At 37.7% G+C, this 71833-nt stretch overlaps 5 protein-coding genes across 5 annotated transcripts in view; 2 read left to right on the top strand and 3 right to left on the bottom strand.

Moving 5' to 3' along the window:
• LOC110736688 (LEAF RUST 10 DISEASE-RESISTANCE LOCUS RECEPTOR-LIKE PROTEIN KINASE-like 2.5) overlaps positions 1-3159 on the top strand; it is a 3230-nt gene extending 71 nt beyond the window's left edge. Inside the window, exons 1-3 of the mRNA XM_021916983.1 lie at positions 1-754; positions 1717-1746; positions 1861-3159. The exon at positions 1-754 is cut by the window's left edge and continues 71 nt beyond it. Coding sequence (XP_021772675.1) covers positions 1-754; positions 1717-1746; positions 1861-2972 — 1896 coding nt within the window. The 3' untranslated portion in view covers positions 2973-3159. The remainder of the gene's footprint in view (positions 755-1716; positions 1747-1860) is intronic.
• A 30916-nt stretch (positions 3160-34075) lies between these two features.
• Positions 34076-45651, top strand: LOC110736687. Its single transcript, XM_021916982.1, has 12 exons — positions 34076-34252; positions 34625-36023; positions 37882-37889; positions 39185-39357; positions 40032-40092; positions 40178-40276; positions 41478-41572; positions 42509-42622; positions 43215-43282; positions 44246-44356; positions 44612-44846; positions 45291-45651. Exons 2-12 carry the CDS (start codon positions 34720-34722, stop codon positions 45399-45401), a joined length of 2379 nt encoding a protein of 792 aa, XP_021772674.1. The 5' UTR covers positions 34076-34252; positions 34625-34719; the 3' UTR covers positions 45402-45651.
• Positions 45652-47097: 1446 nt separating this feature from the next.
• Positions 47098-51628, bottom strand: LOC110736686. The gene is made up of 5 exons (XM_021916981.1): positions 51427-51628; positions 49632-49941; positions 48615-49099; positions 48299-48530; positions 47098-48014 (listed from the first exon to the last, which is right to left on the bottom strand). Exons 2-5 carry the CDS (start codon positions 49909-49911, stop codon positions 47542-47544), a joined length of 1470 nt encoding a protein of 489 aa, XP_021772673.1. The 5' UTR covers positions 49912-49941; positions 51427-51628; the 3' UTR covers positions 47098-47541.
• Positions 51629-53634: 2006 nt separating this feature from the next.
• On the bottom strand, positions 53635-57046 carry LOC110736034 (PHD finger protein MALE STERILITY 1-like). The gene is made up of 3 exons (XM_021916191.1): positions 56671-57046; positions 55763-56072; positions 53635-55328 (listed from the first exon to the last, which is right to left on the bottom strand). The coding sequence occupies exons 1-3, from the start codon at positions 56984-56986 to the stop codon at positions 53930-53932; spliced, it is 2025 nt and encodes a 674-aa protein (XP_021771883.1). The 5' UTR covers positions 56987-57046; the 3' UTR covers positions 53635-53929.
• A 444-nt stretch (positions 57047-57490) lies between these two features.
• On the bottom strand, positions 57491-70232 carry LOC110736685 (RNA polymerase I-specific transcription initiation factor rrn3-like). The gene is made up of 15 exons (XM_021916979.1): positions 69926-70232; positions 68785-68868; positions 68625-68696; positions 67813-67884; positions 67500-67742; positions 66039-66152; positions 65747-65863; positions 65393-65527; positions 65223-65291; positions 61859-61965; positions 61292-61375; positions 61066-61153; positions 59970-60089; positions 59632-59816; positions 57491-58235 (listed from the first exon to the last, which is right to left on the bottom strand). Exons 1-15 carry the CDS (start codon positions 70052-70054, stop codon positions 57932-57934), a joined length of 1923 nt encoding a protein of 640 aa, XP_021772671.1. The 5' UTR covers positions 70055-70232; the 3' UTR covers positions 57491-57931.
• Between the last annotated feature and the right edge of the window lie 1601 nt (positions 70233-71833).

The raw sequence follows: 71833 nt of genomic DNA, 5'->3' as shown, positions 1-71833 counted from the left end.
ATTTTCTTGTTGTTAGCTGTTGTTCCCTTGTCAAATTCTCAGAGTCCACTATATGCAGCATGCTCTCTTTCATACTCGTGTGGGCGAATCCTAAATGTCGGGTATCCATTTTGGGGAGATAATAGGCCCAGCTTCTGTGGAGTCCCAGAATTCAAGCTAAGCTGTAATAATGATTCTTCATTTCCTACTATGAAAATTTCCTCAAGTATATTACAAGTGCTTGACATCAACACATCTCTCCATACCATCACTATTTCCTCAAGTAACCTTTATAACAAGTGTTATTTGCAAGATACAAGCTCTTCAGCCATTCTACCCACTTTAAAGCTAAGCCAAAACATAGATTACAGAAATATAAGTTTATTCTATGGTTGCAATAGCAGTTGTGACTCCAGAAATGACTCCAAGACTTTTTCTTGCTCCAACGATGATGGTGTCAATGGTACTGCTTATTACTTTGACAACGCATCAGGCATTAGCAGCTTTAATAACTCGTCATGCTCGTGCAATTACAGTGCAACTTTTTATGTGGATAACAAAGCGGTATATGAGCTCAGTCGTAGCACGGATGCCTCGCTTCGTAGTGTCTTAAACAAGTGGTCAATCGTTAAGTGGAATTACATGGCGAACGTTGCTGCCTGTTCCAAGTGTGAGGAGTCTGGTGGCAGATGTGGATCATCAGAGGAATTCTTTTCAGATCAGTTGGTTTGTTATTGCCGAGATGGGCGTCGGGCATTAATATGTTCTGAACCAGGTGCTAATTCATTACTTTGCCTTTTAATTTTGGAATAGCTAACCAGCCTTATCTTTATTACAACAGATCACATTGACAAATAATTTTCAAAAGTCTTTGAGGTCAACTCGTTCAAGTTGATTTTTATGATGGAAGTTATTAGAGTATTGATTGTCAAGTGATTATCATGACTGCAAGCAATTACTAACTGCTTTTGGTAATAATATTTTTAAGGTTAGCATAATAGCATGTTTGGTCATTGGAGATAACTCAATAGAAAGGTAAAATTGTTGATATATATATATATATATATATATATATATATATATATATATATTAGGTTCATTTACATTTCAATAGTTTTCCTTTTAAAATCATCTGATAAAATAAACTTTCAAATTACAATAGTATTCCTCGACAATGTAATAGGCCATCAAGTTGTATTAGACTGTAAATCTGGTTTGTATATTCTAATGAATAAGTGGAAAATTTAAGATGAAAGGTTGGAAATTTAATTTGATTGATAATGCCAAAAGAGGTTACAAATGATAGGTTGTTGAACCCATGAACAAACCCACATGTGAGTAAAAGTGTTGTGCCACATTGAAAGAGTGTAAAAGTGAAAAGGAGTATTAAGATGTGTATTCCATATTGAAGAAAAGAAAGTTGTGTCCACTTTATAAGGCTAAGGGATTACTCCCCTTATTGCCGATTTTGAGGTGGAACCTCCTTGGACTTGTAAAATGCATACTCGTAGTGGGTGTGGCCCAGGCTCGTTTATCATAGGCTTATTACTCTCTTTGATAACTCTGCTTGGTGAATTCTTTTTTACTTGTAGCACTATTAAGGATTCAAGAAAGAAATTAATTTGTATATGAAAATGAAGAATTTGTATTTATATTTATAGACGTAGCAAAAAACTAGCATCACTCAAGGATTAATGCTTAAGCACGGACTAATGTCTACAAGTCTTCTTTGTGCAGGTGGAAGACGAAATTTAATCTTAGGATCAGGTATTGTACATACAATTCTCTTTGTACCAATATAAATTCTGTAGCAAGTGTTTGTAAGAAAGGGAATAAGGGATTCAAAATTGAGGAAACTTTTATATGATTATTGTTCTACAGGTGTAGCTGCTTCAGTCCTAGGGATGATGATGGTGGTTGCTTTGGTCATCATTGCAAAGAAAAGACGGAAAACCAGTAAATTTTCATTTCTATGGAGTAGACGAACAATAGGGAATCAAAATGTGGCGGCCTTTTTACAAAGTTATGGATCTCTCGCGCCAAAAAGATACACATATGCAGACATAAAGAAAATAACCAATTCCTTCAAAGATAAACTTGGTGAAGGAGGTTATGGAAGTGTTTACAAAGGAAGACTACACAATGGTCGTTTCGTGGCAGTGAAGAAATTGAAGGTTTTAAAGGGTGATGGAAAAGATTTCATCAATGAGATATTGAGCATTAGCAGGACTAATCATGTCAATGTCGTGACTCTTTTAGGATTTTGTTTCGAAGGAAACAGGAGAGCTCTTGTCTTTGAGTTCTTGCCTAATGGATCTCTTGAAAAGTTTATATATGGTAAAGAGATTAGACAGTCATTGCAATGGGAAACTATATTAAGCATTGCGATTGGAATTTCTCGGGGACTAGACTACCTACATAGAGGTTGTAATACACGAATATTGCACTTTGACATTAAGCCTCATAATATTCTGCTTGATGATGAATTTCATCCAAAGATTTCTGACTTTGGCCTTGCTCAATTGTGTCCACCAAAGAAAAGTATGATTTCAATGTCGGAAGCAAGGGGGACAATTGGATATATTGCTCCAGAAGTTTTTTGTAGAAATTTTGGTGGCATTTCCCATAAATCAGATGTTTATAGCTACGGGATGATGCTCATAGACCTAGTTTGTGGCAGGAAAATTCCAACTAATGAAGTTCAGCATGACAATAGTGAACTGTACTTTCCCGAATGGATATACAGTCGATTTGAGCCTGTGCATGAAGCTGCAGTTGATGGGATTGAGGATAATGACAAAAACGAGTTAGAGAGAAAAATGATTTTGGTTAGCTTATGGTGCATACAAGCATATCCTTCAAACAGACCGCCAATGAATAGAGTTGTAGAGATGTTGGAAGGGCCATTTGAGGTGCTACAAATGCCGCCTAAGCCACATTCATCTTCTCCTGCAAGATGTGTGTTTGATGCGTCGCTTATGAGCACCACATAAGTTCTGTTTTTTGCTTATATTCCGTATGTTATATTAAGGCTGTCTATCACCATCAGATGAGAAATGTCAGAAGCATGTTGATGATGTACAGTTTAGGTTCACGAATCTGTTGTAAACTTTTATTGAAAAATTCTATGACTGCCGAAAGTATAACATAAATAAGAAAAAGAACAATGAATCATTTGGCTGTGGGATTTAATTTTGTAGCAGCATTAACGACTAATCAATACTGTTTTAATTTACTGATGCAGTTATCTCAAAGATTATGGTTATTGTCGTTTGTTTTAAAGGAAAAAAAGAGATAGAGATGATATGTGATCATGCTTCCTTTTTTTTTGGGGGGGGGGGGGGGGGTCAGTCTTACTGTCTTATTTTGTGCTTCTCTTTATGTTGCTGATTTTCAGCTTTTGGTGAGCTTATGGTGCATACAACCATATCCCTCGAACAGGTCGCCTATGAACAGAGTTGTAGAAATGAGAAAAAGAACAATGACTCATTTGGTTGTGTGATTTTATTTTGTACCATGCATTAACAGTCAGTACGTACTGATGCAGTTATCTCAAAGATGATGGTTATTGCCATCTGTTCAAAAGGAAAAAAGATAAAGATGATATATGATTGTGGCTTTTTCCCCCCTTGTCCTGCTGTCTTTTCTTTGTTGCTGTTTCTCAGTATTTTGCTGCTGCTATACTTTTAAGTCCATTTTAATTTCCAATCACTTCATGATAGTCCTGATAGATCTATTCAAGGTGAAGGCAGGGGAGAGTACACAAGGCAATGACAGTTTTCAAGATTGACTAATTGCACCAAATGACTTGAAGTGTTGTTGCTGCCTGGTGACAAACAAAAAGGCACGAACTTTGATTTATCAAATGAAGAAAAGCAGCAAATATCATTTCAAGCAGGATCTTTTTCATTGCATATACTTTTGTGTTGATTTCTGAATGACTGCTACAAATGAAACATTCTCTCTGCCTTATATATGACAGCCCACCATACTAACCTAGGGAATTGGCATAAAAGCACCACTATGAAGATTACAGCTCATAACACTAAATAACAAATACTGAAGCACATGACAGAACTAACATACAAAATAACATATTATAGCTACTGCAATATATCAGTACTACTCTCTATTTCATCACTCCCCCTTAAGCTTAGAGTGAGGAATGAGACTGAACTCCAAGCTTGGTCATGAGCTGATTCATTTGTTCAACAGACAAGATCTTAGTGAACATGTCTGCAATTTGCTGAGAGCTGTGAACATAGGTAGGAGCAACGACCCTTTCACTTGACTTGTCTCTAATGAAATGGCAGTCAATGTCAACATATTTTGTTTTTTCATGATGCACTGGGTTAGCTGCTATTGCTAAGGCAGCCAGATTGTCACAGTACACTAATGTTGTTCCCAGTTTTGTCATTCCCAAATCTTTCAGCAGTTGCTTCACCCACATCACTTCACACACAGTCAGGGCCATAGATCTGTATTCAGCTTCTGTTGTGCTTCTTGCAACTACAGATTGTCTCTTTGATTTCCAAGAAACTGGGGATTTACCAAGTAAAATTCAAAATCCTGATGTTGATCTTCTGATGCTCTGGCATCCTGCTCAATCACTATCACAATAAGCCTTTAATTCAGCACTTCCTTTGGATGCAAGAAAAATTCCTTGCTGTGTTGAACCTGACAGGTATCTGAGCACTCTTTTTGCACACTGCAAATGAATGTCAGTTGGTTTATGCATGAACTTGCTCAGCACGTGAACTGTAAGAGAAATGTCAGGCCTTGTGATTGTGAGATATATGAGTTTTCCCACTAGCTTTTGATATGGCTCAGGATCCCTTAGAATGCTCCCACCTTCAGCTGTTAATTTTAGGTGTGGATCCATGGGAAGCTTAAGAGGCCTCACATTTACCATATCATATTCTTCCAGGATGTCAACAACATACTTTCTTTGAGACAGGAACATTCCTTGTTCACTTCTGTCAACTTCAATCCCAGGAAAGTATCTCAATTCACCCATATCTTTCATGTGAAATTGAGATACAATGAACAACTTTGTTTCAACAATTTCTTCCATGTCATTTCCTGCAACAATAAAGTCATCTACATATACCAGGACAACTGTAAAGCTTCCTCCTTTTTTCTTCAAAAATGAGTAGTCAGACTTTGACTGAGTGAACATATTGCTCTTCAAGACACCACTTAGTCTTGCAAACCCTTGTCTTGGAGCTTGCTTAAGCCCATACAGAGATTTCTTCAGCTTACAGACTTTGTCAGTCCTTAGATCAGCTTGCTCCCCCTCTCCTTGAACTTCAATTATGCTTCCAATTCCAGTGTATCCTTGTGGAAGCTTCATATACACATCTTCCTGCAATTCACCATGCAAAAAAGCATTTTTAACATCCACTTGATGCACAATCCAGCCTTCAAGAGCAGCAATAGCAAGAAGTGACCTCACGGTGGTCATTTTTGCTACAGGAGCAAATGTTTGATCATAGTCCACTCCATATATTTGCTTATTTCCTAGGAAAACAAGTCTTGATTTATCTCTCTCTTTTTCTCCATTAGGTTTGTATTTGGTTTTCTATAACCATTTACAACCTATTGCCTTTTTACCTTTTGGAAGATCAGTTATATCCCAGGTGTCATTATTCTTTAGGGCTTCTAGTTCTTCATTCATTGCTTGTACCCATTTCTTTCTTCTTACAGCTTATTTAAATGATTTAGGTTCAACCATTTTTGTGACCTCTGACATAAAAACAGAGAAAGTGTTGCTAGTTGGGACAGCAGCAATGGTCTCTATCTTTTCTGGGACAGATTTCAGACAATAATTTGATGAGATTATTCCCATCACATAATCCTTGTGCCAATTGGGTGGAACATGATTTCTAGTTCTTCTTCACTTCTCAGAGTGTGATCAGTTTGATCAGTTTCAGGCTGATTAACATTCTGTTCCATTTCTTCTTCCTTATCTGGTTTAATTTCCTCATCAATTTCCACTGTTTCTACTCCATTTTCTTCTATTCCTCTATTGTATATGTTTATTCCAGTATTGTTTACAACCTCATATTGAAATTTATTATTAGGGTAGAATAGTTTGTAAGGGCAAATTGACTCATAAAACTTCACATCCCTACTTACAAAAATTTTGTTTTTCGCTAAATTCAACAGTCTGTAGCCTTTTTTATTTAGGGGATATCCTAAAAACATGCAAGGTACACCTCTCAGACTAAATTTGTCTACATTTCTACATAGGTTACTTGCCATAGCCAAACAACCAAAAATTTTCATATGATCATAGACTGGTTTAGTGTTAGTAAGTACCTCATAAGGACTTTTGTGGCTCAAGAGAGGTATGATTAATCTTTTGATTATGTATACAACAGCTTGAACACTATCACCCCAGTACTGCAAGGGAACTCCAGCTTGTATTTTGAGAACCCTAGCCATTTCCAAGATGTTCCTGTTCTTTCTTTCAGCTCTTCCATTTTGTTGTGGTCTGTCCACACAGCTTGTCTGGTGAATGATCCCCATTTTGCAAAAAAATTCCCTGCAGCTTGCATCATCAAACTCTAATGCATTATCAGATATTATGGTCTTCACTTCCTTTCCATATCGAGTCTTTCCCATACAAACAAACTCTTCAACAGCACTAAAAGCTTGGGATTTTTCTTTTAGCAGCTTCACCCATGTAACTCTTGAGTAGTCATCTACAATGGTGAGGAAGTACCTCTGATTGTATATGTTGGTCACTCTAAAGGCTCCCCAGATGTCTATATGTATTAACTCTAAGGCATGTTTTGCTCTTGAACTGCTCAAAGTATAGGGTAGTTTTGTGAACTTTGCAGCAGGACATGTCATGCAGATGTCTTCACACTTGTTATCAATCTCTTTCAGCTCTTCTATCTTTTTTATCTTAGTCATAGGTGCATGCCCCAGCCTCTAGTGCCACAAGGTTGTAATGATCAGCTTGCTCACATTTTTTCAGTCCCTGGGATGGTAACTGTTGAGGTTGTATTCAAAGCAACTTTTCCACTTAATTTCTTCATTTCAGCAAGCTTCTTGCCTATACTCTTCATTGAGTCATTTATCAAATAATACAGTCCATTTTCTGCCTTTCCTATTCCTCTTATTTCTCCACTTTTCTTGTCTTGTATCTCACAGTAATGAGCATGAAAATCCACTTTACACAATTCATTTTCTACTAACTTCTGAATAGACAGCAAGTTGTGCTTAAAAACTGCCACATGGAGTACATCCTTGAGCTTTAGCCCATTTTCTAGGCTTACAAGCCCTTTATGAGTGATTCCTGATGTGTGCCCTGTAGGTAAGTAAATCTTTGCTTCACTTCTGCACTTCTCTGCATCCTCTAATATCTCAAAGTTTCCTGTCATATGATCTAATGCTCCTGAATCAATTATCCAGGTTATATATGCTTGCTGCATTTGCATAGTGACAGCTGACCATGCTTGCATATGTGAACTCTTGTTCATCTTCCTCTTCTTGACTTGTTCCAGCTGATTTTCCCACACTGGGCCACATCTTCACTAACTGTTCCAGCTGACTAGCATTGAATGGCAAAGCAGAAGTGTTACTGCTAGTGCTCCCAGTTTCTGTGTTCACATTTGCAGTTGTTCTACCACCTCTACCAGTTCTTCTTCCTCTATTACCTCTACCATCTCTATATCCACCTGTGAAGCCACCTCTATTGTTGTTTACTCTAGAGTCTTTTTGAGATTTTGGATGTCCAGGGAATCCTTTCAGATACCAGCACTTTTCTCTCACATGGCCACCTTTACCACATTGAGTACAGGCAACCTCTCCTGTCACACCTTCACTTCTTTTGCTGAACAATGCCAAGGGCTCACTCTCTTCTTTCACAGCCTTCAAGATTGCCCTTTGATTTTCTTCTTGATGTAGTGTGTTGCATGCTGAGTCTACATTGGGTAATGGTGTTTGCATAAGAAAATGACTCCTTTGTTGACTGTAACTATCATCCAGTCCATTCAAAAACTGGAAGAGTTTCTGCTCATCTTGATGCCTGTTTAAGGTAGTGATGAATGCAGATCTCCTCACTGATGGTGGTAATAGGACGTAAGCTAGTCATGCTTTCTAGTTCCTCCCACGAAATCTTCAACTCTGTGTAATAATCTGTCACAGTCTTCCCAGACTGCTTAGTCTTGTATATCTCTTTGTTCAACTAATACTTCCTGGATCCATTTGCAATTGCATACCTTTGCTCAAGTTGAGTCCAGATCAGAGAACAGTTACTGATGAACATGACATATTTTTTTATTGAATCTGATACATTTCCCAGTATCCAGGCTATGATCATATTTTTCAAGTATCCCATGCTTCTTGTTTTACTTGATCACTAAGATCTCTTCACACTATTCCTGTTACAAATCCATATTTTCTTTTGGATCCCATACTGATTTCCATTGATCTTTTCCAAGATCTGTAATTACTTGATCCTTCCAATTTTTCTATACTGATAGAGTTGCTACCATCAGATGGATGCAAGTATAAAGGGCTGCTAGTTTCTATTACAGTTGACATATCTACTCAAACAGCAAGGATACAGCAGACTCTATTTATAAAAATCTCAAATTTATATGCTCCCTTATATATAGATCTAACACACACTATATTTATAAAGAAATAAAGCTTCAAACTTTAAGGCATAAATGCTGCTAATACACAAACCTTGTACTCTGATACCATGATGACAAACAAAAAGGCACGAACTTTAATTTATCAAATGAAGAACAACAGCAAATATCATTTCAAGCAGGATCTTTTTCATTGCATATTTTTTGTGTTGATTTCTGAATGACTGCTACAAATTAAACATTCTCTCTGCCTTATATATGACAGCCCACCATACTAACCTAGAAAATTAGCATAAAAGCACCACTAGGAAGATTACAGTTCATAACACTAAATAACAAATACTGAAGCACATGACAGCACTAACAGACAAAATAACATATTATAGCTACTGTAATATATAAGTACTACTCTCTATTTCATCACTGCCAGCCTTATCAGTTTGACTTATTCTGCAGTAAGCCCAACATGTTGTCTAGTCAAATTCTGATCCTGCAAGATCATTGTCATATATGTGGTGGATGAGAATGGGGTGAGCGAGCTTGAAGCACAAAAGCCTCGCTTATGAGTGTCTAAAGTCTCCAAGGATATAGCGAACTTCACAGCACATCATTTTCCAAGTGTGAGGAGTCTGAGGCAGATGGGAATCATCAGGGCATCTATAATTTGTACAATTTGCTTGTTATAGGCTTATAGCCAAGGTGGAGGAATGGAGCAACCATAAGCGTGTTCTCAATCAGGTGCGTACTTTATCACCTAGCTCTTTTGGATAACTACGTAAATTGTACTACTTAGTACATTCATGTTAACAGGCACATAATCCGTTTCTTATAAAAACAATGTTACCGGTAAAGAATGATGATTGATAGTATTTTGATTTGTGTTCCAAAAGTTGTCTGCAAATTGAAATCCAAACGATTGTTCACCTGCAAACTAACAAGGTGAGCTAGATCAAGGGTGTTCCTGAGAAACCCTTTCTAACGTTCAGGCTATGATATCAGGTCGAAAATTAGGAGAGAATAGCCTAAGTGATTAGAATAAAAATACCTGAAAATATTGCATCAATGACCATTTGGCATTTATAGGGAATCCGTAGCAATAACTTTGAAGTCAGAGGTCAATTTAAAGGCAATTTAGTAACTTCCATTTGAGGGATGCTTTAGTATATACCTTAATGGGTTCTTAAGGGAAAGTGTCGTAGGGACCCAAGCACTATTCATTCACAACATGTTACAGAGTAATCTCTCCGTCCCTTATTTTTTGCTCCACAAAGGTAATGTTACTTTATTAATATTTGGTTAGAAAAAAAATGATGAGGGAGAAAAGTGGTTAATGGCTAAATACAAGTATCTCAACATTTTAGCAAAACAAACACCCCATACTCACTACTATCTCTCCTCCAACAATAGAAGATAATATTAGAGATAGAAGAATTGTTCAACAGTGGACGGAAAGCTCACAAACAATAACAAAAATTTACTATTTAAGGTTAACCATGCCCTTAATTTATATATTTTTCTTAAGGTTTTCGTTAATTCGTCGCCGGAGAAGTCGGGGTTGGGGTTTGTTGTGGTGTCGAAGGTTCTAGGCATGATGTTGGTGGTGTTGGACATGGTGTTTGTTATGGTGTTGCAATTCATTCGCCATTGATGATGGAAAAGGTCGAAGAAGATAAGGAGAGTTGAAGGAGGAGAAAGATGATGAGTCAGCCACAAAAACCTACCATTTAAGGTTAACCATGCCCTTAATTTTATATTTTTCTTAAGGTTCCTATTAATATTAATAGGCACTAATCTAAGTTATATTTCCCTTCCTATGCACCAACTTACTTTGTTTACAATGTTGGTAGCCCAATTTTGAATAAAGGAAGCTTAAACTCCCATTTAAGCTCAATATACAAATTCCTACTCCCACTTAAGTTTGGAAACCAAGCCAACATTCAATTAGAAAAACCCCCCAAAACCCTCAAATTTTTCCCCCTTTATCACGGCAATTTCATCACTGCCTTCCTCCGTCTTTGCTGCTCACGGACCAGAGAAAAAAAAGAAAAAAAACAACTTCTGCTCGCTGCCGGCGACACCAGCCACCACCAACGCCAGCCTGGCCTGCTGCTCTGTGTCCACCGTGCCCCCCCCCCCCGACACCAGTTCGCCCCTCTCTCCTTTCTCCCTCTTGTTTTCCCTTCTTTTGTTAATTCAATCCAAGTTTAAATCTCTATCAATTTTGCTATTTAATTGTTATTATCATGGTTTTATTATGTATATTAATTATAAAAGATTATAAATTTATGAGTTTTATTATGTTTAAACTATGAAATAAAATTTCAAATTTAATTAGTTAAGAAAGTTAGGGCTTAAACCTTGATTTTTCATGATTTTAGGACTTAAAACGTGTTAACCAAGTTACTTATATATATAGTGGTTAAAATTATATTTTTTGTAATTACAATTAATTTTCATATTCTTGTTGAATATTTTGAAGCCTTTAATTACATTGAATTGGTGAATTTTTGGGTTTAGAGCCTACTAGCTTAATCTATAATGTAGATAGTTTCAAAGATTACCATAATTTTAAGATCTTATGCATAAAGTAAATATTCAGATTTTTATAAAGCTCTAAACTTGCTGAAATTTCATAAATAAAGGTGTATTTTAAGGATTTTTTTATGGAAATTCATATTAATACTTCTAAACTACTAACCTAAACTTTAGGGAGGCTTAAAGATGTTTCAATGATTTTTGAAGTTCTTAAAGTTAATTAGTATTGCTGTAAATTATATTACTTGGGTATTGATTGAATTATTATTGTTTGGTTTAGGAGAGAACTTTGTAGAAGACGATTTCTAGTTCCTAAAGTGGCCAACCAACTCGTTTACTCAAGGTACTTACAAGGATACGAAAACCTTGACTTTAGAAGCATGTTTAAGGACTCGGAAAAATTTAAAATTATGTTAGGGAAACTTGTAGATTGGTTGAAATTATTTGGTAGTGAGTTTGATTGATGATTAATGTGATGATTGGTTTGATTCATGTATGAGAAATGCGTATTGATTAATCTTGTAAGTATTATATATGCCATATCTCGCAAGATGAGCTAAGAGCCAAAGGTACATAAATATGTGGAATGAATTATCTTATTACTTGTTCATGTTTATGAATAGGAATGAGTAAAGAGAGAATTAAAGTCCTATGAGACAAGGTTGAGGATTTGAGGTGCCTTATGCACTTAAGGTGTTTATACACCGAGCTGGGGTAGTTAAAGGATTCAATAATAAATATTGTTTGTCACTAATAAATCAAGAATTGAATTGGAAATTTGAATTGTTTGAATGATTGATGTATGATTGGTTGTACTGTTTTGCATTTGAGTCATCACCAAGTTTAAACTTGTAAATCACGTAAAGTGCAAGATGGATGAGTAATAAAACTTTGGATTTGTGCACATCTAGAATAATGACAAACAGGGGTTGGGGTACACAGGGTATTAGACGTGCACTTTTCTAGAGGTCATCTGATCTACGAGTCTCTTGTTTTCAAATACTTTTTAAAACTATAAGGAGTTAGATGAGATCTCATACTAGCTATGGCCACGAAGTCGCGCCCGTCTGCCATTGGATGTTTATTGATGTTTCCGAAAGGAGGCATGGGGTTTTTCTTTTATTGATGTTCCGAAATGGAGCATGGGGAGACAACCTTGTCAATTGCTTAATCCAATCAATGAAATGAAATGAAATGAATTATTGTTAGTAATTAGTGAAGTCTTAGTAATGTTAACAGTTGAGGCATGTGTTTGAGTCAATAATTAAATTGTGTGTGCTGATTGATTATTAGTAACATGCTAGGGATTCTTTGTTACATTTCGTAGCTTGTATGTACTTAGCAACCGCTGATAGCGTGCTTCTGTGTGTCTTTTTCCTTGTCATGGCCTTCGCCTTTCAATGACCCTGTTATGATCCAATTTTTACACTTGTAATATTGGGGAGCAGATTAATCACAGGTATTTGCGTATAGGGACTTGCATCAAGTGATGGGAAATTGAGTGGAGAGTTAGTCTCTATTAGAGTTTTTGTTTTTCGCATAAACATTAAATTTTCCTAAACTCTGGTTGATTTATTTACTATTTTTGTTGGGTTTTGAACAAGGGCATTAATGGTTCCGACTGGTAAGACTTAATTTGGTTTTGCTCTTTGGTTTTGAAACTTATTTATAACTGAGTTAGTTTCTCCGTTGTTAAATTCTGAACTAGCCTTACGGTTTGAACACGTGGCGGTAGCACGTCAGTAATTCTCTTACAATTTATTAAAGGTATTTACAGGTTTTTAAGAGACAATTATTGGGGTGTTACAAAACAGAGACACCGGGTGTTGTTTTTTCCCTCCAAAACTCTTCCTCCCCTTTTAACAAAAATTTTCTATTTTTGGAATATATGTATAAGACAACTAATAGTATATTATTCCTAATCTTATATATTATCTATATAATAATTGTATTCCTTTTACTTTGTGTTCTATTTACTTAAAATAGTTACACAAAATTTTGAGATCTTTTAATTAAGGGAGAATAAACTATAATTTAGAAGGTTAATATATGGTTGTTTTTTTTTTTTGGTGTTTAGAGAGCCACAAGGGCAGGGTGGGAATCGGTCCCAAGATCTCCTAGAACCGGGAAGGAAGCTCGAACCACTTGAGCTATCCCTCACTCTTAGGTGATTAATATATGGTGGTGATTATAAAATAACGGAGCCAAAAATACTATATTAACATTTAAATTACCATTATATAGTTGTACAATAGTGGGGTTCGATGGGGAAAAAACACCATTTCTATTCATGGTGTTGATTTGAAATCTCATGAAATAATAATAATTGAATTAGTTTTCTATTAAATTATTTTGTAATAATTTTACCAACTTATAACACTTTTTTTTCTTCAAAAAATCTATTAATTATTACATCGATCATTTTGGACATGTGTTGCTATCATTAAAAAAATTTCCCACCAATACAATATATGATGTTAGTTTTAAGTTTTTTCTTAAAAAAATTATTTTACTTAGCTTATTTTTTGGAAGTACATTATATAGGTTTTTTTTTTTTGGAACTAAATTAATTCATTAATAAAAAGGCATACATACGACATCTATATGATTGTATAGTTTTATTGGGTACAACATACATCATAAATGTAATATAATGTACGTAGAATACTATTTTAAAATATTTACAACACAGTACAACTAATAAAAAATAATATATTTTTTTTCTTCTCAATGTAGTTTTCATAATTTTTAATATACCTTATTATTTCATCTTTCTTATATGCATTGCATTTGTTTATTCCACATGAGTTGCTTCATTTTTATATTATATCACAATTTAATTATGGGAAAAAAGATTATTACTATTGTGCATCACACGGGCGCTAATCTTGTTAAAAGATAATCCATACTCCGTAGCATATATGTCATGAAATATCACATTCAAAGGATATACTCTATACCATTTTTAAAAACAAGGGAGATACTTTCATTTATTACTATTTTTTGTTTTCTGAAATAATGTTAGATGAACATCTTATTATATATTAAAAGGCGTTCCTAAATTTGTGTATGTGCCACTTGTATCTTTCTTACACCAGTATCACGCCACTCAACAACCTTTAGCATCAACATGCCACATCGTCACTCAATGTTCTAAACTAAAAATGCATACTATTGAAATCTGCTGAACTAGCAGTAAGAGAGGAAGAAGAAGAAGAAATTACAGAGGAAAATAGAGAGTGTTTTGTTTTCATTAGCTAAGATAATGAAAACATTACAGGAGGATAGTATTTATACACTTATTACAACTTGCAACTTGCTGTAACAAACCATAACAGACTTCTAGAGGAATCTTACACGTCATCATTTTGTAACAAACTCGTAACAGAATTTATCCTATGTGGCAGCAGCTTGATCATCATACTGATCATCATCATCAACATCCCCCCTCAAGCTATGATGTATGGAATCTTCATACATCACTAGCTTGGACTTGAGCTTATTATGCTAATAAATTGACAAAGCCTTTGTCATAATATCAGCTGGCTGCTCTGCTGTAGGCAAGTATGTCAGTTGAATCAAGCCTTCCAGCACTTTCTCTCTGGTAAAATGACAGTCAAGCTCAATATGCTTGGTTCGTTCATGGAAAACATGGTTCTTCCCTATATGAATGGCACTCTGATTGTCACAGTGCAGGGTCATTGGCTTCAAGTTCTGAACACCCAATTCCTATAAGAGTCTGACTAGCCAAGTAATTTTTAATGCTGCAGCAGCCATAGCTTGATATTCAGCCGCCTCACTTGAACTTTTAGAAATTGTAGGGTGCTTCTTAGACTTCCATGACACAGGTGAATTCCCTAACAAAAGAATGTAACCTATAACAGATCTTCTTGTAGAAGGACAGGCAGCCCAATCTGAGTTTGAAAATGCCTTTAATGTGAGCTAATCAGTTGCTCTCAGCAAAATACCCTGGCTTAAAGAGTGAGCTATGTATCTCAACACATGCTGCAAAGCCTTTACATGTGGTAGTCTAGGCTATTGAAGAAACTGACTAAGGGTCTGCACAGCATAAGCTAAGTCAGGTCTTGTGTGAGATAAAAAATTCAACTTCCCATCTAGGCTTCTGTATAGGACAGGATCAGTGTAGAAATCACCCTCATCAATATGCAGCTTGAGAACTGCAGGAAGGGGTGTCAGAGCAGTCTTAGAATTGTCCATTTGACATTCCTTGAGTAATTCCCTAGTAAAATTCTTTTGTGTCATAAGAATTCCAGAAGACAAATGACATATGTATAGAAAATAGCTCAATAAACCCAGATCTTTAATACTGAATTAAGAATGCAAGTGACTCTTGAAATATTCAATCTCAGCAGAATATGAGCTTGGCACAATTATATCATCAACATATATTGTAGCCAAAGTCATGTGAGAATCTACATGCTTGATTAACAAAGAATAGTCATTCTTTGACTGTAAGTATCCCATAGAAACCAACTTAACATTGAGCTTTGCAAACAACTGTCTGGATGCCTGTTTTAGACCATAAAGTGACCTTTTAAGTCTGCAAACATAGTTGTTAGAATTAGATAATCCTTCAGGAACCTTCATATAATCCTCCTCCACAAGCTCACCATGTAGAAAAGCATTGTTGATGTCAAGTTGATGTAATTTCCAATGCCTTGCTGAATGAAAGTGACAACAAGCATCTGATAGTAGCCGTTTTAGCTACTGGTGAGAAGGTTTCAAGATAATCAACACCATACTTCTATGTAAAGCCTTTAGCAACAACAAGCCTTGCCTTCAATCTTTAAATAGAACCATCTACTTTAAGCTTGACTTTGTACACCCACTTACAACCAATTGGCTTTTTTCTTTTAGGTAAAGGAACTAACTCCCAAGTTTTATTGGCAATCGAGGCATCCAATTCTTTCTGCATAGCTTCAACCCATCCTGAATCTTGTGAAGCTTCTAAGTAGCTAACTGGTTCAGTTATCTGAGAGAGCATTAATCAATGCTTTTGCAGGAGCAGGAATAAGATCAAAAGCAACCAAGTTACACCAGTGATCTGTCTGATTGTCAGCTATGCAAACAAAGTTATCAAAATGTGATGGCCACTTCCTTGGTCTAGTTAACTGTCTCAAGGGTATTGGATCAGGATCAGGATCGGGAGTGTTTTGGATATTTTGTGGTGTTGAGGTGGGAAGAGTGGTATTTTTTGGAGTTGAAACTAGGGTAGGTATAGTGTTTGGAGTGTGGGGTTAGGTATTAGAATCTGAGTGTTCAAGTGAAACATTAGAATCTGTAGGGACTATGAATGGTTCAGGTAGAATAAAGGGTTCAGGGATTTCAAAAAATGTGTCAAAATCAACTGGAGTGTTTACAGGCAAGAATAGGGTGATTTTGGTTGTGATAAGGTGGAATCATAGTGAAAGGGTAAATGTCTCTCATAGAAGACTATGTCTCTGAAAATCAGAATCTTGTTGTTCTCAAAATTCATAACTCTATAAGCTATTTAGTCATGAGGGTATCCAAGGAACACACAAGGTGTTGCCCTAAGATCAAATTTTGTCCTATCACCCTTAAGAGTTGACACATAGCATAAGCAACCAAAAACTCTCAGATGTTCCAGCTTAGGCTTGCTCCCAAACACCTTTTCATAAGGTGAAAGAAATTCAACACTACTCAAAGGCATTCTATTGATTATGTGAGTGGCACATAACAAAGACTCACCCCAAAATCTGAGAGGAACCTTGGACTGAAAGTATAAACCCCTTGCAGCTTCTAGCAAGTGTCTATGCTTCCTCTCTACCACTCCATTCTGCTGTGGTGAATCAGCACAAGTTTTCTGATGTACAATTCCCTTACTATTATAAACATGTAAGATCTCTCCTTCAAAAAGCTCTTTAGCATTATCAGTTCTAATGCTTAAAATTTTTGCAAAAAATTGAGTTTTAATCATGACAGCAAGATTATTCAAGATAGGAATGGCATCAGTTTTATTCTTCATCAAAAATGTCCAGGTATGCCTTGAAAAATCATCCACCATTGTTAAAAAATAACTACAGCCATCATGAGTTTTTGTCCTGTATAGACCCCAAGTATCAACATGTAACAACTCAAAACACTTACTAGACCTAGACACACTAGATTGGAAAGGCAATCTAGTTTGCTTAACTTTGTGACAGACTTGACACACTGTGTCATTACCAACTGTACAATTAAAATTTCTTTTGACTAAGTGCAATTTATTGAAAGAAATGTGTCCTAGTCTAAGATGCCACAATTTGGCTTCCTCTAGATTGGCAACAGGAGAAGTATCACCAATAAGAGAAGTGTCCTGCTGCATGAACTGTCCTGTATCACCAACAACATATAATCCAGAGCTTAAATTGATTCAGAGTTGGATCCTGAATCAAACATTTAGCATGTGTAAAAGTTACTTCACAATTCAGATCCTTATACAGTCTATGTGTAGATATCAAGTTAAACTTGAAACCAGGAAAATGCAACACATTGTCAAGTTGAATGCCATTATCAAACTTAACAGTTCCTATGTGCTCAACTATAACCTTCTATCCATCAGCAATGGTTATAGTGTTAGGAAACTTGTCAAAAACTCTAAGATGACTCATCACTTGCACCACTATCAATTATCCAGTTAGAATTAGAGCAAGTAAAAAGGCATGTACCTGCTACATAGGCTCCTGCAGATGACTCAGGTTGTGCAAGAGAATCTCCAGCAGAACTTGCACTAATGTCCTGAGATTGAAGTGCCTTCAAGATGCTGCTATACTGCTCCATCGAAATATGAGTAACTTGAGCATCATAATCTTCTGACTCAACAGCTTCTTGATCATCAGAATGCACAAGAGCAGCCACTTTCTTGCTTTGTATTTGTTTCCAAAATTAGGCGGATAACCATAAATTTTGAAGCATTTATCAATTGTATGGCCTGGAAACTTGCAGTAGTCACAAAATAATGGGCTAGGCTTCTTAGAATGAACCACCAGCGATTACCACCTGCAACCTGAATCTGAGGATTTTGAAATGTGGCCTGTGAGACTGGTAATGATGTTGATTCTTCTTGTAGTCTGCAGTAACTGCCATCACCTTACCAGCTTGATCATCATAAATGCTTAATTCACGTTGTTTCTCTTCCTGAATGAGCAGCCTGTAAGCATGAGAAATGGAAGGTAATGGTTGCATCATAAGAATATTAGATCTGGTATTATTGAACTTGTTGTTCAATTTCATCAGCAACTATACTAATCTCTCTTCCTGCTGCTACTTATAGAATTTCTGAGATAATGCACAGGTGCAACCATTGCATGAACAAACAGGCACAACACTCATCTCACTAATCTAGTCCCAAATTGTTTTGATCTGAGTGAAGAACTCTGCAATTGGAGTATCAGGACCTTGATTGAGCTCAGATAGCTTCTACTGCAGTGTATCTAATTGAGGTCCTGAGGTTTGAGAATAGCATTCTTCAAGATCTCTCCATATTTCTCTCGCAGTTGTGAGATATAGGACACTTCTGGCAATTGAATTATCAAGTGATCGAAGTATATAGGAAATGATGATCGCATCACATCTCATCCAAGCTGCATAAACAGAATCAGTGACTGCTGGTTTAGGAAGGCTGCCGTCAACGAAACCAAGCTTATTCTTAGCTGAAAGAGCAATAATCATGCTCCTCCTCCATTCGCCATATCCTTCACCATAAAACTTCTCAGAAATCAAGGATTGACTCGTATTCTTAGAAGGATGAATGAAGTATGGACTTGCAGGATCTTAAGTAGGAAGCAAAGAATTCTCAGGCATTTTGAACCAAAAAATTGATTGAATCAACAAAATCAATCAACAAATCAAGAAATATATTCTGAAATTACTTCATATTTTAACAAAAAAAAAATTGATCAAACTCTCTAGAATAATCCGCAGAAATTTGATCAACAAAAATTCGTATGAAAAATACAAATCAAATCAAACAAAAACAAATCAGAGAAAAATTGCGAAAGAAAACAATATCATATTACAGCATAAATCAATTGAACATACTGGAGATCAATCCAGTTGCTCTGATACCATATTGAAATCTGCTGAACGAGCAGTAAGAGAGGAATAAGAAGAAGAAATTACAGAGGAAAATAGAGAGTGTTTTGTTTTCATTAGCTAAGAAAATGAAAATATTACAGGAGGATAGTATTTATACACTTGTTACAACTTGCAACTTGCTGTCACAAACCATAACAAACTTCTAGAGGAATCTTACATGTCATCATTCTGTAACAAACTCCTAACAGAATTTATCTTATGTGGCAGCAGCTTGATCATCATCATCAACACATACAAAGAGAACTGAACTTCAAACCTCATTGAATGAAAACCACACGTATTACCATCTTAGCTGGAAACTAATCATGATCTTTTAATCCACATTTATATATAATTACATACAAGTATTATAATGTAGTAAAAACACAACAAAAAAAAAAAAAAAGTTATTTTTGTCATTATATTCTAATATACCCATAATAAAAATAAAAAAAATTAACATATCTTTTAAAGCGTCTAAAATAAAAATGAAATTATTCAAAGTGTCACCCGGGGCAAAGCCCAAGGTCACACACTAGTTAACTTTGAAAAAAAGAACATAAAGAAAATCAATACTCCATAGAGTTGATGAGAATAGAACTCAAACCTTTCGTATGAATTTTAAAACTTTTCCCGACGTCTATATTGTTTGAATAATAATAAATAGAGATGAGAGAAAGGAAAGAATAATAAAAGTTGTGTCCAATCCATTAAAAAAAAGTACTACATATAGCAACATATATATAGTGCAAAATAACTAAGCTATAAGTAAGGAACATGATCCCGTGATCATTGATCATGCTAATATTAACCCATGCACTAAACTAACCCACTATTATTATGAATTCACTAACATTAGGAGTTAATTAACCAGGCCACTAAGGCACTAACAATTTGAAGTAAATATTCCAACGCATCCCCTTGCTTCAAATTGGATTACAATGACTATTCGATCTACATATTTGACCTCGACGAAAATTATATTACTTTGCTTTTATAGCACTTTGTGATGCACATCTCATCACCCACAAAATTTTGTTGGTGCAGATTATCACCAACATGATATTCTCGGAGCACTTCTCTCCACACAACAAACCTATTGAGGCACTTCTCATCAATTACTCGATCTTGTTATGAACATTTTCACCAACTTTAATTCAATAGAGCACATCTTTCCATTAACTCTCTTTGACATTGTCCTCCAATTGACCATGTCAATTTGCATTGTACCAAAACATCTTTGGTATTATCTTGTAAATCGTCTCTGCGTTGATTGCGACTTCCACACTCATAAAGATTATGCGATCTTTACCTCAAACAGCCAATCCTACGTCTGGAATGGGATTTCCAAAAACACTCGAACAATTTTTCGCGCTCTTTTTCATGGGTTAAAAAGGAACCTCAAAACACACAAAACTAACCATTACTTCCATGGTTAAACACAAAGAACACTCACTTAAAAATATTTCTCTCAAAAAAAACTTATTGCTCACAAACAATCAATTAAATCAAGCTGCGTTGCTTGTTCCTCTTACTCAATTTTTTTAAAACTCTCTTTCTCCCTCCTTTTTTTTTTTTTTTTTTTTTTTGTCATCTCTTTCCCTTCTCTTTTTCTTCCCTTATCTCGGATCTAACCTGAATCTATTGATACCATGTTGAAATAATAAATAGAGATGAGAGAAGAGAAAGAATAATAAAAGTTGTATTCAATCCATTAAAAAAAGTATTACATAGCAACATATATATAGTGCAAAATAACTAAGCTATAAGTAAGGAACATGATCTCATGATCATTGATCATGCTAAATTACAAACATTAACCCACGCACTAAACTAACCCACTACTATTATGACTTCACTAACATTAGGAGTTAACTAACCAGGCCACTAAGGCACTAACAATTTGAAGCAAATATTCCAACATATACTACTTCCGTTAAATGTTATGTGCAACTTTAGGGCTTGACACGGAAACCAATGCAAAATTTGATAATGGTGATTAATGTATTCTAGGGGTATGTAATTAAGGTGGAGATCGAGAATGTTTGGATAATTGATCAACTACCCACTGCCACCACCAAGACCAGCCAACACCACCCACACCGCCTTCACCAACACCACTGTCGCCTTCAACGCCGGCTTCACCACCCCCACGAAACCACCACCACCCTCACGAAAACCCACCATCCCCACGAAATCACCATCGTACCACCCACAAAAACCGAGGCCACCATCCACCTCCAAACAAACAACCCCACGAAATCGACCTCTACGAAACCCACCACCACCCCCACGAAACCCACGCCCACAAACTCTCCTCTGCGAAACTAGACAACAACCCCGGCCCAACGAAATCCCACCACGAAAGCCCGAAAAAATCCCATTGCGAAAGCCCGATGAAATCCCAGAAATCTGACAAAAACCACCCCAAAATCCCAGAAATCCTACGAAATTCTTGAAGTTGAAGAAAGAGAGAAGATCTATAAAAATTCAAAGAGATAATGAGATTGAAAGAGGAGAGAGAAAATATGGGGAAGATGAAGATGAATGAAGATGGTTTTGGGTTTCTTGAATTGAAGCTGAAGAGTTGATGAATTAGATTGGGTTGGTTGGGGTGAAAATTGGGTGAGAATTAGTGATTAATAAAATCTGATTATAGTTAGTAAATCGTGTTTTAATTTTTTAAATGAGGGTAAAATTGACATTTGACTAGTTTTTTTTACTAAAAGAGGAAAGAAATTTTTTAGTTGCACATAATGTTTAGCGGACAAAAATAGTAAATGTTACACATAACATTTAACGGAGGAAGTATAAGAAGTTAGCCTATTCAATTAATTTTTATTTTTTTTGTACATTATTAAAAAAAAAAAAATCTATTCAATTTATCTTTATTTATGACATTTGATTAGGAGATTTTGCTCCCACCAATCGGAATGCGCCACGTGGGCCAATCAGGTCCTGCCAAGTGTCCCCCAGTTGGAACTGTCAGGGCTTGCCACGTGGCACGCGCTTATTCGTCCACCTTGGACCTATTATGTCATGACATGTGGCATACTCTATGCCTAATGGAGAAACCGGCCACCCAGGCCCAACTTCCGAGGGAAGCCCAATCGGCCCTAGGTTAACCTAAACCTAGGATGGGCACGTTTCCCAAGGTTATAAATACCTCCCTTAATCCTCATTAAGGGGGATTACGGAAAAAACACATTAATTACACACAGTAATAACCGGCTGATCTCGCTAACAAAGCAGATTACCTACATTAAACACTCTCACCTAGAGAGACCCAATCACTTTACTTTCCGCATTAATTACTCCTTAATCAAGTACTAACTTGACCGTTGGAGGCGGAGCTCCCACCACCAGGAGTCTCCGTTATTTTGCAGGTACAGGCGTCCGGTTCCAGTCTCGGAATTGTAACTCTCCCGCAGGACATCAGAAAACCCCGAAACATTTGGCGCCGTCTGTGGGGAGAGTACTTCTGAGATGGCATCCAAGTCTGTACCGACTCCTGAAGAGAGGCGTCCCCTAGACGACCCTCAAGTTCAGTCGGACCATGATACCGAGAGTGAATTTGAAGTTGAAGCTCACACAGCTTCAGACGGGACCCTAAGGGCCCGACGCACCCGTCATACCGAAAGGAGGGAACGGGAACATCTTCAAACTGGAAGTGAGCCAGCAGGCGCACCGCCTGTTCGGCAACAGCCGACTGATGGGTCTGCTCCCATCACAAGGAACGAACTCATGACCTTCATGAGGGACTTCAAGGGAGAGATTCAAGAGTTGATCAACAAGAAGCCGCCTGCTCCAGTCAAGGAGCAGTCGGCTAAGAAACCCTCCACTTCACTGAAAAGGAAGCCAGTTCAAGGGCGAGAGGCGACTCCTCATCCTAAATCTAGGAAGCGGGAGCCACCTGCCCTTGATTTCACAAAATTCCGTTTTCCTACAGGAAATAGGAAACCTGTTCGTCATATTCAGGCGGACGGGTCAAAGAAAACATTCACAGACGCTCGGCTACTGCTAGAGCAGAAGAAGAGTGACCGATTGTCAGAGTCGGCCTCTACTTCAAACTTTCAAGACAGTCTGCGAAATGCCTCGATGAGGCATACTCAGATCATGAGAGTCAGTCAGGCGGCACCTCCCGTCAGTCCGGCTTTCATAGCGACCAGGCGGTACCAAACTTACCATTTGTGCCGCAACAACAGTATTTTTTGCAGCCACCTCCGTTTGGTGGACCTGCAGCAAAAAACGTCCAACCTATGGACTGGCAGCTACGGTTTCTTAGACTTGGTGAACAGCCGTCGGCCTTCTCCAAGGAAATTACTGAAGCCGCTCAGCCGGCCAAAGTGAAAAATGTATTAGTAGGCGCCTATGACGGCACTACTAACCCAGAAGACCATCTTATGGCCTTCACCAACCTGATGTACCTTCAAGGGTTGGATGATCCCACCTGGTGCAAGTGTTTCCCAGCGACTCTCAAAGGAATCGCACAACAATGGTTCGGCAACCTGCCGACTGGTTGTGTAAATAGCTTCAGGACGCTTGCTTACTTATTCACCTCCAACTTCGCCATGAACATCCCTGCGAAGAAAACGACCCTTGATTTAGGAACAATTTAGCAGGGCGAGAAGGAGGGGCTTCGTTCTTACATCAGGCGGTTTAACCTGATGAGAATACAGATTCAAGGGTTACCGGATGAGGTAGCCTATACTGACTTTTTCAGAGGTCTCAAAGACGGGTCTACCTTCAAATTTGATTTGGTTCGAAAAAGGGTGGCGACTCTTCAAGAGGCCTTGATTGAAGCAGAAGCTTATATACAGGCGACTGATCTTTGCACGGTAAAACAGTCGGACGGGAAAAGGTTCGACAAAAGAGAAGGACGACAGAAACAATCGTCAAACAAAGATGAGAAGAGAAAAGAGGTCTGGGCGGCTGATTCCTCTAAACAGACGGCCCAGAAAAAGAAAAAAGAATTCAAACCATACTCCCCAAAGTATGCGTTTAACAAGGATAACCAGTTTATCCTAAAAGAAATCAAGGGACGGATCTCAATTGAGAAGCCGGTCCCCATGAAGGGTTCTGCAAACAACCGGAACCAAGAAAAATTCTGTGATTATCATGAAGATGTTGGTCATCACACCAATGAATGCATCACTCTCATGCGGTATCTGGACCGCCTGGCTGAGCAAGGTGATCTTGACACTTATGTCAAGAAATCTACGGGGAACACTTCCTCAAAAAAGCAGTCGGCCAAAAAGAATCAACAAGCTGACAGCTCCGATACAGATGATGCAGTCGTCTACACCATTGCAGGCGGATTCTCAGGAGGCGGCCCCACTATTAGGGGCAACAAAGACAATATCAGGCGGTTAGATGTAAATTCCGTTCACCAAGAACGACCGTCCAAATATTCATTTCCTGAGATTGTCATCACTGAAGAAGATCTAGGAGGGGTAAGAGGGCCGCATGACGACCCTATCGTTATTGAATGTAAAGTGGCCAACCAGAGAGTTGGCCGAATCCTCATAGATACCGGAAGCTCCTCAGATCTCATCAGTAGCAAATGTCTGTCGAAACTAAAATATCAGACTGATTGCATACATCCGGCCTCCCACCCTTTAGTAGGGTTTGGAGGAGGAGTCGTCCACCCACTGGGACGAGTGGATTTACCCATCCGCCTGGGCGAAAAAGGGGAAGGACGACACATGGTAGTCCGGTTCCTGGTAGTAGAAGAACTCTCGGCCTACAACATGATTCTGGGTCGACCAACCCTGAATAATTCCAAGGCTGTTATAATCCCATCTCTTATGTTGCTCAAGTTTGAGAGGGATAATGGAACAGTCGGCTCCCTAAGGGGAGATCAGAGGATGGCCCGAGAGTGCTATCTCTCGGATGTCAAGCCCACTGTTATGGCCACTGGGTCAAGTGGTGAAAAAAAGACCTTGACAATGTCAAGGAGAGTGCGCCTGTTCAAGAAGCAGGCGGCAAGAAGAGAAAGGCACCCCAGACAGGGGCCGCAAGAAAAGAAAGAAAATAGCAATCATTGGCAGAGGAGCGGTCGGATGAGTTCCGCCCTCAGCCGGCTGGTGAGCATGCGAACCTGATCTTAGACGAATCATGTCCTGACCGAACAGTCAAAGTTGGGACGACTGCTCTGAGAAACCTTGGTGACGACTTTCACAATCTATTGAAAGAATACAAGGACATCTTCGCATTTGAAGTCCATGAAATGCCAGGCATTAGTCCTGATTTGGCAGTACATAAACTCGCTGTGGATCCGAAAAAGAAGCCGGTACGGCAAAAGAAGCGGAACCATGGCGAAGAAAGAAGTCAGGCGGCAGCCGCCGAAGTCAAAAAATTACTTGATGCAGGGTTCATTCGGCAATGTTACTTCCCAGACTGGGTTGCAAATGTGGTGCTTGTTAAAAAGCCGAATGGCACCTGGCGAATGTGTGTAGACTACACAGACTTGAACAAGGCGTGCCCCAAAGACAGTTACCCTCTGCCTAAAATTGATAACCTGGTTGACTCAACAGCCGGCCATGCCTTGATGAGTTTCATGGACGCCTATTCTGGTTTCCATCAAATTCCTTTATGGAAGAAAGATCAGGAGAAGACGGCCTTCGTCACTGATCAGGGCTTATACTGTTACACGGTCATGCCGTTTGGTCTTAAGAATGCCCCGGCTACCTTCCAACGAATGATAAACACAGTGTTCTTTGATCAGATTGGGAGAAACGTCGAGGCATATATTGATGATATGATTGTCAAGACTAAACTTCAGAAAGATCATCTGACGGACCTCCGAGAAACTTTCGCCACACTCAGGCGGCACCATGTCATGCTCAATCCCAAGAAATGTGTATTTGGAGTTGAGTCTGGGAAATTTCTCGGATTCCTTATCAATCAGAGGGGAATAGAGGCGAACCCTGAGAAGGTGCAGGCGGTCATTGACATGCAGTCGCCTCGTACCATCCGAGAGGTTCAGAAGTTAACAGGTTGTCTGGCGGCCTTGGGGAGATTCCTAAGCCGATCAGGCGACAAATGCCTATACTTTTTCCAGGCAATTAAGAAAAAGGCAAGGTTTGAATGGGAGCCGGATGCTGAGGCCGCCTTCCAGAAATTAAAAGTTCACTTGCATTCCTTGCCGAGGCTGGTCAGCCCTTTGCCCAAAGAGGATCTCTACATGTACCTGGCCGTCTCTGATCATGCGTTAAGCGCTGTGCTCCTTGCTGAAAGGGACGGCTGTCAGCTCCCGGTCTACTTTGTCAGTCACGTACTGAAAAATGCTGAGTTGAGGTATCCCCTAGTGGAGAAATTTGGTCTTGCACTCTTCATGGCTGTTAAAAAATTAAAGCCCTACTTTTTGGCACATGCAGTCGTCGTGTATACAGACCAACCTATCAAGCGGCCACTTACCATCATGGAGTCGTCAGGCCGAATGATCAAATGGGCCATAGAAATACAGAGCCTCGAAGTTACTTTCGAGCCTTGGAAAGCAGTGAAGGGGCAAGCCTTTGCTGACTTTATTGTAGAGATGACTCGTCCTCCTGACTCTCAAGTTCCAGACCAAGTATGGAAGGTATATGTGGACGGAAGCTCTACTTCAAATGGTTGTAGAGCAGGCGTCATATGTCAGTCGCCAGAGGGCGACAGGTACGAGTATGCTCTACGCTTCAGTTTTCAGGCTTCAAACAATGAGGCAGAATATGAAGCTTTACTAGCCGGGATCCGCATGTGCAAGGCGGCAGGGGCAAGAAAAATAGACGCCTGTTCCGATTCACAATTGATAGTGAGTCAGTACAATGGCGAATACGAAGCAACCCATCCGGCCATGATCAAGTATTTACAGGCGGTCCGACAAGCAGTCGGCTCCCTTGAGGATTTCCATCTGATCCAAGTGCCGAGATCAGAAAACAACCAGGCGGATGCATTGTCAAAATTAGCATCATCCGCCTCCTCTGATACTCCTCGAACTGTTTTTTGGGAAGTAATGGAGAAGAGAAGCATCGAGGAAAACCCTATTGGAATCCTAGACAGAAGCTCAACCTGGATGGATTCAATCAGGGCATATCTGACAAAGGGTACACTGCCGGATGATCCTCAACAGGCGGCAGCACTGAAAAAACGAGCCACCTGTTTTGAAATGATAAAGGGAGAACTTCACAAAAGGGGGTACCTTCAACCCTTCTTAAAGTGTGTTACTCCAGAAAAGGGACAAGAGATACTAGACGATCTTCACTCTGGTTACTGTGCTTCTCATATAGGCGGTAGGACGCTTGCTCAAAGGGCAAGGCGGCAGGGCTACTTTTGGCCTACTTTGGAAGCAGATGCAATAGAGATGGTGAAAAAATGTGACAAGTGCCAAAGGTTTGGCAAACTAATTCACCGTCCGGCTACTGACCTCACTACCATTCATAGCCCACTACCGTTTGCTAAGTGGGGCATGGACATTCTGGGTCCATATACGCCTGCTACAGGCGGAAGGAGGTACATACTTGTTGCCGTTGACTACTTCACTAAATGGGTAGAGGCGGAGGCTGTAAAGGGAATCAAGACGAAAGATGTAATTTCATTCATTTGGAAAAATGTCATCACTCGGTTTGGGGTTCCCATGTCTATGGTTTTTGATAATGGTCCCCAATTTGAGACGCCTGTTCTCAAAAGCTGGTTGGGTGACCAAGGAATTGCAAACTACTTTGCATCTGTTGGCCGTCCACAAGCAAACGGCCAGGTAGAAGCCTTTAATAAAATCATCTCGGACGGTCTCAAGAAAAAGATTGAACGAGCAGGCGGCCTATGGGCGGATGAACTACCACATGTTCTCTGGGCCATTAGGACGACTGAAAAAGGGGCGACTGGAGAAACTCCATTCCTCCTAACTTACGGTGCGGAAGCTGTTCTTCTAATAGAACACTACGAGCCGACTCTTCGAGTAATGCTATATGACGAAGAGGCAAACTGGGAAGCCATGCGCCTGGCATTAGACTCACTTCCTGAAAAAAGGGGCAATGCTGTCTTGCGCCATGAAATCTATCGCCTGAGAATGACTAGATCATACAACAAAAAAGTACACAGGCGTCCACTCAAAGTAGAGGACTTTGTACTTAGGAAAATGGAAGCAGTTGGTAGGGCTAATGAGTCTGGCAAACTAACTCCCAACTGGGAAGGACCCTACCGAATCTATGAGGAAGTCAGGGACGGTACCTACCGTCTGGAAACACCAGACGGACAACCGTTGCCTCGAACTTGGAATGTAGATAATTTTAAGAAATATTTCTTTTGAATGATGTAAATAGTCAAGAACTACTTAATTAAAAGTTTGCACTTACTATTCAATTTTGTTCTAAGAGGGGCACGCCTACTAACAAATAGTCGGCTACTCTCCATGTTTAATTTTTATTCTTACTTAAGAGGGGCATGTCGTCTGTACCTTTACAATCGGCTACTCTCCATTGAGATTTCACTCTATCTTCAGAGGGGCATGCCGTCTGTACCTTTACAGTCGGCTACTCTCCATTGAGTATTTTACTCACAATAGGGGCATGTCGTCTGGACATATAGTCGGCTACTCTCCATAAGAAGATGGCCGACTGGTTCCAAACACATAGCCACCCCCCTAATACTTAGCTAAAAAGATTAGGGCCTGGCCGACCCTGTGCCTAACAGGCGGCTACCCTCCTTTTACTTAGCACCTACGTTCACCAAGAACTTACCAAGGCCACAGGCCGAATGATCAGACCAGGCGCCAAGCCAACTGATCAAATCTACAAAACTAATACGACCTGTCCCAACATCATAGCAGGCGTCCGGCGGCATCCCTCCGGATGAAATTCGTCGCAGAGAGAAGCTCCCTTTTGGGTGGAACATTGTTCTATAAACTAATTACGCGGCACCTATACGACTGTCCCCAAGGGCAACCACGTAGCCGTTTTTGAGACAAGGATAACTCTATCACTAACCAAACCAGTGGTAGCAGTTGACATCTGAGTCAGATGACCGCCTGTATTACTTGGGATAAATGCAGGGGGTACCTCTTGAGTTAATAGCCAACAAACATTGGCGAATCAAGGGGTCTAGCCGGCATCCGCCGGATGGTACCTCTATTTCTCAAGCAAGAGTGACGACGACTGAGTAACTCCAACGTTAACTCATAGTCACTCCCTCAAATTTGGTATGGAACCTAAAAGGTTTGAGTAGACCGCCTGTTTTTTGGCAAACAGGGGCACTCAAACCCCTATTCCTACTAGGTAACCTATTGAGTTAATAGCCAACAAACATTGGCGAATCAAGGGGATCAGCCGGCCTCCGCCGCCTGGTACCTCTACTACTCAATCTAGAGTGTGACGGAGACTAAGTAACTCCTATGTTAACTTATAGTCACTCCCTCAAACTTAGTATGGAGCCTAAAAGGTATGAGTCGTCCGCCTGTTTTTAGCAAACAGGGGCTCTCAACCACTACTCCTGCTAGGTTAACAAATTATGAGTTAAAAGCCAACAAATATTGGCGAATAAAGGGAAACAACCGGTACCCGCCGCTTGTTATCTCTACTACTCAGTTCCTTGGCGACTAGGTAACACTCATGTTTACTTGGTCAGACCACTTTCCTACTTGGTTAAATTTACAAATGACAGGACCGCCTGCCTAAAAAGGATCCAGACAAAATAGTTCGAATACCGATTGGATAAATGGCCGACTGATCGTCTATCCTGGAAACAGACAACCAGTCGTCCAGGGGCATAGGCGGCGTGACTAACTATCCGTACCTGTCTGCAACTATCGGCCATGTAAAACAGTCGGTCTAGTGAACAATTGGATATTAGAATATGGAATACTTAGACGAATTTGAGGCAAAACAAAAATTCATTAAAAAGAAGCCGGTCATTAAAGACCGGCAAAATATTCAAAGCCCCGGCCCCCTGGCCGGGTAAATACAAAACAAACGGCACGCAGGCCGTGGAAAGAATACATAAAGCTTAAGAAGGGGGCAGATCTTCAATATTAGCAGCTGCCGCCTGGTCAGCACTCTTCTTGCTGGACTCGGCTTCAGCTGCATCCTTTTTTGATGCCTTACCCCCAAGCGGCACAAGCGCCACTACCGGCTCCTCCTCCTCCAACGCTTCCTCCAACGCCTCTTCCTCAGCAGCCGCCAGGATCTCTTGATTATATGTATCAGAACACTGGCGGTACGTTTTTTCCCAAGAGGCAAAGTCGGCATTGGGGAAGAGGCGGCCCCAAGTCATGCGCTGGATTTGAGCGGAGTCTTCCATCATCTCCCGGACCAGCTCTTTCTTCTCTTGCTCGGCCTTTTCCGAGAGCTCTTGGGTAAGACTCTTCTCTTGGGTCACCAGGCGTTCTTTTACGCTGGCCAAGGATTTCTCCAAGGCTTCGTATGAGTACATCTTTAGGCGAAGAGGTTTCAGCTCGGCCTTGAGATTGGTGATGGTCGCCTCCAACTCGCCATTCCTCTTCTGGGCCGCCTCTAACTGAGCCCGAACAGCGGCGGTAGCCTGCGCCTGATAATAAAGAATATCAATGGTCAGAACTTCATTTTGGGCATTTGAAACATTGCCTTATCACAGTCAGAGGCGGCCATAGCTTTTGCAGCCTTTACCTCTTTGTTCTTCCGATCAAGCGGCTTGCGAAGGCCGTTCACTCGGAGCAGGGCCTAAGTATAAAGGAACAGGCGTCAGTTTCCAAACAAAAAGAAAACAGGCGTCCAGAAATTCAAATACTCAAAAATATGCTAAGTATACCTCAGCAAGGACCCCTGCAATCCCGTCTAGGTCAAGGGTGCCGACACCCCTGACCGCCTCCCTTTCAGCTGGAGGAACTGCCCTGATCATAGACTTGGCCATCTCTACCAAGTCAGGCTCCTGAGGGCCGGCTGCATCAAGCATAAACAAACGGATTAGACCTAGTAAAAAAGGGAGCAAGTCTAAAATTTACAAGGACAACTTCATACTTCTAGGCGGCCCAGTTGGAGTTTTAGAAGAAGTGGCCGGCTGTTTCTCAGCCGCCACCTGTTTCCTGGCAGAAGAGCTTCATCTTCCCAACAGTCGTCCTCCGGGCCTTGGGGTCCGGCTGTTGGGAAGATGAAGCTCTTGGAGCACCCGTCTAAAAAAGAAGAAAAAAAGTCAGTATATGCATAAACACAACTCCAAAAAGAGGGTGAAAGGTTCGGAGCTCACCAAGGGTGCCCCCTTCTTGGGGGAGTCGGTTGAAGTTTGTTGCATGATGGAGGCCCGCAACATGGCCGCCGCAGTCTTGGAGGCGGTGATTTTGCTCATGGCGTCAGCTGCAAAAACAAACAGCAAAGTTAATAAAAGATAACAACAAATGTATGGAACAACAGAGTATTCGACAGGCCGACTACCTCTTGAGCACCGACTGCTGAGGCCACAGGCGGCCAAAAAGTACTCGTCGTAGAGCCATTTGAAGCTCGGGACGCAGTGCAGGGGTACTTGCTCTCGTACCCCTGAAGTAGAGTCGACCCTCGACTCTACTTTAAAGAGTCCTTTATCAAGGATCTCTTTCTTAGCCTTGGGGGGAACAGGCGGCATGCTACGGCCGCCTGCAAGAAGGGGCGGATTCCTGTTCCACCTATTGAAGCGCTTGTTCAGCTCAATGTCTGAACTCTCAATGATGAGGAAGGTGCTCCGCCAGTCCTTCCACTTGTTTGCTTTACCTCTCGTCATGAGGTAGCCCCTGTGGCTTGTCAATTGATACCAGCCGGTACCGCCTGTCTTAGGGGTCCGGCTGAGATAGTTCATATGGGCGAAAGCCTCGAAGCTCGGCTCCACCCCGTGCAGTTCGCACCCGGCCACATAGCCGAGTACGTTGACCCAGGAGTTTGGGGCTAACTGCCATAACCCCAACTCATACCCATCCAAGATCCGCTGAACAGCCGGATGTAATGGGAAGCGAAGCCCTGCCTTGATGGCCGCCTCGTAGCAGCCAAAGCAGGCGCTATCATAACTGGAACCAGCCGGCCAGACGACTGTGTCTTCTGGATCCGGCACAAACACTAGAAAGTCGGGGCCCATGGTGTGGTTTGCAATAAAGCTCTCCACTTTCTCTTGCATGGCTGTGATCCGGCCCCGAGGTACCGTGCAGTAGTAGGGGGTATTTAGCTCTCGGTAAGGGCGGATGGCTCCGCCCAATTGTCCCCCTTCTCAACTGCGTGAGAAAGTCTCGCCTCTTGCAGGCGGCTGTTTTTCTCTTCTGTGTCCAAAGAAGCATGGCCAGAAGAGCTTGACTCGGAATCGTCCTCTGACGAGTCCGAAGAGGACGACTCCTCCCCTCTCCCGGAGGGGCCCGCCTCCTCTCTTTGAAAAGGAGCAGAATTGTTAACTGTTAAATGGGAAGGGGTCACTATGACTCCTCCCTCATAATTGCTGGCTTTCAGGCCGCCTTTTTTCACTTTCACATCTGGCGCCTAGTCAGATGTTTCACTAAGCGGCACCCTGTGGGAGGAGCCGTCTGAATTTGAGATCCTAGCAGTCTTTTTCGTTCTGGCCATCCTGCTCTGCATAGACACAGATACAGTCGGACTTTGTATAAAGGGCAAAGATGGGTCCGGAAAAGGGCAGGCGGCACTCCTAGTCCTAGATTCAGCCGTCCCCGGTGACCGGCTGATCACTAACCTAGGTCGTGTCGTGTGCTTCCGTGGTGCCATTTCAAAACATAAAAAGAAAATTAAGAGTAAGAGAACTGACAGTTACCTGAACGAGTGACGGTTGATGAAGTTCTGAAAATCCTGTGCAGTCGGCTTGTCAGAACAGGCGGTAGGCAGAAAAGGTCCGAAATGTCAGAGCAAGTTCAGGGGTCCGAATGTTCTCAAAAAGTTCTCAAAGTGTGAAAATGACTCAAGACAATCCTCCCTTATATAGGCGAAGTGAGAAGGCGAAGGGTCACTTTCAGAATTCAAAATTTGGGCGGGAAAATCTCTCGTCCTTTCGCCGACTGACACTTGTAGAAGGTCGCCGCCTGTTACAGTGCGACACCTGTCACAGGTAACACGTGACCAATCACGTGCCACCTGTGAGGGGCAAATGATTAGGGGATTTTGCTCCCACCAATCGGAATGCGCCACGTGGGCCAATCAGGTCCTGCCAAGTGTCCCCCAGTTGGAACTGTCAGGGCTTGCCACGTGGCACGCGCTTATTCGTCCACCTTGGACCTATTATGTCATGACATGTGGCATACTCTATGCCTAATGGAGAAACCGGCCACCCAGGCCCAACTTCCGAGGGAAGCCCAATCGGCCCTAGGTTAACCTAAACCTAGGATGGGCACGTTTCCCAAGGTTATAAATACCTCCCTTAATCCTCATTAAGGGGGATTACGGAAAAAACACATTAATTACACACAGTAATAACCGGCTGATCTCGCTAACAAAGCAGATTACCTACATTAAACACTCTCACCTAGAGAGACCCAATCACTTTACTTTCCGCATTAATTACTCCTTAATCAAGTACTAACTTGACCGTTGGAGGCGGAGCTCCCACCACTAGGAGTCTCCGTTATTTTGCAGGTACAGGCGTCCGGTTCCAGTCTCGGAATTGTAACTCTCCCGCAGGACATCAGAAAACCCCGAAACAACATTAATCTTTCTTCTTCTTCCTTTTTTTATTTTTTTATTTTTTTATTTTTGGCTTTGCCACCAAGGCACCAAGGCTAGTTAGCTGATGTAAGCCAGTGAACTCATGTAACTATGTAAGAGCAGTTAGACACATGCTAAGCTTGGCTCAGAAGGGCTATTTTTGGCATAAAACATTTTTAATATACTAATAATAAACCTCTGTAATTACAATTAAAATTTTTTAAAAAAAAATCCTTGAAAACCAAGTAATATTAGGATTATCAAACATTTAACACCATTTAATCATCTCTCCTCTTCCTAAATTAATCAAACATTTTTTTTGTCGCTCATAAATTTCATTGTACGTCGTAGTAACCGCAACTCTCTCAACTTAGAGCAACAATTCTTTCACTTTCAATCCAATCTAGGGTTTCTTTCTTTCAGGTATAATTTAATTTCTATACAATTCATCACAATTTACTTGTTTTTAATTTTTTAGCATTGGGTTACTTTACATTTTCCCTAAATTTGCAATCTTACAAGTTAATGTTTTTAAAGTTTGAAACTTTGATTGATTTTCTGCTCATTATGTTGAAATATGCTGTTATTGGATTTCATTTTCAGGTATAATTTAAATTCAACCCAATTCATCGCAATTTGCTTGTTTTTGTAAATTTTCAGCATTTGAGTTACTTTACATTTTCTGTAAATTTGAAATCTTAACGCTTTTTTTCAATTTAAATTCTTAAAGTTTGGATTTCGATTGAATTTCTGTTCTTAATGTTAAAATTTGCTGTTGTTGGATTTCATTTTCAGTTGGAATTTGGTTGCTATTACATTGGGGGAGTACTGTGTTGTTTGTAGGGTGAGTGAAGGGGGAGAATTGGAGGGGTTTATATTAGCAAAAGCAAATGAGTGGTGCTCCAAAAAGAGGGGCGCATGAGGAAGGCGTTCATTCGTCGTCTTCCTCGATGCGGCCGGGTTTTGGTGGGGAGGAGGAGGAGAATTCTGGTTTTTCTAGGGTTAATTATGGGGCAGTTCAAGAGTCTACTAGACCAGGATTGTTACCTCGTCCAGAATTTCGTGATGGGGAAAGACGATCTCCTTTGCATTCGATGTATAAAATGCCTTCGTCGTCTATAAATGCTGATTCTGCACATGCTACTCATCCGATTGCTGGTCCTGAGATTAGGGCAGAAGCAAGGGATTTGAAGGAGATTAGAGAAAGCAAGGGCGGGGAGGGTAATAGAGATGTGAAAGTTGAATCTAGAGAGGTGCATCATCAGGTTGCCAAGGCTGAAAAGGAGAGTAGAGCGGATGAGAGTAAAGAAGGGAAACATGAGAGGGACGGTCGTAATGATTCGAAGAGTGAGGCGAAAGTGGAAAAGGATGTTTATGGAGGGTCTGGGAGTCATACTAATTGGAAAGAGCAATACAGAGGGAAAAAACATTCTGATGTTCCAGGCAGTGGTGGAATGCCAAACTTTTGGATGAATGCTTCTCAAATGCGCCCAAAATTTGACCCTGCCAGGGATGCTGCGGTGGCATTTCGTGAAATAAGTGAAGCTGTGGGAGAGAATAGAGTTGACCTTAAAAGTGACGAAAAGTTCAAGGAAAAGGAGAGAAAGCGGAAGGAAGGGAAGCACCATGATTGGCCTGAAAGTGACAAAGATCGGAGTGATCAAAAGAGTAATGTGCAAGCTGCTGGTACTACTAGTAATAATGATTTCAAGGAAGTAATTAAAGAAGAAAGGGAATCTGAGCAGTGGGGAAGGGAGAGAAAAGATGGTTTAAAAGAGAAGGAAAGACCAAAGGAAAAAGAAAAGGAACATGTTGACAGAGAAGGTCGGATTGGCGGGGAGAAAGAAAATAATCATAATGAGAAAGAGATAGCAGAGAAAACATCTGTTCAGGAGAACTTTGCTGTGGAACAGAAGAAACCAACTGAATCTTGGAGAAATATGGAAAGAGAAGCTAAAGAGAGGAGGAAAGAGAGAGATGCTGATTTAGAGGCAGAGAGGCCTGAGAAGCGCACTAGGGTCTATGACAAAGAGTCTGAAGAAGGGGGTGCTGATGTTGATGGAGCTACAGACCGAGAAAAAGACACCTTTAGTTACGGGGTGCAGCAGCGGAAGAGGATGCTTCGTCCAAGAGGTAGCCCCCAAGTTGCTAATCGTGATGGACGTTTCAAGTCTCGCGGTCAAGATGGAGAGGGGTAACTCCAGTCCTCTATTTCTAGACACTTTTGCTTAGCTTTTTGTAAGGCTTTTAATTGCTTCATTGGTGTCAATCTATTCTGGTCCTTGATCTAGATGTTGTGCGAGTGATGTTATGAGTTATGGCTTAGGGCAGTTCTTATACTTCCTCCGTTACGTATTATCTGCAACAAAATGGGTTGCACATTTCCCAAGAAGAAACTTTTAAGGGAGATTAATTAAGGAAAGAGCAAATAAATTAGGTCATAAAAGAACACCAACACCACCACCAAAACCCACCTTGCTGCCACCATAAACCCCTTAACGCAGCAACCACCAAACCTCAACCACCCAAAACCACCCAGACCCACAACCACCCAAAACCACCCAGACCCACAACCACCCAAAACCATCCAGACCCACAACCACCCAAAACCGACCAGACCCACAACCACCCAGACCTGCAACCATCCAGCCCAAAACCACCCAGACCCACAACCACCCAAAACCGACCAGACCCACAACCACCCAAAACCGAACAGGCGCAACCACCAAACCCAAAACCCACAACCTCGTAACCTCGGCCCTCCCCTCTCCCACCCAGGCAACCACCAACCACCCACCGTCTCCCCACTCACCGAAACCCACAACCACCCACTTACCTTCCCCTCTGCCCGAAATCCACAACCACCCACCTCCCTCCCCTTTCCCCGAAATCACCACCAACCACCCTAAAATATGAAGAAAAAAAAAGCTTAAATTTGGAAAGTATTACCTCCTCATCGCTAATTTGGGGTTTATTTGGTTAAATTTGACCATGAAAACTCTATATTTGACCATAAAAACCTCAACTTTAAGCTTTAATGGAAGAGGAAATGGCGGCGACGACTTTAATTGAGGAGGAAGTGGCGGCGATGACTTTAATTGAGGAGGAAATGGCGGCGACGACTTTAACGGAGGAAGTGGCGGCGACTCGAGCTTATGTTGGTGGTGGTGTGGTGGTTGTGAAAGAAGAGAGAGAAGATTGGTGGTGAGGGTGGCTTGAAAGAGAGGAGAGAGAAAATAGGGTGGTGGTGGAGTGGTGGTTGTTAGAGAAAAGAGAGTGAAGGTGGGGGTGGCTTGAGAGAGAGGAGAGAGAAAATATGGTGGTGTGGGTGGTGGATCTGGTTGTGAGGGAGGAGAGAGAATGTGTGTTAGTGTTACTATTGAGGGTTAATTAAGGTAGGTTAATAAGTTAATAACATGTAGTTAATGTGTTAATTGGATTGAAGTAAGGGTCTTTTAGTAAATTTACTATATAAGGAAACCTTTTTTTTTTTTTTGTGGTACACATAACTTGTAAAATCCCAAAGGGAAAATGTTGCAGATAATACGTAACGGAGGAATTATTTTTTTTGTATTGGTGTAATTCATTTGATTCTGAAATGCATATGTATACAACTAAAATATAAAAAATTGATGCTATGTGTCTGCTTAGTAGTCAGGCCATTTACACTCAAGAATATTAGAAGTTTCAATACATAGAAACTATCTGTGTGCTCACTTGCATAGAATATCTAGCTTGCTTAACCCCCTTCTTTTGATTTCATGTTGGTTTAACTTAGATTATTCTGAAATACTACATGTAGGTTTAACATAGATTGTTCTGAAATATTACATGTAGGTTTAACATAGATTGCTCTGAAATATTACTTGTAGGTTTAACATAGATGGCTTTTAAAAGTCCCATTATAAATATGAATATTTTTGTCTTTTATTTTTGAGGTATTGACCTACCAACTTTGTAAACATCTATGTACATGCTGAATGTTGCTTGTCAGACACTTAAATTGCATTGTCTAAGACATTGCTAATCCTCCTTTTCTGCTTTCTTTGCAGGTCTCAAGGTATGCCTGATATGTTGCCGTTAAATTCACTAAAAATGGACTTTCTATTCACTGTCAAAGTCATTTTGGCATAAGCCATGACATGTTGCTGCTTGGTGCTCTCTTTTCCCATTGTATTTTGCTGCTTATCTTTCTGGCAAATTGAAATATTATGTGAACTTCTTCAGTTGGTGGGCATATGGTGGGGTTTTACTGAGTAAACTTTGGGCATAGCTATGCCTTTTTAGGTCTTCGATGGACATTTTCATAAAAGCCTAAAGGATGAACTACTTTTTCAATATTGTACTGTCATCATTATTTTGTCGCTGATGGTTTTTCTCTATTATATAAGCCAAGGGGTGAGCAAATGGTGTTTGTGAAATTTCTAAATTGCTTTTATTCATTTGATATCAATATGAAGTTCTATTTCTTTTGAAGGAAAAATCTAAAAATTATATATACAATACAATTTCAAAGATTCCACATTTCTACATATTTATTGTACAAAATTGATGTTTACAGAATTTTGTAATCTTATATACATTATAATTTTAAGGTTTCTATGTAGCATTTTATATTGTACTTAAATAAAATAATAATATAATTTATTCTACATAATCTGATAATCAATGTACCACGTTCCAAAATATCTTCCGTAGAATTTAAGATTTGGCTATAAAGTCAATGACAATCATGAACTTAGTTTTGTCATCAATGTTATACTACTAAACAGATTATAGGAATTAGGTTTATGTGATAACAATTGTTGAACTTTGATGATATAAATTTTCATCACGTTTATATGTATATATTTCTATACTATTGGCTTACACATTACGCCATATAGATTTATTAGTTTAAAATAAATGTAATGATTATATTGTTAGTTGTTTCACCTACTTTTTAATAAATTGCACGTATCGTGTGTATATAGAGCTTGTTATATATGTTGCAATTTTTGTAGTGCAATGCAGTCAATGGTTTCATTTAAAGGGTTTATTATGTCTTTGATTGTATCTTCTTTTGGCCTTCTTGAGTTATTCTACTCATCCAACTGTTTCAAATTCTGTGACCCTCCTTTCTTATTTTTAAAGTTCTAGCAGTATAAAGTCTGATACATGTTTTACTTTGTTTGGCCAATCTTTACTGAACATTAGTTAGCGGTTTGTACTATGTAATGACACTCATTCATATCTCACTCCCTGTCACGGATAATTACATTTTCATCTAGTTCAAAATAATTACATTTGGATTAATGAAGATGTAGGTAGCATTTGGTCTGCAATATATATAGCCACTGAACATTTTTTCCACAGGTAAAACTGAGGTATCTACTGTTTACAAAGTTGGTGAATGCATGCAAGAATTGACAAAATTATGGAGGGAATACGAATCATCCCAGGCTGATAAAAACAGCGATAATTTATCTAATGGCCCTACTTTAGAAATCAGGATACCGGCTGAGCATGTAACTGCTACAAACCGTCAAGTAAGTTAGTTCCTGATGATTGTTGTGTCTATTTCAGAATCACCAGGATCTAATTTCTGTTTTTTCTTTAATAATTAAATCAGTGAGTCTACCATAAATTGCTGAATTGATATAACGTGTAGCTAGGTATTTTGAGATCTTTTTAGCTTTCGTACTTGCTTCTAGAGTTGTGTCCCAAATATTGTTAATATGCAATGTTAGTTGTCAAGGCTGACGAGCTTTGCTTGTTAGTAAAATCGACAATTCACATATAAAGGCTCTGTGATGGAAATGTTGTAACAGAGTAACAGACTAATACCTTTGAAAAGCGTTCCTCTTCTTCTAATTCTTAGAATCACTGTTCCATTTATTACTTCATTATTTACGTTTGTGAATTAATTGATTGGTAAGTCATAATTTTCTTTAATGAAACTGCTGGATCAGTTGGCATATTTGGTTAGCAACAGTCCTGATGTTGTTTTGGAGTATTCTGTGATTATAGTGAGGTTGTTTGAGTGTGGAATAATTTGTTTCTCTCATCAGTGATATCCTATTTATCTAGGGCCGAGTTTTAAAGGTTGCGAATTTTTTGTATTTTAGTCTGTATGCTATGGCGTTTTTATGTTTTGTCTAGATTTTGCTTTATTGGAAACCCAATGTTACTTTTAGTGATATCTGATATGTTTACTGAACAGGTTAGAGGTGGACAGCTTTGGGGAACAGATATATACACTGATGACTCAGATCTTGTTGCTGGTAGGTAATTTGATTATATATATTGAGCTGAAAGAAGGATCGACATGTTGAAGAAACACGTAACGTGAAAACATTGTCTTTTCAGTTCTCATGCATACAGGTTATTGCCGGCCAACAGCATCTCCTCCTCCAACTCCTATTCAAGAGTTACGTGCAACAATACGTATTCTACCTCCGCAAGATAGTAAGTCGAAAGATTCAAAACTGGGAACTGTTTAAAATTATCTGAAATTTTCACAATATGACTATTTATATTTGATTTGAAGCAGTTTCTCATTTGTTTGGTACTTTGCGCATACAACAATGTTCTTTCATATTTTAGTTTGTGTTTATATGCTTAATTTTTTGTGTGGATGATTTTTGGTAAAAAGTTGTGTTATAGTGAGATTTAGGTTAAATACTGACATGGTGTTTAGGAGAGCTCTGTCTTGACTTTATAGCTCTATTGATATTGAAATTCTATTTTAAATGTGGAAATGTTTAAAATATGATATGGAGATTACTTCTATAGCCGTTGCCTCTGGCTTTCTCCCTAATGTATCAGCATATATTTTGCTTAAAGTGGTGCTATCATCTCCTCATTGTGGAATTGTTGGTTAACGTGAAGGGTGTCAGCGTGTCACACATAGATGGGTGCAGGATATTTTTTTTCTCAAATATTATTTCAGCTACAAAACGTGAGCAACGTGAAGTGAATTATCTGCCCACAGAATACATGTTTGAAAGTTTGACCTTTGGTTGGCAAATGTCTGGTAGATAGACGTTCCTTAAATTATGCTGCCGGTTTTGAGTTGCAACTCACATTGTATCATCTCTTCTTTTACCCTGCCTTCCCCTCTTTTTCTTATATAATCACCTTTTTCTTTCAACTCTAAATCACTTTCATTTCCTCCCAGATTTTATCCATTAAAAACAATCCTTTTTTTTTCTTGCTTTACATAGAAAATGATATATGCAATTTTAGACGAAAGATTAACCCACCAAATCTCATCCTGTCTCTTTCTATTGTTATGATGACAAATATGTCACATTGAGTTTTGAGTTTGGTATTTGGTTCTGATCATCTGCTGTGATTCGTTTTCATGTGGATTTAAAAGACATTATATATTAATCAAATAAAAGGTTTATGGTTGCTTCTGTTTCTGTCCATAAGGGTCTACAGGTTTGTTCTTTGCTAGTTTTTGCATAACGCTTTGTTTGTGTGATATGAGCTGCATTTCTTTTTCTGCTTGTTAAATTGTAGACACCCTTAATCTGCTCAGCTGTCTATTTTTGCTCCCCATTTGCTAGCTTTGATATTTTTTTCCTGGTAAGAAACACTTATATGCTTGCATCCTGCCTTTTGTTGTAAATGCATCTAACAAGTGAACTTGGACTACCTGAAGGTTATGTTTCTACTCTGAGAAACAACGTCCGATCTCGTGCATGGGGAGCTGCAATCGGCTGTAGTTTTCGTGTTGAACGTTGCTGCATTATGAAGGTGCTATTTGCTGCTATCCCTCTTGTTTCCCCTTCTCTTAGTCAAGATTTTTCACACTTAACTCTTTGTTTCCTTTGGGGACTTTCATGTTTCTCCATTTTCAGAATGATCTTAAACTAGATATGCTTTTCTTTCTTTTTTATTCTTTTTTCTTTTTTTTTGGGGTGTGTGTGTGGTGGGGGGTGGGGTGGGGGGAAGAGATATCATTTACTTTGGCTCACAATAACAATTTATAGATATTAACTGAGGAAACATTCTTTGGTTCTTCCTGTATGTACGAAAAAATTAGGTAGTAAAATTAATTTCCCTTCAGTCCTTCCTCTCTTACGCTCTTTTAAATAGATTTCATTTGACAAGACCATAATTAATTAAATACTGGATTAAAATAGGAGATTGAAAATGGACTATATATATTTGGATATATATGAATGGTGTATAGTTGTTGATAGCCTAATTCATTGAATGAATACCTTGCAAAAGATGCCATTTAAGTACTCCGTATAATCTTAATGAGAAATGAATTCTATTTATTCGCAAAATTATCAATTCAAGTTAAATATCGTGACAAATGAAGCTAGTTGATTGCTTTACTAATCAGAAGATTTTCAAGCAAGAATAAATGTATTATGCAAAGTTGTGTACTTTTACCAATTCTGTCCTCGACCAGAAATGAAGCTAAATAGTATGATGTAAGCATTTTGTTGGGGGGGGGGGGGTGGGGGGAGAGCAATGACAAGGATTTGAACTAGTTAGGAAAGATATTTGAATTAAAATGGTTGAAATCCTGTGAGGAGGAATTAAATCATATGGGATTAAGATTATAAGGATCAGATCCCATCATGCTTGCAGTAGATAAGATCTTGGTCTAAGAACAGAAGCATTATACATCAATTCTAATTGGTTTGATGGTTTTTTACTTTATTTGTTTTATTTCAGAAAGGTGGTGGAACCATTGATCTTGAACCTTGCCTCACGCATACATCTACAATTGAGCCTACCTTGGCTCCAGTTGCTGTGGAGCGCTCAATGACAACTAGAGCTGCAGCCTCGGTAACTTTTTTTTTGTTTTCTCTATGCAACATGGAATTTGCAGCATTTAACTTATTTATAGGCTGTTTAAGCAACGAAGTTACCAACCATACATTGGTCAACTATTATTGTTGAGGAAGCTTTTTAATGTTGAATTAAATGGGAAAGTTAATTAAAGAAGACTGTATGAAAGTTAAACTGTGGAATGTTCCGCTGTTCAATATGGTAAACTATGGAAAAGTAAATAATTACACATTTTTTCATTGATTTAGTTTGCAAAAGATGAAAATAAGTGAATATGTATGTTTAATAATGTTATTGTTTTTTTTCTCTCTATCTTAATTTTCCTCAAACTTATCATCGATGTCGAAGAGAGAACTATGAAAAAATTGGTTAACCTTAATTGTATGGTATTTTTCTTAGCTTTCTTCCTTGTCCATGGTTTTCTTCCCAAGGCATCAAACTCTGTAAAATTTAGAACTCTATTGTTTCCTTCAATTTTGCTGAATTTAAAAAAAATAAATTGATGCTGAAAAACTTTGGTTAATGTAGAAATCTTACTGTCTGTTTATCTTGTTGAATAATGATAATTTTGTTTGATTATATTTTCCAGAATGCATTACGACAGCAAAGATTTGTACGAGAAGTTACAATACAGTATAATCTCTGCAATGAACCTTGGTACACCATCTTACTCGTTAATACGGGAGTTTAACTTTTAACAAATTACATTACTCTCATGTATGCTTGTGTAAGCGTATTAGCATGTATTTCAGTGCATGTTCCTATTATACTTGATTGACACAATGAGGTTACAGAAATGAAGACCTTAAATTTGTTGTTCAAAGCACTTTTTCGTATCAGTGTCTAAATTGCCCTTACATAGGTTTCAAGTCTTTCAACACAGAATGAAGTTTGTATAATTAAATTTACTGTCGTTATTGTAGCTTTAAATTTCCAGCACACCACTTGACATACTGATTCTATCTTAATTTGTGTGTTTTAGGCAATAAAGCCTACTTGTATGTATATAGGATGTAGAGAGTACTTATGATGCTTGATATGGTTTACCAGGAACTTATTTTGTTCCTTGATAATTCTAAGTTTTAATTGTTTGCCATTGCATGCTCCTTTAGTTGGGAATTCAAGTAATCAAGTGAATTTGAAGGGGGGAAAAGTTATCCTTGTGTGTAATATATAAAAATAAACTCACTTTAGGAAGGTTTTGATGCACATCCTATTATCCTAATTAGATGAAGTGATGATAAAACATTCTGTAAGTCATACATAACAAAATTTCAAATAAACAAATGAGGTTTTTTAGAAACAAAGCAGTATTAACTGAAATACCTTCATAATAGCCTTTATTACTGTTAATCTCTATGGTATTTCAGGAATATAGATATACTCTTATATTATACTGTCCTTAAATTGATCGTTTTCATGATTACCTGTTTTTTAACTGCAACTCATATTTGAATTGTTACTGGTTGTGGTATTAGGCTACTAGCCTCATAGAATGTTAATCTAAAAGTGGAGCTTATCTGCTTTCATATCCCTCTCACACAGTAAATACTCTGGTTGCGGAATGTTTAAAAATTGTTCATGTTGTGTGATGTCTTTTTTTTTCTTTTCTATTTTCAGGATCAAATATAGTATTAGTATTGTAGCTGATAAGGGATTGAAGAAGCCCTTGTACACATCAGCTCGTCTGAAGAAGGGAGAAGTTCTCTATTTAGAAACTCATTTTTGCAGGTAATATGTCGTCAATGCTAGTTCTTCAATGAGCATTCTTATTTGCTATTGCAGTTTTTGGATGATTTTTAACAGCAATGTCGTACTCATAATTGGCATAGTCCCCAAATACTTGTACTTATTTGTTTGCCAGCTTGTTTCATTTGGCTAACTATTTCTGACATGCAGTGGGTGAAAGAATGGCCCCTCTCCTTAATACGTCTGTTGTTACCAACAATTTTTGCATTTTTATGACCCATTGTTCATCATATGTAGGTATGAGCTGTGCTTTACCGGCGAGAAGATTTTTAAAGTCCCGTCTGTCTCACAAGCACATGAGGCGGAGTCAGATAAGTCTCAGAACCATGTTCATACTGCAAATGGTGAAAGAAGTAGTGCAGAAGGTGATAACATGGTAGTAGACATGTTCCGGTGGTCTAAGTGTAAGAAGCCTCTTCCGCAGAAGTTTATGCGATCAATTGGGATCCCTCTGCCTCTTGAACATGTGGAGGTACTGCAAATTTACATGTCTAGTTTGGTTTTTTTTTTTTTTTTTTTTTCTTTTTTTTTTTAAAAAAATTTATTTTTTAAAACGATGCTTATTTCAATTGCATGATGAAATCTTTTTCTTGTCCTCAAATGGTGTCTTTTACTCCATGTATGTAACTTATTTTGTTGTGAATTAAACTTGGGCAACTCTTATTTTTACTGAACTGAATTTCCAGAATTGTATGATGAACTTACCTGAACGTTTTTAAAGTTGAACTTGTCTAGATTGACTACACTTATCTCAACTTAAAAAAAAAAAAAAAAAAAAAAAAAAAAAAAAAAAATATATATATATATATATATATATATATATATATATATATATATATATATATATATATATATATATATATATATATAAGGTGAAAGGAACATAGCCTCATTTGCTTCATTTTTGCTTTGACAGGTTTTGGAGGAGAATCTCGATTGGGAAGATGTGCAGTGGTCTCAAACCGGTGTTTGGGTCTCCGGAAAAGAATACCCGCTTGCAAGGGTGCATTTTTTATCTCCAAATTAAGCCTTTGCCTATGTTAATCATATTACCTGTTGTAAGTCGATCTTGAATTGATATAGCCAACATGGATAGGATAGGCGATAGGGGTTGTAACTTGTAATATAGGTTAAAGTTTATGTAATGGGAAACTCTGAATTTCGAGTTTCTTGCAAATTTTTTAGGCATCATTTGGTGTATTTTCAGACCTTGGCACCTTACCATTATATTAATAAATTGTATTGCAAAACATTTCTCCTTGTTATGGTCAGGTTCTTTTCACCTTAAAAATTTAAGTACTGTACTTCATAATGTATAATTTTAATTGGTTAAATAAGATTTAAAGTACAGTAGTTAAAAAATTAGTTTTATTCAAGAAGTCTGAAGTCAATCAAATTCAAAGTATTAAAGTGAAGTGGTAAAAAGACGTTATGGTTAGGAATAACAGGATCTAGTTTACTAGAGATTGTGTTTTGTAGCAGTGTAAACTTGATAAAAATGTTGCAGAATTTGGACCACAAAAGGATCTAGTTAACTAAAGATAGTGTTTTGTAGCAGTGTAGAATAGTTTTGTGAAATTTAAAAAAAAAAAAAGGGATTTTGGTTTACATGATTGGATTTCCTTATACGTGAGTACGTGACCAAAATTTTGTTACATAATTTAAAGGACGTTTTCCCAAACTAAGCTTCATTTGCAAAGCATTTTGCAAAATGGTTGCGTGGTAAAAGTATTTACCAAACTAAGCTTGCAGGGTAAAACGCTGTCTCGGACAGCGTTTTATACCCTGTTTTTTTTAAACAAAATTAATTTATACAACGCTGTCCCGGACAGCGTTTTACTTATTGACATTTTTTCTTAGAAAAATAACTAAATTTTTGATTTAAAAAAAAAAAAAAACAAAATTAGAGAAACGCTGCCTCAGACAGCGTTTCACTAACTCTTTTTTTTTTTAAAAAAAGCATATATACTCCACGTTCTCTATTGAAGCATACTCCATGTTCTCCATTGAAGCAGCAACCATTACAACATTCTCCATTGAAGCATGCTGTTGGTGGAGATGATGGGCCTCTGGATATTGCTACGAGGCTCTGCAAATGGAGTTCTCTTTCATGTGGGAATGCTGGATCTCTGTTGTATCCTTGCTCATTGGAGTACGGTTATCAACAACTGAGTTGGTGCAAATGTGCAATCGGTATTAGTAATTAGTCGGAAGGTGTTGAAGACTCAAAATGGGTGCAAATGAGAGGTGTGCTGTGCAATCGGTGTTAGTAATTAGTCGGAAGCCACTTGTTTCCACACTATGGGTCGTGTACTAGCACCTATTATCAGTCACCTTAGGTGGAGTATGTTGTAATTGATAGAGATGCTTGATATTATCCACCGGCATCTCAATGGCAACAGCTAGTATTATTTGATATTATCCTAGCTTGTTATATTATGCTTGATATTGTAGCTACTGCTTGTTGTATCTATAAATCTCGCTGTATACTTGTACATTAATCAATACAATTTTCTAACTTACAGTAATGGTTGCTGCTTCAATGGAGAACGTGGAGTATGTTTAACATGGAGTATCTTATTTTTGTAAAAATAAAAAATAAAAAAAGTTAGTGAACCGCTGTCTGAGGCAGCGTTTCACTAATTTTGTTTTTTTTTTTTAAATAAAAAATTTGGTTATTTTTCTAAAAAAAAAAAAGTCAATATGTAAAACGCTGTTCCATACTTTTGCCACGCAACCATTTTGCAAAATACTTTGCAAATGAAGCACAGTTTGGAAAAACGTCCTAATTTAAAGTCAAATATATCGTCTGCATCAAAGCCTTTATAATTCCCTATGAAACCAATCATTAGATATTTTACACCCTTATATGCAGGGCCATACAAAGTATACAATAAAAGCCTAAGTTGTAAAAACTATGGCTAATATGTTTTTCCTTTAAATTATATCTATAGTTCTATCAAACAGGCCAGCAACTTCAGGAAGCAAAATGCTCAAGCAAGATCCTGATGTCACAAGAAACTGCAAGAGCTGGCCTTCTATTGGAATAAACCTACTAGTATACTTGAGTGTGTAGATTTTGCCATATACTACAGACATAAATTCTGTACACAAGGATGATTAACGGCAGTAAGTTTCGTCAGAATGGATGCAAGGCATGCAACATTTCACCATTCATTCCATTCATTCAAGAAATCATTCCACATAGAAGTTGCAATCGAGTCTCGTAGCAACATTCCCATTTCCTCCTTTAAGGGAGGTCCTGATGGCATATCAAGCAGATCATCAAAGTCTGGAACTTCTTCCACCATTTGTTCCTCAACACTGGAAAATAACCAATCATTGCAATCTTCTTGCCGGATAAAATTATGGATTACACAAGCAGCGATTACAATGTCTCTTTGAACCTGAAATGCATACTGAGAAGCAAGTTTCAGTATAGGAAATCGCTCTTTCAAAACATGGAAAGACCTGAAGATGGCTTGTCTTAGGGTTGAATGCCGATGATTAAAGAGCTCTTGCACATTTCTTGGTAGACAGTTAGCACCTTTGAACTCATGATTGCAGTGTCGAACTCCTTGAAATGGGGCGACAAATCCTTCCATATTTAAGTAACTTGTATCTACAAGGTAGTATTTACCTGCAGCACATAATCTTCAGGTAAACAACCTGTGAGAAATAAGGTAAACACTCCACAAGACTCTGTACCAGATCAAGGTTTAATTTAAGTTAGGGCATGAAGATTAAGGTGCAAATGTAGCAAAAAGATTGGGGCATGTGGATGTATCCCAACTATAGAGAGTATTCAGATAAAGACATGGGTAAAGTAGAATAAGGCATTATATTCTGGTAGGGGTTAACCATGTTACCATGAGCTTGGACAGAATAATTACACTTTTACAGTCAAAAAAACAAGAACATCACCTTCTGGAATGCGAGGGAAATTTTGATCTGGGTCATCAAGAACAGCTTGCAGTACACGAGAATCTGAAACTGAACCTTCCCATCCAGGATATATAAATATAAACTGCAGATCAAAAGTACAAGCTGCCAAAACATTCTGTGATAGAAAACCTCTCTTGTTACGGAATCGTGTTTGATCTTTTGCAGGTACATGTGCAGGAACATGCATGCCATCTATTACCCCAATACAATCCTGAGATACAAAGAGAGGAGGTTAATGTGCAAAATAATAGCCATAACTTCCATACGAATTGACACTAGCGTTTCAAAAGCATACTTTGAAATACGGGAAGAGTCTTCTGCTACCAAGGATCTGTAGGGGTGTGTTTATAGGTGGAGCTTGTAGGAACTCACGAGACAATGACTTGATGGCCTTCAACACATTATTGAAATGCCGACTTATGGTCTCTCCAGAATGTTGAAACCTGTCTTGTATAACTCTATTACGCTCATTATGCCCGATAATGTTCAAAAAAATTGCTAGTTGCTCTTCAATTGAAACCCCAGCTGTATCACGAAGCATGCCTCTTTGTCGAAAAATGCCACATAATTTATGGAAGACATGTTTATCCATCCTAAGCATTTCACGACATGCATCCTCTGGCCCTTCCATTAGTCCAGTCATGTAATTAGGTTGATTAGGTGACAGACTATGGCGAGGTTGTTTATTTATACTATTAAGATAATAGTATCCAACTGCAGCAGCAACTAGTTCCATCTCATCCAATTCTATATCAAAATCCTCCATGCCAGCTGAGGTATCTGAAGAAATTGCATAGCACAATAGATACTTCATAACAAAAGGAAAATGGTGCTTACTCCAAGTAGCAAATCTATAATATCAATAATTCATGTATAAACTTTCCTCTCTTAAGAAAAAATTCATAAGGGGCCAAAGAAGGAATATACATTGAGTGCTCCATAATAAATACTAAATGCTAATCTGGAAGCTAATGGTTAGTTCTTAATAAACCTAAAAAGAAAAGGCCTTGATTCGGACTCGACAACCCCATAGAGTCCACTCACTATTTACAAAGAGCTCACCTAATAAAGAAAAAAAAAAAAAAAAACTTGTAAGATAATTCCTTGAAAGGTATTATAGAACACCCTATTGTAGCTTATGAACCAAATTAGATGAAGTAATTGATCTTATACGATTATACCACAGATTTGGTTTTGCACTTTCCCTGTAACCACATCAACCTTCTCTCACTTTTAAGTGCTATAAAAGTCTCTCGTGCATTGCAGTTCTCAAATAAGTCTAAGGCAAGAAAATAGAGGCTCTGATCAACACCTTGCATTTCATCCAAGACTTTGATGCATTTGCTAATTGAAAATCGATCTTCATTCTTCATCATTGCAGCAGCTCTCATTTTAGATGCAGCTGCTATTTCTAGCATAGCATCAACTATGGCATCGCCTGTTGCCTTGCGACTTCTTTTTTGACGTCCTGAACTTGATGGGAGAGCAGAATGACATTTGTTATGCCCATCGACCAAATTCATCTCCTCTCCAGAGCCAGAAGATGCATCCTCATCCACTGAGTTTAATGGTGCATTAGGATAAAGAGACATCTTCAAAGCCTTAGGAATGTCAACAACTGTCTACACCCCAGCACAAGGATAAAGTCCATAATTATTTCATTGAAAGTTTTAACTATCATATACTTGAGCAAATAAATTGCATCCTATGGCCAAAAGTCCCAAAATTCACTAAAAAGGTACTTAAAAAATAAAAAAAATAAATAAAAATAAATAAAAAAAACAACCAGCACATAAGAGATTTCAAGACTAGAAATTAAGCTTGAAGCTGACCACTATTAAGCCGCTAAATCTGCATGTTCTATATCAAGGAGAATGATAATTTACCTGCCCCAATCCCAACTCACTCTGAGTGAGGGGAGGAGCAAAAGAGAGATAAATACAGAAAAAGTGCAAGACAGAAGCTAGCTTAAAACTTCTTCACAGGGAAGAGCATCAAAATGAAAGTCGGCATGTATTTTATCTTAAAACTTAAACTCCTATGTGAGATCGAGTGAAGCCTATTACTATGATAAAAAGTGACAAACCACGTCAAACTTCAGAGAGAGTAGCAATCAGGATTTCCCCAAAAGCCAACCCAATTTTATTGATATTTTTGCCAATATCTGAAGACAGCAGTCCTCAGTACAGAGCAGCAAAACATGCTTAACCGTAACCTATATATATGATCACATACCCTTTTTGTCCAACTTTATAAACTAAAGCTTGCTTTGCTCTAATTAATAATGGACAAAGGTCCTCAACATCCTTTATTCTACCCATAAGTTTCGCCTTATATCACCAATAAGAATAATATTCCCATGGTCTCAATTTCATTAGGCCATTACGGTGGGTGCAACTATGCAAGTAGTGAAGAAGCTTGGGTAAAACTAAAGAAAAGCGAGACAACATAACGACACGTTATAGCACTCCTATATCAGTACATCCTACCAACCAGTAGAAGTTGAGACCCTGATCAGGACACTTAAGCTATTCAAGGACCACCATCAAGGTGTTCCAAAATTACACTTGACAGCAAACTTAATATAGTCAACCTTTTTCATCAAACTCTTAAATCATGGGCCTCCCCTAATTAAGTTATGATAATCACCATAATTCCTCAAATTTCATATGATGCCATCACAATCTTTGATTGCACAGCAAATATCATAATCAAGTTATAAAAATCAGCAAAATTTAATCAAGGATAAAGTCACAATCAAAATTGATACAACATCAAATTATGTATATACCCATATGAAACAAAATCGATTAAATAAGCTTTCCTACAATTTTTCACTTTAAATTAAGAGCCATAAACAATGTACATTGTACAATTTCATCTTTTCCTTCGGTTAATTAGAGAACATAAAATATAAAACTCCAAAAAATTACATTTAAACAAAATTAACCCAATAATTTCCTACATCCCAATTCTTATAATACACAAAAGAATTAAAATTTCACAAAATTGGGATTTTTAAATTAATATAATCAAATTATCGGATTTACAGAAAATTAAGAAATTTCGCAGGCAATTAGGAGAGAGAAAGAGGGAATGAGGATTACCTAGAGAAGCTTGATCAAGTAGCAATTACAGGTAGATTAAGCAGAAGAGAAAATGCGAGGGAAGATAATGGCAGCTTAATCAAAATTATTTGGAAAAAAAGTTAGGCAGAAGAAGAAAGAGGAGAAAAGGGAAAGAAGGGTTTAAGCTCCCCTAATTGCGTGTGTTTGGCTCCTAGAATTCACAATTCACAAACATGTTAGATTAACTAGTTGGGTCGAGTTTGTATTCGTGTCGAATATAAATATAATGGGCCGCGATTTTAAAGATAGAAATATTGATTGGATTCATATTAATAATTGAATTTTCATTATAATTTTGAGGTTAAGGGTTCGATTCTCATTGAATAACCACAAACATAATAGATCTCGAAAATTTAGAGTCAGATCAAATCAAATTTGGCTCGACATTACAAGGGTTTTTACTATTGGAAATTCCCATTGAAGCATAACAAATAATTTTATAGGGCTTAGGGTTAGTCAAAAAATTAATAATGGTAGCTTATTAGTATGCTTAATTTAGATCATTACTTTTGATTATATGGAAAGAATAAGGTTATGATGGGCGTTAGAACGGTCGCACATTCCACACTCAATCAAATAAATTTATAAATCCTAAAACTAACCCCTAAACAAGTCTAGTGGTAAGTTCGGAGTCGAACCACAAGGAACGGTAATGTTGGATTGTTCTCGATCTAATGCTTAAGCTACGCCGAAGTCGGTTTATGGATAGTGGACACTACAACTACACTAACACACATATAAAGATCAAGATATTACAAAGTCTACTAGGGGCAAAGATCCACTTTGAACAATTAACAAGTTAATGGGAATCGATTTGATAATCAATCATGCAAAGAAAGAATTAAAATGGGAATTAATTACCATCAAGAGCAATCTCTCAAATTCCTAGCCTAGATCCCTCATTGACTAGGTGCATAGAAGAAATTTACCCAAAATGCAATCAAATATATAAATTCTAATTCACAATCCCTTGTCAAACTAGAACTAACATGCAATTAAGTTTGCTATCTTGGGAGATCAATCCAATCTAAAACAAACAACATGCCATCATCAATTCAATCAATTTAATCACACAATTATCATCAAATTTATCTCAAATAACTCAATTAACCATAACAAAGCTTCACTCAACACCTAGTAGAAGGAAATCTACTCAAACATGATTAACAAAGCAATCAATAAAGCATAACGAGAGAAGAGAGTAAGAAATGCTCATTGATATAAAATGGAGATCTTCAAATCATCAAATTCCTCCTTTGATTATCCAAAATCCATGAAAACCATTGTGCTCCTCACTTTCTCTCTCCAAAATTTGAGAGTTTCTCTCTCTAAAAACCTAAAACTAACCTAAAAACTAAACTAAACTGAAAAATCCTTCTTTTTTCTTTAATGAGCAAAAAAATCTATTTATACCCCTTACAAAATTGCTTAGGAAGCTCCGCAAAAAGTCAGCTGAAACGGGAAAAGGTCCGACCGAACTCTGTGTAGGTTCGGTCGGACTCAGGGTAGGTTCGGCCGAACTCAGGGTAGGTTCGGTCAAACCTCCCTGATCCTTGTTTGGTCGAACTTTCCTGGTTCGACCCCTCCTGTAAACATGCTGAAAACTTGGTTGAAACTGCCTTGGAGGTTCGGTCGAACTTTTCAAAAGTTTGACCACACCTTGGTTCGACCGAACCTCTTAAAGGTTCGGCCACACCTCCTCTTGAACTTCCTCTTCTTGCTTCCTCTTCTTCCCTTTTGCTCCTCTAGTCTTTGTCCATGCCTCCATACTTGGCCAAGGGGCCTCCTACCGTGCTTAGGACCGTCATGGAACCTGCAAAAGATAGCAAAGATCACGAGAGCATGGGGATGATAAAATTATGCATAAAGATTATCAAAACAAGCGCAAATAAGCATACTTTTCATCCATAAAAGAAAAGGAAGCCATAAGAGGAGAAAAGAGGTAGAAAACCTAAGAAAAACAGGAGAAAAGAGACCAATACACTACCCCTAAGGGTAACATAAATGTCACTCATCAGGTTACCTATTTAAATAGAGTTTGTGACCAGACCTATAGGTCATAGCAAAACAAATTGATTTTTTTTTTTTTTTTTTTCTGAGATCATACAAAACAAATTAAGTAGTAGATTGGATTGATCTAACCACAGATTTGCCAAATTCACACCAATCTGCTAATTTAATGGTCAAACCACTCGTTACCAAACAAAAACAACTATTAGTTTGGAATGAAGGGAGGATAAAAACACTTGAATTATAAGAAGGATAAATCCAAAATACAAAAAATATAACTAATGCTTAGTCTACAAATTTATATATTCACTCTTCTTGTGTGAATTCTTTCACCACATACATTATAATATGCCTCTATGTATATGTCATCTAGATATGAGACTTCTTTTGCATGCTTAAGCTTATATTAACTGAATTTTGTAGTGCATACTAATACTATCATGCATAATACGTAAATCATCTATTAAATAACCTACATAATCAAAGAAGGGGACAAGATAATGTCTTGCTCACAACGATCACATAGAAAAATTCTTGGAACCTCTTCATTGTTTGGAATCCTAACACATCGAGTATGCTGCCAGACTTCGCATATATCACAGGCAACCATTCTTTCGCCGTCATCCTCTTTAGCACCACAGGCACAATCTATGCATCCATAACCTTGATTATGGCAATAATTTCCAAGTTCATATACATTCCATCTTTGCATTAGTGGTCCATTCCCAAGCTCGTTCCCATTAACATCACCGATAAATCCTGCTTCAAAGATGATGTCCTTTCCTTCTTCAATCACCCCACAAACAAAATCTGTTTCATTTGCATTAACATTGACAATTGATTGAATTACTAATCCTTTCATTCCATAATATACATCTTTGAAGCATTTTTCAACCTCCCTTTTTAACTCTTCAATCATCATGCTTCCTTTTACTTTCACATTTTCGTAAGGCTGCATAATTTGCTTGTCTTTCAGCTGTAAAGTACAGAACAAATCAACTAGTCCCTCCCCAATGCTGAATTTGTTTCGAGGTGGAAGGTTTTGTTGATAATTAAATTCTTTGACAAGGTGTTTGCTGTCAAGGATCACCCTGCTAGCAATTAAAATTGTGCTTCCTGAACCTGATATTGCCTTTCTTTCTTTCAGTGTGGATTTGTAGAGGTACATGATGTCCTTTGCGAGTTGAGCCCTAGTGACCGCCATCATATTAGACTTAGATTCCCTCAACATCAAGTTATGATCATGGCTAATGGACATATCTTCCAAGCAATATTCAAGAACTTTGGTTACAGGATTCAAGCTACGACGAACAAGGTATTTTCCCACAACATGATTACCAAGTGACTTGAGCACAAAATCCAAGAGTCCTGTATCACCAATGTATACCCTTGCTGCATCCCTGACCTCTTGTCTTGACACCCATTTCGGCTCAGCCCTTTTCAAAGACTCAACTATGACCCGAGTGGCCATTTCAACCCTCTTAGGGGACCACCTGCAGGAAGTTTCTAGAAGGATACCTGGATTGAACAGCTCAGAGGGTGCAGTCTCTTTTGGGAGGCGGGACCTGAGCTCTAGCATGAAGTGGAAAAGGTCACTAAGGGTTATTAAGGAATGCTCAGATAAGGCTTGGTACCGTGAATATATGATTGGTAGGTAATTGTCTGAGGGGCTTAAGTGGTGGAACAGAAGGCATAAGGGGATGTTCTGTAAAGCCTGGATTGATTTTTGGTACATGGATTCTGTAACTCCAAAGCTTCCACGTCCAAATTTGTAGTCCCACCGCGAAAACCAGGGCCCTCCATATGCTAGTCCATGAAGTAATCTCAAGTCCATGCCCTTCTTCTGAGATATGTCTGTCAAGCTCACTTTCCTGGATAACAAAACTAAATTTCATCAGTTAACTGTAGTCTGTCTGAAAAATATCACTTATTTTTCAGCCAAGGGTATCCAAATAAATTTGATAAAGAAACAAGCTAAAAAATACTCTCTCCTTTCAGCTATCTTTTTTCTCTGAAATTTTCTATCTGCTCTTGCTTCAAGCATAGTCCTAGCAACATAAAACGCAGGGAAACACCTCACAGGTCACCCCTGAGCCTTGCCTCATTCGTAGTTATGATATGCATATTTAGCACATCACGAGTATTTGGGTTTGAGTACATAGAGGGGGGCACTATAGATAAAGCTAAGATACATACCGAAATTATTTTTTCTAAATATAAATTCCTCCCTCATGCCTGGAATTACTGTTGGCCTATTAACAATAACATGGCAAAACTTGTAGTAGGGAACAAGATGACTGATTACCTTGCACGCAAGCCAGTACAGATACGGTCCCAAAAATCCATGACCTGGTGACCAGTTAAGTCTGAATTCATTTCAAGGCCATTAACACAGAGCAAATGCCCAAAGCCATTGCAGTGGAACACTCCATGCAAAGTGTGACCCTCCAGTTCCACCAAGCTGCAGGACTTGGTACCGCATCTTGCAGCTAAAATTGTACCATCAGCACAGCAATTACCTTGGCAGCTCAAACATGTTGATGCCATAGCTGCAGTTTCCTTGGAGGGCACTACAAAATGATACTTCATGTTGCAGATCATATGCTGTCCCCACCCTGTTACAATCAACAAATGCAGTAAATAGCACTCCTGAAAGGCCTCAGATGTTTTAAGTAATTGCTTGTTTTTTTATCTTTCATTTGTGTACTTCTGAGATGATAGGGGACTTATGTAACCATGCAGTATTTAAATAATAAGTGTAGTTTTCCCTCTTTAAAGATTTGTGATAAGGAAATGAATTATTTGGCTTTATATCATCCTAATCACCCGAAAACCTCTGTATCAGAATAGCTATCCACTTATATTGTTAGCCCTATGGGGATTCGAACACTGCTAGTGTCATGGAAAGTCGAGGCTAAAATATTTGCTTTATAACACTAACGGGTATGTCTATGCAAAACATGGGATTACCATCTTCTTCCCTTTCCTTTTGTGGAATAGTAATCGACAAGTTTTTGGTAAATTAATATGACCCAATGTTAGAGAGAAAGTAGAGAGGATAAACTAAAAGAGAATGTTTAGTTTTTTATGGAACATGCATAATTAGTTATGTATAGACAGAGGTAGTGTTATTAATAAGGCAACTTTCTAACAGTGTAACAATGTAACATAAAGCATTAGCTAGACTACAATCCACAAGTTTCAAATAAGTACCTATGTAGCGACAATGTTTGCAGTAGAGGTAGTTTGAAGTTTCAATTGGCTCCTCTATAACAAACAGAAAGACACGGTGATCAGGTCTATGACGATGAACTTCCAGCTGAAAGGACCAGCTTATCATACCATTGGTACTATGAATACTCTCCATATGCCCAAATTCGAGTAATGCTCTGACATTCTTCCAGAAAGGGCCATCGAACTGAGTTGGATAACCCGGCTCACAGAAAGACTTGAACCTGAAAACCCTTTGATCTGCAGATGACCTTTTCCTCCTCTTGTTGCAGCTATGCAAGTACTCTAACTGTGACATTTCAACCGCCTCAGAAAAAAACAAATGAGTGTACAAAAATGTTAGTATCTAGCAAATACAAAGCAAGATATCAGTTGAGGAGAGAGAGTAAGATAGAGAGAGAGTCTCAGAGCTATATACCGATAATGCTGCTCGATCACACAGTAAGTGCCGTCAAATAAAATTGGAGGAGAATACAATGAAATTAGCTATATGAGTTACACTCTCTGCATGAACTCTGTCAAAAAAATATTAGTGCCATGCAAACTTGTCGCAACAACGCTTGTAACAACTGTTATATTAAGGTTAAATAAATAAGAGCATGCTTTTGGTCAGATTAAATGATACTATAAAATGTTGCATATTCCGTTAAAATTTGTGGTAAGATACGGATGCTCTAATGTGAGCTTACATAAGAGGAATAAACATGTAAATGCAACATTCCTTCACCAACTACCACATTCAAGGTAAAAAATAAATAAATCTAGAATAAACTGTTACAGCAATTAATCAAATATGAACTACTAAATACGAAACTACAAATCATGTTCCATAAAATTTCAATTCACTGTACTTTCATTACACTAGCACAGAATGGTCCAACTTTGATGTATCGTTATTGTATAAATTACATTCTACGACCCCCAAAAATATCATCGACACTAGAATTTAAGATGGTACATATTTTGCTAATCTAATCGTCAAATTATGAATTAGGCTTTAAGAGATTACATAAAGCGAACAAAATTTGTAGAGAATTACAACACAATTTGCTAGCACCCTAGATTCTTAGTCGCGGATCTCAATTTGGAGATAGTTGTCGACAAATGGGACATTGAGAAAAGCCATCAGCAGATAAGAGTCTCACTGCAACATATGCGACTTGTGGCGTATCTTCTCCCAGCTGCATATTGCTGGATTCTTGGGTTCCTCAAGAACACATTTAACCAGTAGAAAATTGGAAGCTCATAATGAAGATTCCGGGCTCATAGATGGCCTGAGTTTAGACGGCATTTGCATAGGGGTGTGTGAATTACGACCATATCTACTTTTAAGCATAGAATCTTTAGGTGTGATGGACATTCTGTTCAATGTATCATTAAACTCGTCAAGATAATCATCTTCAAAACTTTCTACAATCCCTTCATCTCGGGATGCTGCTCTATTCGTATCTGGGTAGAAAACATCAACATCTTCATCGCTGCTGCCTTCATCGTCTTCATATGTTTTTCGAACCATAGACCAGTACACAAAATTTGGGCGAATGGAACTGCAAAATTCAAACAATGGTTATTTAAAATGAAAACTATTCAGAAACCACAACAACAGGGACAGATTCATATTATGGCCATGTTTTGTTAATTTTATTTCCACGTAAAAACAAGTTCATATAAGTAAATAAAAAAGGGTAGATAAGTTTTAAAAATACATGTTCAGGAAAACAAATTAAGTTCAAATAAGAGTTAACAAGGACTACCCAAGTTTAACTTACAGTTAATATAACTTGTAACAAGTTCAGGTTTAATTCATACAAGTGAATATCAAGTTAATTAGAACACACCGAAGTGGAGATTACACCGCCAACTATAAGATCCTTAAAATATCATTCAAAATGTATACAACATCCAATCCACTACTTCGCTTACACTGGGCACATATGCCAAGCCATTCACCACACAAACTAAATATGCATATCTTACACAACACTCGGCATTAATCATCTTCACATCAAATTCTAATTTCAGAGAGGGAATATTCTATTTTAAATCATCTTTACCATATCCTTAGGGCTGCTATGGTTTGCAAAAGCCATAATTATAAAGAGTAATAGTAAAATCATAGTGAATGAAAATTTCAACCAGCTTCCAATGTCATTTTCTACACAGAAATGTCTTAGGGCATCCTTGATAGAAGAAATGCGCACAATTGGAGGTAAGTGAGAAAATTTTAGTCAAACTATAAATTGCACAGAATGAGGACAGCACTTAACAAAGTATCCCCTTATATAAAGATTGATTGCTCTGGAATGATAAATATACTCCGTAATTACTTGATATAACGAATGACATATAACTCAATATAGTGGGCATTGAATTCGCATAGTGAAGATATATGATAGTCCATACAGAAATTCTAATAAAGAAAGTATAATAAACACCTACAATGGCTACAAACCAGGGACAAGGGATTCATGTATTACTGCAACCTACACAAGCAAATGGTCTTAATTTGGCATATCAATTAAGGGAATAATTTATAAATCCCTCCTCTCTACCTTCTCTTCATGATTTACAAAGAATAAAATTAACACTATTAAGTGAGCATTAATATTGGGAGTTCTTCAATGCCAGGCCCAGGTCATAAGTGCAATGTTATGTAGCAGAAAATGTGGCTGTTATCTTGAGACTCGAGAGTTATCAGCAGCTCCTAATGATGGTACCCCTCTCATTACAGGTGCCAAAGATTAATTAACTATGCATGCAAATAATGACCGACAGCTTGGCTAATAATAATAGTATAGTAATTAATTGGATCACATGTCATACCCTACATCATATGCACAGCACACACACACATAAAGCATGGTATACAAGGTAGTGAACATTCCCATGGCTAAGTTGTGTAAGATATTACAGTGAAAGAAATGATAAAGATAAAAAGAGTACCTGTCACTTTTCCTCAATAGGCATGGGTCAAATGGAAAGAACATGTCAAGCCTTTCAATCCCACCAAAAGCTTTAGAAAGTTCAGACTCTAGCATATCATGAAAAACAGGAGTACCACTTTTATGAAGTAAATTAGCTGATTTTGCTTGCTGTAAAAATTCCTCTACAATTGATGGCAAGCAAACCTGTCATTGTTGGCATATAAAAAAAATAAAATAAATAAATAAAATAAAAAAAAAAAATCAACATTAGAAAGGTCTATCAAAAATTAAAAAGGCACATCAAATATCAGTGGAGAAAATTTCAGATAATATGATAATTTTGAGCAAACAATTAACCTTCAAAGGCTCCAGATGACTCGTAAATATTTGACTCAAGGGAAAACCAGAGATTTGCGATTTCAGATTTGGAATGTCAATGATAGATCTCATGCGGAAACAGAGAACATACATGATGGCCTGCAATAGATGAAATTAGAAGCTGCTGCATCCTTAAAGAGTAGCAAAACTAGGTTCAACGGAAGTGTAAGAGAATTACAACACAATCCTTAAACTAAGAATTCAACAACATTTCATGCTTATCAATAAAAACATAACAAATAACAAAATGCAAATTTTTTCTTCAGAGGGAGGGAGAGAGGAGGGAGAGGGGGGGAGGACAAGACATTAATAACATGGTTTTTACTTGTAGAAAATAGCCACTTCTATCATTTCAGCTCAGATTACAGAATGTATCTTCAGACGCAAAAGTTTCCAGATGTTTTAGTAAGAAAACAGCTCTCAAAATTCTTCAGATCTATAGGTAAAGAATAGGAAGAATTAGACACTTTTCATTTCCATTTTTAAATGATGTACACAGAGAATCGGAGATGCTGAAAAACAGCCTTTACATTATTTACATATTATTCTTGTTATGGAAGAGGGATGTTACAGAATTGTTCATTTTACTTACATTATAAGACAAATACATATAATACCTAAAAGGCTAAAATATTATATCCTCTGTTTAATTATTATATACCCACTTTTCATTTTGAGGTGTTTTTATTGGATGAATCCATTTCTTCAGTTCTTCTTTATTCATTTTTGGCAAACACATTTTATATCTACACATATACTCTCACTCACATTTTATATTTGACCCCTCACCCACAATATCCAATTTTTTTTCTTATTACAACGCACTTTTTGATACACCTCTTATCACTTTATCAGCAGTTTTCTGACACCCACTCAAATGCTCTACTCTCCTAGAAACCAGAGTTCAAAGTAATTGGGTACATCAAAAGAAAACAAAGCTAGTATATTGTTTCAAGATGCACCATTTTAATCAAGATATACGACATTGTATGACAAAGGATCACTTAAGCAATTTGTCAAGAAGGGCACATAGAAACAGTAGAGAAATCGAGCTGCAGGGAAGAGAGGATATTACCTGACATCCAGCATAAAACACTCTATGAACTTTTGGATCAGAATTGCCACTTTGAAGTCTGCAATAATCTGAGCAACACTTGGCAAGTCTAAAATTTTACATAAGTAAGAAATTGCCTTTATCTTGATAAATTTATCAAAACCAAATTAGAATAATTGCATTTAGTAGACATCTGCACCAAACTGGTCTATATAAATTAATTTCACAAATATGCTGAATCAATTACCTTCCCAAAATGTTCACAACAAGGGGTGTAGACAGGAATCTCCCACGAGACATGAAACTTGCTAGATATGCAACAGCACTCATCCTAAACAAGATCAACATGAAAATGGTAATACGAAGGCTCATTTCACAGCACCCAAAAACAAGAAGGACAAAAAGAAAAGGATGTAACATAATTAGCGGCACAAACTACACATAAAAGCAGTACAAATATCAAGTGCCTGCTGAATAGTGAAGACATAAAGGAAGGACACCAGATTTCATGGTAGGAGTAGGTCAACATGTACTGTATGTTGTCCCTATATAGCATGTGTGCCAGCTCATTTTTTTTCTTTCTTTTTTTTTTTTCTAATAATTGCAACATGTGCCCTTGGTACACATTTTAAGGAAGAGATTAGAGTTAAACAGACAAATTAATTACAACACCAATAACCCAACATGTCCCTTTTACTGGAATTCAAAAGGGAGTGTCACCAATAATGTTCAATACCTAAAATTGCTGGAATATTTATAAAAAACTACAGCATATGCATATCACATTAATCACATAGTGGACATATGATTATACCTAGTAAGTGGGGGAAAGCTGCAGCAAATATACATATCAGCAAGAAATTCAGCAAATCTTGTGCCACAAATTTCAGAATCCAGAGAGCAGGCATAGAAAATCACGAACTGCAACAAGAAAAAATACAGGTTACTATATAGTGACTAGAATCATCAAAACAACTTCATTATATAATGTATCACATGAAAGCATCCATTTTTCTCTAACAACATGCCGCATGAACCATAACTAACATCAAGGAAGTAAAAATATGAAACAAATGGAGATATAATGTGAATCAATAAGCTATAAATAACACCTTGGGCCCATAGAATAAAAATGCGGTTTCGATCGCGATCGCGGAAACGGTCACGTTGATGCGGTAACGGAAATGATGCGTTCATCGCGGACTGCGTCACGGTCGTCGCGGTAGAATTTTTGTTTTAGACTTTCTGAAGTATTAATTTTTTTAAAATAATAAAATTATTTTTTTAAACAGATTTTCAAATATCCATTAATTTTCTTTGTAATTGAAAACTAAAATAAGTTTTACTAACAGTTATAGTGTCAAAAGTAAGTTTTACTAGTAGTCACGTGATTCCATTTCAAAGAAAAATGTAGAGAATGGTGGGGTCAAAGTAAAATAAACAAGAAAAAAAATGATGAGCAGCATTTTATTTATAACAACCGCCAGATTGTTGCCAGCTGTCCCACTATTCCCACCCATGACCCATCTTCACTTAACCCCCGCCTTTCACCTTTTCCCTCTTTCAATCTATCGAGCAGCCGGCAAGTCGGCAACAATGGAGTTTGCCATGAAAATCTGATAAACCAACGAATATAAGCTATTTCTCGAGCAATCCGGATATTTATCGGCCGCAATTCGGATGTCGCGGTCAAAACTCAGTCTTTTATAAAAGGTCGTTACAAAATGGCAAATCTCGTAACGGTAGCCTGAAATTCCGTTACAAATCGTCCGCAACGCAACATATCGGCCGCGATTTTATACTATGCTTGGGCCTTTTTTATTTTTATCCTTCTCATCTATTATTAGTACTACAGTATTAATGTTTATCTAGCAATGAAGGCAAAAAACTGGGAAAATATACCCTTGAAAAGTTTCCATCGAGATAGCATAAATTAAACAAAAATACAGGAGTGCCCTTGATTTTGGGAAAGAAAAGGTATGATGAATCTTTAAATTTAGTTATTTTAAGCCTAAATTCTATGATTAGTACTCCCTCTGTTTCATTAAGAGCAGCCTTGTTATTTTACTAATTGAAGCCAAAGAAAAGAGATTAGAGAGTGAAAATGGATCATTTTCCTCTTTATGAATAGAAGAGAGAGCCTGATTCAAAGAGAATTTAGATTATTTTTTCATTTGTTAATAACTTATCTACATTTCTCCTTATTCTCAAGTACAAATTTGCTAAAGAAAATGGACCAAAATAAGGTAATAAAAGAATAAATAAATAACATTATTTAAAAAAAAAAAAAATATATATATATATATATATATATATATATATATTAGAGAAAAGCTATGGTATTTGCTAGACCAAACTATGAAGAGGAAACCGAAATGATTTTGTAAGAGATTAGGTGGGTTTCTTGAAAGACCTTAAATGACAAGACACCATATATAATGAGTACGGAGTACTTGAGTTTTCACCAAAAAAAAAAAAAAAAAAATAGAGTACTTGAGTTGATTTTTAAAAGGAAAAATGGAAACTAATAATCCCACCTTTGCCACTTCTATTCAAAACAATCCCACCTTCATTAATCTGGAAACAATCCCACCTTTGCCTCCCATGTGCAAAACAATCCCGTTTACCTACAACTTATTTCAGGTTTTTTTTAAATAATTAATTTTATCATTCAATGTCTCTCCTCCCACCTCCCTACCCTCTTTTATGGCAGCCCTCCACAACCATCATCTCTCCATATGTACCACAAAACCATAACCACCACCTCATAACAACCACCATACCACCGCCTGACCCCACCCACTCGGACTAGCAGACATCCCTCCCACCCCAATCCCAACCCCGAAACCCCTTCATTCACGCACCAACACAACATCAGCAACATCACTCACTACACCTCCCCTTGCCGCCAATCCACCTCTCCACAGCCGTCCACCACCCACCTCACCGCCCCACAACAGCAACAACATCAAATTCGTTCTCCAAAACCCCAAAACTTCACCCAAAAACACCTCACAAGCATTGCAGCAATTGAATGGAGAAATGATGGGTATGTTGCAAGATGGGAGTAAAAATTCATGGGTAAAGAAGCAACGGATTTATGGATGAAAACCCATTTGGTTAAATTGGAAGAACAAGGGTTGAAATTTCAAGTTCAAGCATTGGAATTAGAAAAACAGATATTCAAATGGATAATTCAGTAGCAAAAAGGAAAGGAGAATTGGAAAAATTGAAGATTGATAATGAAAGAAAAATGCTTGAGCATGAAAGGATGATGCTTCTGCATGATCGCGCCGCAGTGAAGGAGGATGGGGCTGCTCCGACAGGGGTAGTCATGGTGGGCTGACTCCGTTCTGGTGGGGGATTGGGAAGAGGGAAGGGGAACAGAAAGGGAGGGGTATAGATTTTTTTTTTTATTGTTTTAATTAATAATTTTTTTTTAACAAAAATAAAAAAATTGGATTAATAAGAAGGTGACACATGGCAAATCACCTTCTTTAACAGGTTACCAAACTAAAAATCCGGTAAAAGGCCTATTTTGAGCAGATTGAAGGCAAAGGTGGGATTGTTTTCAGATTTCGAAAAGGTGGGATTGTTTTGAGCAAAAATGGCAAAGGTGGGATTATTAGTTTCCATTTTTCCTTTATATAAATGTTTAAAGTATATCCACCAGTATTCAAAACAAAAAGATGCCTTAGCTAGGAAGTATATAGCACTGGTGCCCCTCAGTCAAAAGTATCCCAAAATCATTCAGCGCCACTTTGAAATACTTCATAGTTATATCATCACAATCACCTGACCTCAAAGATTGTGAACTTTTAAAAATCTATAGTTCACTCGTGGCATGAGGTAATTGCACCACGAATTGTATTGCACCATGAAATATGAAGTGGCCTCAGTAGAAGGGGGAAAAACAAAAATTTCTCATGTGAAAATTCAGCATCAAACCACAAAACGCACAACCATCTAAAGATACACATAAGATTTAGATGTAGGAGGCTAAGAGCAAAGAGGAGTCTCGAAACAATATCAAAAATGATCTACAAAAGTTTCTTCCTGAATTGCTTAAAGCCTACCAGGTACAAACTTTATCATGTGAGCTAGTAGTGCATTTAATGCAGATAATCTCCGTAAACTGGATAATTCATTTAAACAGAGTAACATGGGAGATACATTACCTGTGCAAATTTAGACTTGTAAGCATTCAGAACTGTAATCTGAAATGACTGGAGGAGAGATTCAAACACCTAATCACATTCAAAGAAAAATTTAGAATAAAAGGCAATCAGATAATACAGAACATAGGTATGTGAACATTACTTAACACAAAAAGAAATTCAGAAAGTACCTCAACCAAACGACCGTTCTCTTTGCAATATTTTAGATGCTCAAAAGTAGTGACCATAAGGCTATCCAATTTTTCTAACTTGTCAGTTACTCTATTTTTCCAGAGACGTCTCTGACCTGAGGTTTCTCTCACAAACTGAACAGTTCAAATTGGCATGACATCAATAGATGCTATTTCAATGGGCTTTAGGTTGGGGAGTGGGGGGGGAGGGGGTAAATGGGAGTTTCTGCAAGCATAATTCTTCATCATTACAAGAATAAATTTCTTAAACTGGCATTAATTGAACAATATCAAACCAGAAGAAGTCCACATATGCATAAATCAGTTATCAAAATCACAAGAGAATCAACATACCTCACCTCCATCGTCATCATCATCCTCATCATCCAATATCTGCTCGTCTTCCAACTCCATCTCAAAAATGCCTTTCTGAGGATTCTCCTCTAGAATATCATCCCATCCAACCTCCACCTACACATACCACAGAACAATAACAAACCAGAAGTAGAAACTGTCATTTAAAAATGCCAAAACAAAGGGTATTTACAGGTTAAGAAAATAGAAAAACAAAATAATTAATGATTATTTGAAGGTACTGGGTGTAGCAAAGTGTTGTCCCTACTACATGTTACTTCAGCATACTCACGTCAAAATCTATCAGCAAGTCGACCACAGCCATGATTAGCATTCTCCTGCCAACTAACTCCCCAATAGCACTGCTTTCCAGCTTGAACATGTTTTCTACAAACAACACCACCACCTACAATAACATCTCACATTAACAGTGATATAATAGAAAGAACACGTGAAGACACTGCAAAATCACAGCACCGCAGATTATATACTTTCTCTAGACAATGCATAGAGATAAAGTATAAAATAAGAAAGGCAAAGTGGGAGGGAGGGAGGGTAAGAGCACTGAATCCACATATCACACCATCTCTGTTTAGCCCACTACGCGAATTACGACCTCCACAATAAGGCCCTCCATAATTCCCCACTCAACCACCAAGGTGCTAGACTGCTATGGGTCCAATATCTCCCATCTCGTCACAAATGTCAGGCTTCCAGCATCCTCTAACTTTGCCTTTAACCTGAAAGTCCATGGACTTTGTCACTATCTTCTTATCAGAATGAAAAGCCATTTCTTCCTTCCCTTGCTTTCTGCCAGCTTCAAGACAGATGCAATAACAAGAGGTTGAAAAAGCTACACACAATCCTGAGTATTTCATGGAAGAAAGAATCCCATATAATTATTGCTTGGCATATTGGCAATGATCTTCACCCAAAACAATAAACATGCCTCTCTGAAATAGACCCCAAGTATATGTACCTCAATCCAATTGACCTCTTTAAAAGATATGAGAAATACAACGAGTTACAGCAACATACAAAACATAACATCTGACAGGTTGGATGCAAAGACCATATAACGTATTAATCCACGAGAAGAAAAAAATTGCTTGAAAAGTTCTCTTCCTCCAACAATCTGGCTGCAATCCCTCTCCCAGCCTGATATCCCCCCCCCCACGGCGCTGGGTTATACTCCCTCTTTAATCATTGGAAACTAGAATGAATTAAATCAAATTATAGACTACACACTCTCCTTAAAAAAAACCTGTCTCAATAAACTCTAATCATTACTTAGTTATTCAAATTTCAAATTTTATTGTCCTCTCTCTTCATTAACCCGTACTCTTTAATTTAAAAATTCCAGCTTGAAGAAGCAAGATTGCTGTTTTACTTCTCATTTATTTTTCGCTAATTTTGGGTTGATTTTACAATTGTTTGGTTAGTTTGTTAAATTTTTTAAGGTTTATTGGGGAGAACTTGATGGATAGGCTTAGAATTATTTACATGTACATTACAATCAATAAGCAAAATCTTAATTTTAAATCGCAATATACGCAAAACCATCAAACTTACAGATGCTCCCTATTCCTGAGTTCTTTCAAGATTTGTTATAATTCCATGCTTGGTAACTCTTTCAACAGCATCAAACAAAGTGTAGGGAACAGCATATACACATAGATTGCATACAGCTCATCAGCAAAATAATTCAGCAAACACATCCCTTTTAAACTGAGAATCAGAATTCTGAACTTACAGGTTCTTGTAGGTTATTAAAAACTTTTGGCATTCTCTGCAGAACAATGGGCAATAATCTTGATGGCGCAAGAGGAACCAGGCCTGAAATATATTCCAAAGCAGAATGCACCCTAACCAAAACGTGATCCTTCTTTGCAACACCATATGGCCACTTTAGAGCTTCGACGAACCTCTTAGGAGGAGTGAAGTTGCATACAAGCATATCCAAACATGAATCAACATATTTACCACTGGAGGCAGCCTGCAGCATGTGAAGTGAGACAAGAGAAAAAAAGGCCTCACAAAATCACGGTCCATATATGATCACATACCAGGGATATAATCAACTCAATCAAAGCGTCCATGACCTCAGGACCATAGCTCCACAAGCTCATATTAAAAATCTGTACAATCGCACAATCTAATTACTATACACAGCTGAGGCAAGACACAGGTGCGAAAAAATATTACACGAGGAACTAGTGAATCAAGAAGATGCATTAAATGCATAGTATTAAAATAGAGCTCTAGAGTAACAAAGTATGCGAGGCTTGTTGGGTCAAGGTAATCTCATGGATCCTGCTAAAAGCTAGTTCTTCCATCAATCCATCCTCTAATGTTTTCCAATGATTCCTTATTTTAGACAATCCTAAATTCCAAATAGTTTCTCACTTCTTTTTTTGGGTACATAACACCATTATTCCCCAAATATACCCTTGTCGCCACAAATATAGAATAGTCATTTGTTCTCCACTTTTCTCTCATCCCATATGAGTTATGATTCCCATGTGCACCGATACCAATGCTTAAAAAAATCAACTACAACATGCTATGTCTCACCCATTATCTAAACATTAGTGTCAAACCTCAAACTCCATGGTAAAAAAAAGTAAAGAATGGAGGAAGTATACTATAAGAAGCCAAGGGATCAAAAAATATATGCACTGCAATAAACGGCTATAAATCACTATATTTCCAGCCAATGGCCGATGAAAATAAAAGAGGATTCATATGAGACTTGTACCCATAAGGAAAAAGGGAAAGAAAAGTTAGAGAACAACATTAGTTAAAAAATCAGGATCTCACGTGAAAATTAATTCAACAAATTTAATCAAATGAATGCAAACAAAATTTTTAATCTTACGGTATCAAGAAGACTCCCATGGTGCACAGTATCTATGCATGAAACTGCACCGGATAAGGCCTTCAAACTTGTCTGCCAAGCAATGAGAGATGCATTTTAGCCAGAATTGCATGTACAGACTACTACCTAAAGCAACTCCCATAATTAAATAAAAGCTTACCACAAGCATAGCTACATCCTCGGGGGAGAGATGATCATTGTAATGTAGCAACCCAATGAGTTCGTTGTAATCATCATTCTCATCCTACAAGATGCATATCAAACTCATAACGCATAGCAAAAACAATCATAAAAACTGGTAATTAACATCACAGTACTCTTCCCTGAAATAAAAAGCATACGAATTAACAAAGACTCTAAGGGCATATTGTTTTCAATTCTTCTTTTTGTAAGCTCAATACTCCTTTTAAACTTTTGCTACTTTCTCTTTCTTCCCTGAATTTTGTACTTGAAATTTAAATAAATAGAATCTAGAAAGAGTTGATCTTTTTGAAGCAAAAGGAAGAGATGGTTAGGTACTCGGCCATTTAAGCACATCACCCATAACACACTCTCAGCAAGGGCAGAGGAAAGTATGTGCCCAAGACTCCAAGAGTAAAGCTGTACCTTAAAATCCACAATAAAACCATAACATTGGCGAGAATGAATTTAAGTTTCATAAATCATTTGTACTCTGTAACAACTTTCTCAGGTCCAATAGTGAGGCTCAAAATCTATTTTTATTCAAACGACTCAAAAGTCCAATGGTATTACTCTCCCATGAATCTCAATTTGGGATTCCACACTACCCTTATACTTCGTATCAATAATTCTTACGCAACATTTATTAAAATAATGAACTTTGTATATTTTTGGTTATCAATTTGCTAATTGTTCTCATTTTTACTAACTCGTTCAATGTTGAGCTCCCTTAGGAGTTAGGACAACACTCATCGTCTCATCCTCCTCTCCTATCGGAGATGTTCTTGTACAGACTCAATTCCGATTTCTTTCAAACCAATACGAATTGAGTGATAACAAAATATAGCTAAATTCGAGCAAAAAATTAACAAAATGCATAACCCTGAAATCCTAAAGCCTAAACACTTAAAACAACATTAATGTGACTTAATTAAAGCTACCAATCACAAAATCAAGCACAATTCAATACTATTATCAACAAACTCAAGTTCAACAATTTTCACTCCCTAAGCATCAAACAAATTCAATTCACACTTTTACAAAAACAAATTTCTCCAACAAAATCACCAAATTAAACCTCCAAAAATCCCAAAAAAAAAATTTAAAATTAGAATTAATACCGAAGAAGCAGATTTAAGAGCTTGACGAATATGAAAAATAACTTCAGAATCAGTTCGATCAATATCATCATCAGCCTCCATTTGTTGATACTGTTCTTCCTTGGTATAATTCGCCGGCTCAACTCCCATGATAATCCCTCTGAATTTTCTCTCTCCTCCGAATACGGCGGCGTTAATTGCCGGAGAATTGATCGGCGGCGGATTCAGCGGCGGAGATAATTGGAGAGAGAAAAGGGCGAGAGTTTGGAAAAACCCTACGCGAAAGAGGAGAATGAATGGGAAGCAAGCAAGGGTTTTCAAAGGGTTTGGAAAAGTACAAATCTCGTCGTTTTATTTGGTTAACCGACAGTAATTTTTTTTTATTTTTTCTTTTTTTGTTATCTGTTAATTTCGCGCTTTAAATTGAGGGAATGGAAAAAAGTCAAAAACAATGAAGTGAACTAGTGAAGCAACTAACTATTGAGAAAGAGGTGATGAGCTCATTGTGTATCTACCTTGTTTGAATGCTAGGTTACCATAGGTTTTACTATTTGTATATAGTATAGTACTTTACAAGTTTTCATGTAGGAATAAGGAATTGATATAAATGTGATCTATTTGAGTCATAATATATGTACGAGTAAGCTATTTTATGATTTTTTGCATCTCAAACTTCTTGTATTAATTTTTTAATGTATGAGCATATTAATGTTTTGAAGTCTCACTTCCCCATCTGCACTTAAATTTGGATTGTATAATGAAATGAAACAATACTTCCTTTCATTTTCAATTGATATTTGTCTTTGAAATTTTTATAAAGTCCAATTTAAATAGAGGGTAATTTAATACCCTTTTGATAAATCTACAACAAAAAAAAAATCATAATATTCTAATGTGTGGTTGGTGTACCCGGGTGCACCATGCGCATGGTGCACTCAGTAAAAAAAATAAAATAAAATAAAAAAATACGGAAAGAACATTAAGTGTTTGAAAAAGAACATGCAAAATTAAAGAACATAAAGACATTACAAAAAGAACATAATTAAAATTTTTATTAAAATTTCATGAAGAATTACACATTAACAGAAAAAATCTTTACCAAATATATCATTTTCCCAAAAATAATTTTTTCTCTCTCCAAAAATTCAACTTACCATAATAATTTTAGTTTTCTCTCTCTAAAATTATTTTTAACTAAAAATAATTCAAGATTTCATTTTCAAATTAATTTTCAAATTTCAAAATAACATAAGTTAAAGAACATACGTTAAAGAACTCATTACCTCAAAGAACATACGAGCCAGATTCAAAGAACATATTTTGTATTATTGAAACCCAAAAAACATGTTTAATAATCAACATAGGTTAAAGAACATATGTTAAAGAACTCATTACCTCAAATAACATACGAGCCAAATTCAAAGAACATACGAGCCAAATATTCAAATAACATATTTGTATTATTGAAACCCAAAAAACATGTTTAATCAACATATGTTAAAGAACATAGGTATAGAAGAACATATTATCAAACATATATAGGTATGTTCTTTGTCAAACATAAGTGTGTTTTTTATTATACAGGTATGTTCTTTGTCAAATAACAGTATGTTCTTTCCGCCTTCCGGGGTGCACACTATTTTCATATTCAAGTGGAGTTTTTTATATTCATCTAATATGTAGTTTAAATAAACTTTTTTATAATAAGTATCTATATATTTTAATGCTTGTGAGGTGTACATACCATTAAATAATTTTGTTATTGCATATTTGCATTTGGCTATTTGACATGTAGATTTTAACAGCCAGCTAGTATCATTGCATAGAATTTGCAATTATATATTTAGTTCATGACTCAATCTCCTCTAATTTAATTTAATTTCTCACACTGTCACTTATTTTGATATTTTATGTGTTAAAAAAATAAAA

Source organism: Chenopodium quinoa, unplaced genomic scaffold (assembly GCF_001683475.1).
Source record: "Chenopodium quinoa cultivar QQ74 unplaced genomic scaffold, ASM168347v1, whole genome shotgun sequence".
Taxonomy (NCBI): Eukaryota; Viridiplantae; Streptophyta; class Magnoliopsida; order Caryophyllales; family Amaranthaceae; genus Chenopodium; species Chenopodium quinoa.
Note: the sequence above shows the minus strand (reverse complement) of the source record. Positions and strands in the feature narration are given on the sequence as shown.

Excerpts from the sequence above, each read along its gene's own strand:
- LOC110736685 (XM_021916979.1), bottom strand. The coding sequence starts at position 70,054 with ATGGGAGTTGAGCCGGCGAATTATACCAAGGAAGAACAGTATCAACAA. Across the intron at positions 67,743-67,812 it reads TTGAGTTGATTATATCCCTG|GCTGCCTCCAGTGGTAAATA; the intron begins GTATGTGATCAT and ends CACATGCTGCAG. Across the intron at positions 61,154-61,291 it reads GTTGTGAACATTTTGGGAAG|ACTTGCCAAGTGTTGCTCAG; the intron begins GTAATTGATTCA and ends GTAAAATTTTAG.
- LOC110736687 (XM_021916982.1), top strand. The coding sequence starts at position 34,720 with ATGAGTGGTGCTCCAAAAAGAGGGGCGCATGAGGAAGGCGTTCATTCG. Across the intron at positions 41,573-42,508 it reads AACGTTGCTGCATTATGAAG|AAAGGTGGTGGAACCATTGA; the intron begins GTGCTATTTGCT and ends GTTTTATTTCAG. Across the intron at positions 42,623-43,214 it reads CAACTAGAGCTGCAGCCTCG|AATGCATTACGACAGCAAAG; the intron begins GTAACTTTTTTT and ends TATATTTTCCAG.
- LOC110736686 (XM_021916981.1), bottom strand. The coding sequence starts at position 49,911 with ATGTCTCTTTATCCTAATGCACCATTAAACTCAGTGGATGAGGATGCA. Across the intron at positions 49,100-49,631 it reads AGTCTTGGATGAAATGCAAG|ATACCTCAGCTGGCATGGAG; the intron begins GTGTTGATCAGA and ends CAATTTCTTCAG. Across the intron at positions 48,015-48,298 it reads TTTCCCTCGCATTCCAGAAG|GTAAATACTACCTTGTAGAT; the intron begins GTGATGTTCTTG and ends TATGTGCTGCAG.
- LOC110736034 (XM_021916191.1), bottom strand. The coding sequence starts at position 56,986 with ATGTCACAGTTAGAGTACTTGCATAGCTGCAACAAGAGGAGGAAAAGG. Across the intron at positions 56,073-56,670 it reads CAAACATTGTCGCTACATAG|GGTGGGGACAGCATATGATC; the intron begins GTACTTATTTGA and ends TGATTGTAACAG. Across the intron at positions 55,329-55,762 it reads TGTACTGGCTTGCGTGCAAG|GAAAGTGAGCTTGACAGACA; the intron begins GTAATCAGTCAT and ends TTTGTTATCCAG.